This window comes from Lycium ferocissimum, chromosome 6, assembly GCF_029784015.1.
Source record: "Lycium ferocissimum isolate CSIRO_LF1 chromosome 6, AGI_CSIRO_Lferr_CH_V1, whole genome shotgun sequence".
Taxonomy (NCBI): Eukaryota; Viridiplantae; Streptophyta; class Magnoliopsida; order Solanales; family Solanaceae; genus Lycium; species Lycium ferocissimum.
This window is the reverse complement of record NC_081347.1, coordinates 21,590,545-21,659,988: the sequence shown is the minus strand read 5'-3', so window position 1 is coordinate 21,659,988 and position 69,444 is coordinate 21,590,545. Positions and strand designations below refer to the sequence as shown.

The 69,444-nt window shown below is 36.3% G+C and overlaps 3 protein-coding genes across 4 annotated transcripts; 1 reads left to right on the top strand and 2 right to left on the bottom strand.

Annotated features, from left to right (window-relative positions):
• The first annotated feature begins 17,295 nt into the window (after positions 1-17,295).
• On the top strand, positions 17,296-29,054 carry LOC132059501 (calmodulin-binding transcription activator 1-like). Of its 2 annotated transcripts, none has more exons than XM_059452123.1 (13): positions 17,296-17,559; positions 18,476-18,595; positions 20,042-20,157; positions 20,727-20,815; positions 22,564-22,606; positions 23,169-23,376; positions 23,538-23,645; positions 23,779-24,080; positions 25,311-25,877; positions 26,046-26,746; positions 27,051-27,630; positions 27,726-28,049; positions 28,765-29,054. In XM_059452123.1, exons 1-13 carry the CDS (start codon positions 17,520-17,522, stop codon positions 28,879-28,881), a joined length of 3,315 nt encoding a protein of 1,104 aa, XP_059308106.1. In that variant the 5' UTR covers positions 17,296-17,519; the 3' UTR covers positions 28,882-29,054. The 2 variants fall into 2 exon arrangements, with proteins under 2 accessions (XP_059308106.1, XP_059308105.1); XM_059452122.1 differs by having other exon boundaries at positions 23,776-24,080.
• Positions 29,055-40,956: 11,902 nt separating this feature from the next.
• Positions 40,957-49,993, bottom strand: LOC132059500 (probable mitochondrial adenine nucleotide transporter BTL3). The gene is made up of 4 exons (XM_059452121.1): positions 49,358-49,993; positions 45,002-45,305; positions 43,128-43,595; positions 40,957-41,324 (listed from the first exon to the last, which is right to left on the bottom strand). Exons 1-4 carry the CDS (start codon positions 49,723-49,725, stop codon positions 41,256-41,258), a joined length of 1,209 nt encoding a protein of 402 aa, XP_059308104.1. The 5' UTR covers positions 49,726-49,993; the 3' UTR covers positions 40,957-41,255.
• A 14,459-nt stretch (positions 49,994-64,452) lies between these two features.
• On the bottom strand, positions 64,453-67,273 carry LOC132061208 (uncharacterized). Its single transcript, XM_059454061.1, has 7 exons — positions 67,006-67,273; positions 66,308-66,448; positions 66,041-66,215; positions 65,578-65,938; positions 65,322-65,466; positions 64,883-65,131; positions 64,453-64,766 (listed from the first exon to the last, which is right to left on the bottom strand). The coding sequence occupies exons 1-7, from the start codon at positions 67,271-67,273 to the stop codon at positions 64,453-64,455; spliced, it is 1,653 nt and encodes a 550-aa protein (XP_059310044.1).
• Between the last annotated feature and the right edge of the window lie 2,171 nt (positions 67,274-69,444).

Sequence of the window (69,444 nt, the reverse complement as noted above, 5' to 3'; positions counted from 1 at the left end):
ACTTGGTTAGATTTGATTCTCTCGCCATTTCATCGTATGTTATATCGTTCATATCCTTAATTGAATTTTAGTCGCATATCTTTGGCACCGCATACAAATTTAACTCGCTTACATATTTAGGGTTAAACATATATATATATATATATATATATATATATATATATATATATATATATATATATATATATATATATATATATATATATATATCATGCATGAAGTTTTGTTGGACAGGAATAGTTTAATATAAAAATAAAATGGTATAATGAATGGTGATGATGAATATGTAGGTACTTTGCAACAGAAAGAGGAACATTTGTAGAAGGTCAAAAGCCACAAATTACAAGTTCATTTCTGGCCTCAGTTTCAATACTGTATATTCTTATTTAAATGCCCTATAAATTATTGTTGATTAGAAAGAAATTAATATGCCTTGAATTTGTATACCATGCTTGAAGTTTTACTGAAAATAAATATTTTGATATAGATGTAAATGGTATAGTGAATGGTGATGATTTTGTGCAGGTACCTTGCAACAGTTTGAGGACAAATTTGTAGAAGTTTATAAGGCATAAATTACAAGTCGAATGGATAATGAGGTTTTCAAAGAAATTTTGACAGGTTTCTAAATAGTGATCTTAGTCATTACTGATGGTAAAATTATCTTTGTTTTATTGTGTTATTTTCCTCTCTTTTTCATTTGTTAATAGTAGGTTATTGGGTTATTTGTGTATTTTAAGAGTTTGATTTTTTTTTTTTTTGTATATCAATCTATGCACAATGAGAGTGGGTCTGAGGGAACGACCACATAATTTTTTTCTTTTCACTAAATTTATCATTTTTATGTTTACTAGCATGTTAGTTTAAACTTTTGTACATTTATATATATTGTAACATTTTTCTTTCCTTGGAAGAAATAAATATTTTATACTACATGTAGATGTATTAGTGTGGACCTTTATATACACTAATTTTCTCTATATTCAATTTCCATAATTATAAGAGAATACATTCTATAACTGCGCGAAGCGCGGACATTTTCACTAGTTAATTAATAAATGTGAGAAGGAGCGATTTGCTACTTTATTATTTTAATTTTCTTTTGATTTAGTTACATATTAAGAACAGACATACTCTCACCCTTTTGAATATTTTTACACGTACATCACAATCGAATTGCATCGCTTGGAGTTCAATCACGACGAGTTAAGGAGTCAATGCGCGAAGCAGAGTTCAAATGGAGTTGTCACCCCAAGAGGGATCCCAGGTACATAGGGAAATGATGAAAAAGGCCGGCTATAACTGACTTTTTGTATAAAAAAAAAAAAACAAATGATGAAAAAGGCCGGCACATTATAGCTTTATAATTTTTTTTTATTTTTTTTTAAAAAACAACTCGTTACTCCCTCGTTTCTAATTTCATATGTCACTCTTTTAAAAGTTTCAAAAACTTGATAACTTTTACTACTATGCTAATCGTGGCATGCTTTCATACACAATCTAAACGTCAAAACATTTTTTTTTAAACTTTACACGGCTTTTTGAAATGCTTAAATATTTTACCTAGTACTATTTTAAAAGAACTATTGTCGTCTCGTTTTAAGACGCTTAAGAGAGTCGATCATGCCAAAACAGAATAGAGGGAAGTAACATCGCATTGGGCCCATTTTTAGCTTTGCCATGTATGATCCCACATTATTCTGCTACTCTTAACTTTAAATTTCTATATTGTCAATTTATTATTATTTCAGTCCTTAACATTAAAACTGCCACCAAAACTAAGGTGGTATACATTTTACTAACAATTCATTTCCTTTTGCGAGATATTATAATTCATGCGACAGACTAGAACACACTGTGTGGAATAGAGAATAATTTTATCATTAGAATTATAATTTTCTTTGTCAATTCGGCACTCCGCGAACAAGGTTAGTGTTTCCTTCTCTTGAATCTTTTCTACTTTTCTGGATGTAAATTTAGTAGTAGACTAGGTTCTATATTATAATAGCTATGTGCTTGCGCTGCTTTGGATGTGCCCAGGTCAGTCACTCATTTTTTGCTTTGTTTTTGGGATAGTGTTGTTATAGCCCGTATTTTGTACGTTTGGATATTTCAAAGTCGTTTTAAAAGTTTAAGGGCGAGACCATTTTCAAAATTAGTTTAGTACATAAGTTGGTTATGAATATTATTTATGAATATTATTGGACGGAAATATTGAGAAAGGCTAGGGGCAAGAAGAGAAATTTGCAAAATGGGCCGTGGAAATAATGCGGAAGGTCGTGGACAAAATGGTAATATTGAGAAAAGTCGAGGGGTAAAACGGGAATTTCACATGAGTTTCTTGAATGTTCTAAAAAGGTCATATTGACCATGTGAGGAAAAAATTTGGACTAAGCTTGTCTAGTAAGACAAGTTGAGAAATTTGTCCATTTAAAGAAATTTCAAGAAAAATGGAGGGAAAATTCTAGAGAGAAAAAAAGAAAAAGAAGATGACAAATAAGTCATCTTTGCCATGGAATTTCAAGAAAATTCTAGAGAAAATAAAGGAAGGGGGCTAGGTGCTAAAATTTCCTTAATTGAGGGGCTAAATAATAAATATGGAAAGTAGTGAAGACAAGTATATATATATATTTGAGTCATCTTTTGTTGAAGAAATAAGAAAGAAAAGTTGGAGAAAGAAAGAAAGGAGGGACGGCCAAAGGAGGAGAAGAGAAAAAAGAAAGAAAGAAGAAGAAGCCTTGAAGTAAGGATCAAAAATAATTTTCTTCAAGTATTTCCACTAATTTGAAGGTTCTCTACGACGTGGTACGAGCGTTGGAGCAAATAAAAACGTCCTCTTGGAAGGTTTCATAACCTTAGCCAAAGTTGGAAAATCAAGTATAAGAGGTATGCATTCAATCTCTTTTATTTGTGCTATAGATGATTCATGCATGTTGAAGTACGTAGAAATAAATGGAATTCATGAAATATGTGTTGTTGAAGTGTGGCCGAATAAGTAGGAGTTGGTGTGTGTGATGTTGTGCGCAGACAATGAATTAATTTTATGTAATATGTTGGTTGTTGTTGTAACGTATAGAAATGGATGAAAAACTCACGAAAATATAAATGTTGTTAGCATGGACGAATGGGGTATGGTTTTACAAGTTGTGGTGATTTAATTCTATTTGATATTTTAGTTGTTGTTATCATGGATTCTATGATGAAAAATGCAAGTTTGATAGTTTGGAACGAAGTTGTAATCGTTATTGGGATGATGAAGAAGTAAGGTGACATTAGCTTAAATTCTTACATTGCATGAACGATGTTGATTATGAGTGGTTGTTGATATGATTTATGAATTTAGAACAAGAAAAATGTGTGATTACATCTTTGTTGAAGATTTCGGGTACTATGGAATCATTGTGAATATTGTAAGCATTATTGGGAATAATTGTTGGCATTGCTTGTAATAATGTTGGCCGAGTTTCATTCTCGGGGTTTGTTGTTGAAATTAGCCAAGTTGAACTTTGGTATGGTGTATTTACAGTGAAGTTGCGCAAAATTTCAAAGAGTCCAAAGTGATAATTTGGAAAAAGGGACTCTTAAGCATCCATGACTAATGTTTGGTAATTGCGACCAAACGTAGATTTTGAGAGTTTGGGATTTGATCTTGGATTGGCATAAGAAGTGAAAAAGGTATAAAAGTCTTTCCCTTCCTTCTTTGGCATATCCTAGACGTAGTAGGTCCGTATATGAGCTTTGAAGATGACTTTACTCTTTGAAATCCGAGCCTAGATTTGGCCCTTATTTATTCAATAGAATTGAATTAGGTACCTTGTACTTTGCTAGGAAAATAGTTTAAACAACTATAACGTCATAAACGAAACCGGATTACCTTGAAACATTTGTAGATAATTTTAGAGTAGTTAAGGATTATGACTTCCGTACGCCACCTCGGGTTGACTCGAGATACGTACACGCTTCCCGAGGCCTCGCTCTTGCATAGTCCTATTCCGATTTGACTTCCGCCTTCGTCCTGTGTATGTTCCGTTTCAAATATTCCGTCGAGTCTAAAGTATGTTTTACATTTGCATATAGTTTCTCATTTTCTCTCGCTCGTGCATAGAGTCTATTTCCATCACCGAGTCCCGGCCGGTTGATATCGGCGCACGTTCCCGAGCTTCTCGCTGAGGGCGGCACCGTATATAAATTCCGAAGTATGATATGTTTACGAAGTATGATGTGTTTGGTTCTACGAACCACATTTGCATATATGTATATTTTGATATTACGCGACGTGTGTCGGAGACGAGGAGCAAATCTTACGAAGTATGATGTGTGTGGCGCCCGCATTCGCAGTGGCGACCATGTTCCCGGGTCCCGCAAGGGGCCGGATACCGTTCTTACGCATGTTTTTCTTGATATTCGTACATCGTGCTTATCTTCTCGTACCTCGCTCGTACTTTATTTTCTCGTTTATGATCTTATTTACGTATTCTATGCTTTACATACTCGCACATAGTTCGTATCGACCCCTCGTTCTTCGGGGGGTCACGTTACATGCCACAGTGGGCGTACGACGGTTGGTGGCGCGACGATAGGATTTCACGCCTATCGGAGGTGCTCCTTTGCCCGGAGCCATCTTTTGGAGCTTATTCTACCGTATGTATATGTTTATTTGTTCAGGGGTACGGCGGGGCCCTGTCCCGTCATATGACTCCGATGGTTCTGTTAGAGGTCTGTGGACATAAATATGGGTTGTGTCTGGGTCCCCGTTCGCTTATGTCCGTATGATATGTGTTTGCGGTCGTCCCATCCGCCACGACGCTTTGTTTCGTTTCTATCGGCCTATGATTGCGTATGACATCCGTTCTCACATCCGTACAATTTGTCCGTAAATGCGTTTTGGGTAATACGTGTGAGTATGGGTGCCCAAGTCGGGCACCAGTCGCGGTCCACGGAGTTGGGCTGTGACAAGTGTCACGACCCAAATCACAGGTCATGCGGGTACCCACACTAACCCTTCGGGTGGGCGAACTCATTCCAAAACCCAATATTCAATTTATGCAATTTTAAAGAGAAACAATAAACTAGCCATTTCAAACACAATTTTAAGAGAAAAGATCAACGAAAGAAAATACTTTTATCAATTAAACCGTTTTCCTAAAATCGGATCTAGACTCGTACAAGAGCTTCTAATACAAATAACTTGAAATAGATTACAACCACAACTGAATAGAACCTCTGTTTTGAAATGAGAAGTAAACAGAAATGCAAGAATGAACTCTGTGAGCAAGAGTAGTATCAGTACAACACACGTACTGGTAAGCATCATAAGTCGACAACGATTAGAAAAACATATATAACAAGTGGAAATTAACAGATAAGGATGATAGGAAATCAAACGTGGAGTTTAAACACATCAACACAACAGTTCACAACTCAAGGTGTAGAAAAGTCTCCCTACGCTCAGATAACAACCTAAAGTCAACTTCTAATTCTCAATGTATTCACCTCACCAAGTTAGTATCACACAACCAACACACACTTAAGTATTTCCCAACTAAAGGTGAACAAGATAAATGAAGGACCACAATAATGTGAAATACAATGCGAATGAATGGAATGCAATGCAATGGCCAATATCTCAACCTGTACACATATATTACGGACGGAAATATTGACGTCTCAATAGTCATGACCCATGGGGGAACCGCGAAGTCCATGTACCACTCGCTTCGGAATGTACCCTAGGATTACGAGTTCACATACCTTCCGCTCCGGTAACAACCTTAGATCACAGATTTCACAAAATACTTTCATCAACAGTGCCACATTTCTTTTATCATTGTTACCATAAGTCTTTCGTCATCAGTGCCAAATCACTTTCGTCATTGTTTCCATTGGAACCGCAGCAATTAACCATGTGAAAAGTGGAATTCGTTTTATCGAAGATCACAAGTCAAGGTCGTCATACCATGAAATGATATGGGATGAATTGAAGTGGCATACCATGCAGACAACACCATACCAACACGACAACATCAAGTGTGACACAAATATCTAGTCATAAGTAAATAAGGCGACAAGCCCAACATCACAAGTATGGCGATAAGCCCAACAACACAAGTATGGGGACGAGCCCAATCAACACAAAAATGGCGACAAACCCACGGATAAATGACAAGTACCAACCTAATTGGAAGTCACCCCAGCATCATGTCTAAAGACCTAAGCATGCTTTCTCCATCGACATCTACTAATTACATACTAATTCCTAATTGAAGTCTACTCAAGTAAGCCGTAACTTATCTCGAAGCCGAGCAGGTGCCACGAACATCCATCTAGAGCTTCATCTTCCTTCTTCAGAAAGCATCCGAAAACGGTAAGGTCTAACAAGGTTAGCAACTCAAATAAGTAACGCATTGAGAAAATTCAAACTATCAAGACCCTACAAGAGTTCTAAGAGACCCTGAAGAGAAAGACCCCGGGCCTACAAGGGCAAAAGGAAACTTTTCTTTAAAACTCATCTACTAGTATCCCCAACGATCAACAACCTAAAATTCATAATCATCTAACCCCAAATGAGCTTCCAATACCCCTAAGTACAAGAAATCCCCAATTTCTAAGAAAACCCTACACTTAACTCATTTGAGAAACCCAAGTTAAAATTAGAGATTGGAGTTAGAAAATAGTTTCCCCAAACTGACAATAAGATATTAATCCTCAATTCCCAAGATTTCACTTAAAAGACACCATTTACCCACGTAGGGTTTTACAAATAAAAAATTCTCCCCAAATCTTAAGAACCCTAACATGATCTTACTAATGGAATGATAATTGTTAAGGAGGAAGTAATGGGATAGGGTTTAGATCTTACCCTCTCCAAGAACTCATGAGCTCTTTGAAATCAGCTCTTGAAATGATATTGCGTGAAAATGAGGTCCAATCCTGAAATGGGGAAATAAAAGCTAGGTCTGATTCAACGATTTCCACTCACGTAAAAAATCACTCGCCTACGAGCTCATTAATTTTTCAGAAATCTTGCCTACACGAGCAAAACTTGGCCGATGCGGGCACGCTGAAGTGGCCTCGCTAAACACAGAAGCAGATAAACTATTTTCAAAAAGATCTCTAAGTTAGAGAAATTGTTCACCCTTACCCGTAAGTCCCACGTGTAATGGCTATCGGTGTGAACCCGAACAAGGGGTATTTTGAAAAAAAGTGAAGGAAAGTCCGTAACGACCAAACTGGTCATTACAGGTAGGCAAAATTATAGTATTTGTAGAATGTAGTAACTGTTTTTTTTGTAATATGTTGATGTAAATAGAGTTTGTGATCACTCATTGGATGTAACGAATTTCGTTATATAGAGAATCTTGCGTTTCCGTCATTTTATTTGCTTTCACCTTTTAAAGGCATCTAGCTTATGTTCTTGTTTTGCCCTTTCTTCATGATCACTTAAAATTAGTACAACAAATCTGGCACACTTAGTCACTTTTTTGATTTAGCCTAATCTGAACCAAAATAATTATTTTTGCATCTGGTTTTTCAATTGGTTTAATTAGTAATGATTAATTTGCATGCTGAATCATTCGGATTGTTTTAATTAGAAATAATAAATAAGTTTCGCTTGCTTAACTATTTTAGATAATAAATGAATTTCTTTGTCAATTTATTTTGTATTATTTTAATTAGTTAGTGATGATCATTTGGTTATTTTAGGCTAACATAAGCAAGACTTCATTCTTTTACCCCTTAATCCCACATAGTTTTAAATCCGGCAGGGATCCACATTTGTGGACCTCGAAAGGTGCTTAACACCTTCCTTTTTAGGTAATTTGAACCCTTACCCAATCTTTGGTTAAGCAGTCTAGTTTCAAACAGAGTTATTTGCAATTAGGAGTAGTAAATGGTGCCCTAACGCACCTTAATTCGTTAGGTGGCGACTCTTCTCTTTTAAATCCACTAAAAGAGTTGTCACAGGTCGAAACCTGTCTTTCGCGAGGAAAATGGGGCGCGACAAGTAAAAGATGAGAGTTTCACCTAATTCAACAAGTATTAATTTAAGTGAGATAAGTACATTTCAACCAATCCTTCAAGTAAGTCCAACAATAATGAATCGATGAAATGATATGATACGCAAATGCAATGCAAAGGCATTCTATCACGTTATACACACGCTCCGTAATATGGAATAGGTGCACTACAAGAAAGTATAGAAATGACAACAAAAAATTTAATATTTAGCAACAACTTAATTTTATTGTTGGCAAAAGAACTTTTTTGTTGCCAAAGAATTTAATTTTGTTGTCATAATATTGATTATTGTTGCAAAAAGTACTTTTGGCAACAACAAAAAAAGTTGTTGCTCGTTGTTGCAATAACAGCCGTTGGGAAAAGTCTATGCAACAAAAAAAAAAATTGTTGCCAAAAGTACTTTTTGCAACAATAATCAATCTATGGCAACAAAAAAAATTTTGTTGCCAAATTTTTTTTTTCTTGTAGTGGTGACCCAAGGGGGACTCGCGAGTTCCATACACCACCTGGAATCATTTACCATTGGGTTCTCAGCCATTTAGGCTCTCAATCTCAACACTTAACCAATTTGGTAATTAATATTGGTCCTTAGCCCATTCAGCTATCATCCGCATCACTTCGGAACCATTTTCCATCAGACCTCACATATGTATCCTCAATTGTAATATGCATGAGATACCATATGTGTAGCATCCCCTTTGGGAGGATACCACTTACGAAATAAAAGCTAATTTTACACTTACAACGTTTAAAAGAACTTATGCCAAAAGATATTCACAAAAATATTTAATAGCGGAAATAGGCCCTTGCGAAAACAAAGGGGTGAAAGTGCGACATTTTTCTTTTCCATTGTATCCTCTGAAAATTTCTTAGATGAAATACAATATCAGAATATCAATCTAAAATGGTAATTCCCTCCTCAAATAGTCAACACAATAAGAAACTTCGTTTTGAAATTTATATTTTCAAATCAACACTACTGCGGGTCCATAAGACACACGAAACTCAAACTTGCGATTATCGCAGAAACTAGTAGCTTCCTTTGTACATAATTACAAGGCAAAATATAAACCCGGTACATGGCATGACTTGGGTTGAAAGCACACCCTAAAAATAGCAAAACAAGTCATCAAGTTCAAGCTACAAGCATATGGTCTTGTGTCCAGCAAGCCTCCAAAATTTCATACATAAGAGCCACATATGAATCATGTACAAGTCCCCAAAATTTTACAAGACCTAGATACTTATGCAAATGTGATCTTCATTAAGGCTCCCAAAAGTCTACTCCAAATGGCCATCTTCAAGACTCTTCCCGTACATTACCTACGATAGAAAACAACTATCGCTAAGCATAAAGCTTAGTGGTGTATAAACTTTGGGCTTGGAGCCATTAGATTCTCCAATTCCCTTATCCGTCATAGTAGCTCAATAAGATAACAATAAATCAAGTAAACAAATATATTAAAGTATCAAATATCAAAACCTTGAAGAGTTTCCAAATGTCGAAATCAATATTCGAAGGTTCAAGTATCAAGAAAGCTTACAATTCAATTCAAGAGAGTTTGTCAAATAACCAATTTCGCCCGATATGTACGTCATGCCATCACACTAAGCACAATCAATAACAAGATGGACCGAAGCCCCGAATCAAGAAGGGTCGTCACCCAACAGTCAAGAGAATCAAGAGCCATGTTGAAAGTGGCTTTCCATTCGTACTCGAGAATGGACGAAAATCCATCATCAAGACGAAATGTAAATCCAAAGTCAATATGGGCAAGATCCGAATCGAGAGAAGATGCCGATATCGATGATAAAGTCACCGCAACAAGAAGGACAAAGTCCCAATAAGAATGCAAAATGATCAAGCAATTCGTACAAGCTGGCGTATTCAAATAACGTTTTGCAATACTTCGAGATAATAACCATACAATGATATAAGATGAAGAGTAAGGAAACAACCCATCAAGATACTTCAAAAATTCCAAAAAATAAAGATATTCCAAGTTCAAGTTTATACACAAACCTTGGCGTTTTACCACACAACAAGTTCTACCACAACTCGCGAAGTTTAGATCGTCTACGCCGTAGACCAACCAAAGTCCACTTCGTCACACAATTCCTCTTAGCTTGTACAAGAGCATATATACCTTAAATACACAATCAAATATCTACTTAAGTTTAATAGTTTCAGCACGTCGAAACTAAACAAGAAATCGATGAAAATCACCAAACTATCAAAAAAGAGAATTTCGGGATTTTCGTACTACTGTCTTGTACTATCGCTCAGTTTCAAAGGGGTAAACGGCAAAAATAGACTTTGTGGCCTTAATGAAAGTTGTAGATATATGTCTTAGGGTCTCAGTGGAATTCGAATCACTCCTATAGCAATTTTGTACAAAAAGATATGCTCAGAATACTAACAGCAGTACATGTAGGGTTTGCAAAACAAAATCAAGCAGCACTCGCCTTGTACTTCCTCACCCCTTTTAGAGTAAATACAAGCAAAACTGGGTTTTTAGTCCTGAACGAAAGTTGTAGGGCTATGAAATAGCTTTCTAGAACATCTTGAATCACTTAAAACGGAGCTTTATACAAGGAGTTATACTAAAAACAAGAATAAAGCAAATTGCCTAAAAAACGGTTTGCAACTTACCTTAATCGTGTGGAGTTGTTTGGGGCTCAACCAAGGCAAGTCTTGATGATTGATTTAGTGGATGAATCTTATGAGAGAAGAGAGGTTTTGGTGTCTTTCTTCCTTGTAGAAAACGAAATTGGAGGGGTGTGGTGGAGAGGATAAGAACCAAAGGCTATATATCTTACTTAGTAAGCTAAGGATGAAAAATAATAAAATAAAATAAAAAGGGCTGCCCACTTTATGAATATTTAATCCATTTAATAAATTTAATAAGATAATCATAGTAGGTGTAGTTTATATAACTACACCATAACACTTCACACAAGTTTCAAATATCGTCAAATTCTCATTCAAGAAGTGCGAAGTAAAATATACCCTTACTATCAAGATATGGTCAATAAAAAATTCAAGAGTTAGCTTAAAGAAAAAAAAAGATTTTGGGGTGTTACAATATGAATCATGAATATGACATGCACAACAATAAACAACAATGCTACGAAATAAAAGGCTCACCTTGGACGAGTATTTTGGAGTGATGAGAATGCATAGCGTACAAGTACGACAGACATATATCATAAAAGCATCAATTAGGAGGTTCATATCTCTCATCAAGATTCACATCAATCGATCTAAGCTATCAGCTAATGGCCACATGCTTTGGCATTTAAATAAAAGTAAATAGTTCAATTACTACACAACTTTTCAATACATGGCAGCGGTGCCCAATATAAGTGCTCGCTACTCACAGGTATGGGACCACTTTGTTCCGCATTACTCCCTCTTCATTAGTTAATTTAACCAACCATACGCTTTAAATAGAAACAAGGTCTCAACTTGCCTTAGATTTAAAGTCCACAAGGTCATGAACGGACTTGCCCTTCCTCAATGCCTCAAACGATCTCAATCTCGATCAGCGCGAAGATTAATTATTCAGGATGCTTAGTCGGATCGCGAAGGTCAGCTTTTTTTTTTACACCAAAAAACCAGCAACATTGATTTGAAGTAAATTCGCCATAACTCCCTCATATGACCTCGAAATTCGATGATTCTTGTTGCTATGATTCCGAAATCACGATACAAATCTAACGGTTCAATCGAACGACAATTTACAACTTGTTTGCTTTATATGGTATGGTTTATGCTCAAAACGACGCCAAAACCAAGTACAAATGCCATACAACCCAAACTCATCGAAATCTAACCAAAATTTGAGGAAAAGACTAAAATCATCATTCGAGTCTACTGGAACTTTCAAAAACTCTTGATTCGATATTGACCGTGATCAACTCAAATTCATTAACTTAACTAGTTTCTCCACCAAGAGTTCAAATCACACTCGATCCCCTCGGTATCCGAACCAACTACTCGATTAAGTCATATAAATTAATTCCGGACCTCATGGAATTAAGAAACTTCGATTCGACTTCGCTAACCTCCGATGTTGACTTTTGACAAACGTTTCCATTCCCTTTACTTAAGAGCTTCCAAATTTAGATTTTCTTCTCTGATACTCACCCGGTAGCCTAGGGAAACACACCATTCATCATTCTGAGTCAAAACGCTTAAAACTACAACAAGGGGCATTTTCAGAAAAAGAATTCAAAAGTTCAAAACGCCCGAACGGGTCGTTACAATCTACATATGAAGAGAAAGCAAACAGGTGCATGCGTAGACTTCTTTGCAATTGAAGGTCACAAACATGAAGAGGATTTGCTTGTATGAAAAATGCAACCTAAGGAAATGAAAATTTTGCTCCTAACTATTTAAGTATTGTAGATTTGTAGCTTAAGAAAGATTTTAGCACGTTTAGATTTTATTGTACCCAGAAAAACTAAGTTGAAATTCATGATTGACTTCAAGCACAACTTCAAGCACACCGCGGTAAAAATGGTCTAATAACTATATTTAATTTGCACATGAAAGATGCAAAAGAAATAAAATGAATTTTAATATTTATTTCACTACTTGACAATAAAATATCAGCTTACTATTTTTTTTGTTATATAATTGTCGGATATTTAAAGTTTAATTCTTAAGTAATCTAGTCTGATTTATCATTTAAATTATTCAAATTGGGTTGACAACACCAATTTACTTGCTTACCAGTTACCATATGATAAATGAAAATGTTAATCACTACAACAAACTAAGGTCAATTCCCATATAAATATAAACTTATTTATTTCTCAATCATATAGATGGGTCATAATTAAGTACGTTTCAAGCACATGACTTGTAAATATAATAATCACATAAAAGATATATCTCTCTTCCAGCAAAGATTTAGTAAACTAAATTTTTAATTGAAATGACGATCCTCAATTGACTATTATGTGATAATTGTATATACAACGTCCTTTAAAAGAAAAAAGAAAAAAAAGCTTATATTTTTTCTATAATAATGACCATTTTGTTTTTATTTATTATAATAACAGGAGCATAGATTGATATTGATAATGATCTATGTTCAACAAAATTGATCAACACGGATGAAATTGTTATTTTTAATTCAAGATAATGACTTTCATGATAATGACTTTCACTATCCAAAAGCGTCCCATTACATTATTTGACTTGGTCCACCTACTTCATTATAAACGTGTTATGCAATTGGTCAGTCTTATTATATTTTTTATAATTGCTTAGATTTTAGGATGCGGTTTACGTTTTTATTTATCATTCCAACTAGTTATATTTTTAAGATTACATTATGAAAGAGGCATATAGGTATGATGTGAAGTATTTTCGTATGATTTTAGGCGATGTTATAGTAGAAAAAATTACTCACTTCATTGAAAGTCCGCACCATATTAAATCTCTCATTCCTACAATAGCTGAAACATTGATACAAGAAATATAGTGTTGATCTTTTTTCCAAATACTTCCTTCCCCTGGAGAGATATTAGTTCAAGGTATTATTTAGAGTGTCTTCTCTAGCAACTGAGAGCTCATTTTGGGTTAGTTGATTGTACATAGTTGATAAATTTTAAATGTTGAAGTTGATTTTATGAATAGACAGTTATGTTTTTGGATAAAAATACTGAAACTAAAAATAAACAGTTGATGTGTTTGGTAAAAAATTGTTGATTAACTGCTCTTTTGTTAAAATGGCTAGAATAACCTTAAAAGATTTTATAAAAAAATGAATTTAAAAGTACCTTTGTAAAGAAAAGGAGGAACGATGGATACTGGAGAAGAGATCCAGGATTTTGGTCTGGAAAAAGTATTTTGAGAATTAGAAAAAATATTAAAAATAAAATAATAAAAGGCCTTTCAAACTAAAAATGTTTATAGTGAAAAGCCAAAATTGGGACAACCAATTTATGACTTTTGACTGATTTTCGCTTATAAATACTTTGATACTTACCAAACGCATAAATAAGCTAAAAAATACTTATAAGTCAGTTTGATTGACTTATAAGCTTTAGCCAAACACCCTCTGAAAATACTCTAATTTATGTTTATTTGGAAAATTCGAGAAGCTACAAATGTCACCAGTTTATTAAAAGCAAATAGGTAAAGAAAACTTCAAATTATAGTGCACTAAAGCATGACTTGAGCCTTGAGGTCAAGTCAACCACCTCTAATAAGTTTTGTACTTTTTCCATCTTCACAAACGTATGCCTTTCTATAACACGGTTTGGAATGATGAGATATAGAGGTGGACTTATTTTCTATATTTGACTTTGACTTATTTTGGAGGTTTTTGTTAGCATAAACAAAATAACATGTACAAAATATTTGTGAAGATTCAATATATTTCTAATTTCCTCGACTTTTTTTACTCAATTGGCTAACAAGCTTTACATGAAATAAAAAATCCAGTAGATAGTAGATTCAAATTAATAGATAACTGCAGATAAGTAATTAGATATTCAACATTTAGCATGAATATGAGCCGTTTCATTGTTCATCATATTTTTTTTCCACTCCTAGTTACACAATAATTATTTTTCAAATTTCAGATTTAATAATCATTACAACGAGTTTAGTATTGTAGTTCCCTCTATTTTTGGGTTAAACAGACATGATATTCCCTAAATAAACTATTTTTTTCAACTACTATTTAAATATCTTTTCATTGTTATAAATATAGAATATAACTTAAATTGATAGTTTAAATTCGTGTCCTATCAAAAATTACTATATCGTAAAGAGTACTAAGTGGAACTCCCTCCGTCTCAAAAATATTATCTTCTTTTGATTTGGCACAAAGTTTAAGATATAAAGAAAGACTTTTGAAATGTGTGGTTTAAAACAAGCCTTAGATATTTGTGTGGCTGTAAATTATCTCATAAAATTAAATTGTTTCTAAATATAGAAAGGGGATAATCTTTTTGGGACAGACTAAAAATGAGAGGAGGACAGTCTTTTTTGGGACAGAGGGAGTACTACTTTTGTAGCACAAGATACAATATCCAGCAAGTTTAGTTACACCCCCGACTAAATTCCCACAAGAAAGAATGTAGCCAATCAGAAATAGATAGAATATATACACGACTAGTAGTACTGTACTACTAATAGTGTATATTACGTTCCAAAAATCGGTGAAAAAAATAATACTTAGGTTCCAAAGATCAAGTCAAATACTGGCAAATGCCAGGATATTCCCTAATAAACTATTTTTTTCATGTTCTATGTTAATTATTTTAATATAATTATAAATTAAATTACAATTTTAATTTCACCTCCAGTCAAACACTTTCTTAAAATGACTAGAACGTAAGGTGTGTTTGGTATGGAATAACATTTTTCAAAAAATATTTTTTAATTTTTTCATATTTAGTTAATAAAAAATTTTAGAAAATGTTTTCTCAAAAAAAATAATTTCCTTAAAGATAAAGGAAATCTCCACCCTCAGTAGCCCCAATCCCCACTACACTCACACTACCTGCGCCCCCACCTCATCCCATGTAATGTTTGTCTAAATTATATGTAAATATTTTTGAGACAATATTTTTAGAGAAGAAACGTGTTTTAACCGACGACTTGTATGAAAACTGTAAGTTGTATTTATATACCCCAACCAATTATTCCACCTAAAAAAATAATATCACCTCATCCGCTCCATTCCACTCGTCGTTCTGCGTGTTGCACGATCAAAAAATACCAACACTTCATTTTTTTTTATTATTTTCTTTTCTCTTTCTTCTTCTTCACCATTTTCTCTTCCTTCTTTCTTTCTCCCCACTGCCATGTATTGGCCCAAAAGAAAATTATTTTTCTTTTATCATTTTTCTCTTTCTCTTTCTTCCACTTCTCCCTTTTCTCTTTCTTCTTCTTTTAGCCCTCTTCCCCCACCCCACTATTTCGCCTTCTTCACCCTCATCCCCGCCCCGCCCGTTGTAAACCCCGCGACCCCGCATTCCCCGTCTAAGAACTTCTTAATAATCAAAAAAATTCCCATTCCCGTACTAAATATCCACTTCCTTTTTCATGAATTCGGATGAAGATGAGTCAACAAGTAAAGAATCCATGGATTTGTTTTGGTCATTTCACGATTAGTATTTAGTATTGATCGGATATATGAACCTTTTTAAAAGAATTAGTGGGCCATTATCATGTGATCCTTAATAATCCTTATTTATGTAATTGGATATTGATAGGCCCCATTCTGATCTCACGACTTTGAATCCGGCCAAAAATGAGATGTTTCTTTGTGCCCTACGGCAGTCATCAAAGCTATCTTTGTAGGACAGGTTAGAGGAAAGATTATATTGTAAGAAGGGGATATAATGCATAAACAATGAAGAAAGTATCTTCATGGTGGTAGGTGGTGGAGGTGGTGGTGGTGGTGGTGGAGGTGTGCACACCCATTTTTATTTAATTTTATTGATTTATTATATAATAATAATATATATATATTAGTGAGTCATTTACTTACTTTTTCTTTTCTTTTTACATCAGCATTAGAGGGTTAATTGAAATGAGGTTACAAGAAGTGAGTTTCGCTTAAAACATGTATTTTTTATTTACCAGTGGTCGTTTGGTAGATAGTCAGTTATTAAAATTATAATCCCAGGGACTAATTTATCTCATCTATTGAGATTATTTTATCGCTAAAAGATGGTATAAAATAATTCAAGTGGGATAAGAAGGTATAAAATGGATATCCTAATTTACAGTTTGAAATAAATTTATACAAATTTATACCTTGTACCAAACACGATATAAAAATTAGTTTCCCACTAATTAAACACGAGAAATAAGTAACAAAATTACTTTTTTTCCAGCAAACATTTGTCTTCATACCAAACACACCCGTAAAGAGCACTACTTTTTGTAGGACAAGATGCAGTATCCAGGAAGGTTAGTTACACCTTCCCCTAAATTCCCGCAGGAAATAAAGTAGCCAATCAGAAATACATAATACACAATAACATAGTGTGGTAGTGTACTGTACTACTTTCCAAAAATCGGTGAAATAAAAATAAAATTACGTACCAAAAATCACGTCAAATATTTCCCTGTCTGAACTCAGCTACTCATATTCCATTTTGGCGGCCCCTTTTTTGCTCCAATACCCCTCAAACCCCCGTACCCTCACCCCACCCCCACTCCCTAAAAGCCCCCAAAACCACCCACCCCACCTCGCACTTGCAATAACCACCTTTCTTGGTTGCTTCCCATTTTTCCCTTTCTCACTTTATTATTACAACTCTCTCCGCAGTTACTTTCTTTTCTTGACCAAATCCAGCTCTAGTAGAATCTTTTCTTTCATTACTAATAATACACAAATTTTCAATCTTTGACCAAATCCACTTCATCAAAGTCTTTTCTTTGCTTAATTCAAGATTTTTAACTAGTGTTTAGATCGGGAGCTCTATAGTTCCTTTTTGTGTATGGTTTTGGAGCTGTGTTGTTCATGGCTGATACTAGGCGTTATGGTCTTAATGCTCAATTAGGTCTCTTACTTTTATTATTGGTATTATCTTTTTGCTGTAAATATGTTATTTGGATTTATTAGATCTTTATTGATTTTACTGGTATTCATTTCTTTGCATATCAAGTAGTTCAATTTTGATAGGGCTTTGGTTCCCTGGAATTAAAGAAGATTTTTCTTTAGGGTGATTCATTAATCTTGGAATTTTATCCCCCAAAACTACTAATTTTGTTACTCTCACAACATGCTATAACTTAAAAGAGTAAGCTCTAGGTTAAAAAGTCACTTAAGAGCAAACAATAGTAGTGAAGAGATCAAATATTACTCTAATTAGGTAAGCTCTTTTATTTTTCTTTTTATTAAATAGTTATTGATACTGGTATTCATTTCTTTGCACATGAATTCTGATAGGGCTTTGATTCACAGGAATCAAAGAAGCATACCTTTTGAAACAATTAAGTGAAAAAACTTTAGGGTGATTAATCTTTGAACTTTTATCCCTGCAAAACTACTAATTTTGTTACTCTCACACCAGGCATCGGTGGGATTTTTTTTAGGGAAAGTTACACATTTGGCCGGTCGGCCAACAATAATTACATTTGCTAGTACAAAATACACTATTATGTATCAAAAATGTGTATTATATGTATATTATGCATTAATATACAAAACAATATGCATTTGTTGGCTATTATTTTGGTGGGCTGCTATTTATGTCAATTTCTCCTTTTTAAAGAAGAGACGGAAAATGTCATGATAGTTTAACCTAGTAAGCTAAGATTAAAAAAGTCACTTCAGAGCAGTGAAGAGATCAAATATTGATTAGGAAGTTACTCTAATCAGATGCATAATGGCTTTTCTTTGAGCATGTTTACAATAATTTTCTGCGTTACTTTGTCTTGCATCTCGTTAGGATTTCAGTTTGTTGTTGCATGCAGATATTGAGCAGATACTCTTAGAAGCACAACATAGATGGCTGCGCCCTGCTGAAATTTGTGAAATTCTTAAAAATTACCAGAAGTTCCGGATTGCTCCAGAGCCTCCAAACAGGCCTCCAAGTATGATCATCTACTTGATTCTTTTTTTTCTTTGTAAAAGGTGAATGTTGTAGTTGAACAGAGTTTTTCTTGTTTCTTTCTATACGCGCTTCCTTGATGGTGAATTATGTGCAAATAGTCGTACATATGCTATTTATATCAATGTGTATGTCTGTGTCTGGAATAAATGCACTTATGTAACATATGCATGTCTGTGCGCTTGCCTGAGGTGACATGCTCGGCTTTTCTGTACTGTTACATACCCTTGTGCTCATGAAAGTGGGTCAAGTGAAATGGTAATTCTGCTAGATAAGTATTTTAAGATTCCTATTACCAGATAAGGGAGTGATAGCCTAGTGTTAAGAACCCTCCACCTCCAAACAACGTTTTGGTATTCCAGTCTACAACAAAGCAAAGTGGGAAAGGCTGCTTCTTCGGCTCCTGGGTAGGGTTTTCCGGAGGAGTGCACTATACCCTATCCCAAAAAAAGAGAGGAAGTTCTTATTGCCAGTCTTATCTTAATTTCAATTTGGTCTGATGATACTATTACTTTTGCATTTCCAATCACGCAATTCACTACCTGTTGTCGACCAGTAAAGCTCCTCTAGTTCTCTCCCCCTCCTTCGTCCTCTCAAATGGAGGCTATTTGTTAAAAGTATGTTTACAATAATTGTTGACATCTTTTTTAGCTCAATTGACTGTCTTTCAATGTATAGTCTTTGTATGTACAGAGTTTTCTCTGTAAATTGTATTTCACTTATGTGTTACCCCCTTCTTTAGTCCTCTGCTTAGATGCTTTACTGCTTCTTTTATCTAATTAATTTCTTGAGACCACCCTCGGGGAAAAAGGACATGTTCCTCTGCCATCAGGCCTAAACTCAACGCCCTTCCACCTCCATGTATAGTAACTTCTTAATACTTTTACAAATATCTTCTTACTTTAGTTTCCCAACTAATTATCTCTTTTTGATAAGGGAGACTATACTAATAATCTTTAAGCCAAGGGGCAGGCCCAAGAGTCTTCTTTCATTGTCAAAAATAACACTCGTGGGCCTGCCCCTTGGCCTAAAGATTATTAGTGTTGCCTCCCTTATCAAAAAAAGATAATTAGTTTTGTCCACAAAACACACACACCCAATTTTGGACTTCCTGAGTCTATTTAATGGATGATGGGTAACATTCGGAAACTTCTTCTAGAAGCCTGAATAATCTGTTGTGATGATCTGTAGTTATCATCAGTATTGACTTGCTCAACCACCTCCTATTAAATAAATGATGGCATGATAGTGATAACTAAGTTTAGTTTTCTTCATTGTACTTGTTTCCACAGTTTCTCTACTAGCTCGTGTATGGCCTTTATGTTTGTAGAGAGGGGAGCTTCCGAGAACATCTAGCTATTCTTGAAATTCACAGCTTTCCTTTAATTGTATTTTATTTTTCTCAAATGGGCTTGTATGGCCCTTCCAGGTGGTTCACTGTTTCTTTTTGATCGGAAGGTTTTACGGTATTTCCGCAAAGATGGCCATAGTTGGAGAAAGAAAAAAGATGGAAAGACTGTGAAGGAGGCTCACGAGAGGCTCAAGGTAAAGCTAATGGGAATCTTATGATTGTGCAGAAGCCTATTAAATTTATATATCCTTGATTCCGTAGTTTGGGATTGAGGCGTAATTGTTGTTCTCAGTTTCAATGATCCACAAGTGCGCTGTCTTCGAAAAGGCAGAATGCTGTTATAGAATCTGTTATTTTAGGAATAGAATAAGCTCTGTGTTTTAACCAGATGCTGTGGGGGTGATAAGGGCTGCTTTATCTAAACTAGGCAGGAGAACTTGGCTAACTTTCCTACTCTGATAGCATCTCTGACGGCAGGTACCCACAAGCGCTGTAATAAAGGAATATTCATGCTAGTATATGTATAAATATACTTTATTAGTGCATTCCATAATAGAGGAAATAGAAGTTAGTCAGTTACCATGGGCAGAATAGTGGTACAATACCACTTATCTGTATAAATATACTTTATTAGTGCATTCCATAATAGAGGAAATAGAAGTTAGTCAGTTACCATGGGCAGAATAGTGGTACAATACCACTTATCCTTAGGAAACTTTTTTTCTTGTGTCAGGAAGCTGATCAGAAATTAATATTCTTGCAGGCTGGAAGCATTGATGTGTTGCACTGCTACTATGCCCATGGAGAAGAGAATGAGAATTTCCAAAGACGCAGCTATTGGATGCTCGAAGAGTAAGTTAAAAGAGTATATTATTGTTACTTTACCAAAAAAAAAAAGAGTATTTTATTGGTTTAGCACTCGGATATTCTATTATAGGTGTATTGCTCCAACGTTGGAGCTAAAAGTCAACCCAGACTGTTGATATTCGTGTCTTAACAATTATGATCAACTAGACATCTTTAATTGACATTTACATGCTAATTGCTGTTAGGTTGGTTCGAATTTATCTTGTTCATCTCCACAATGATAGAATGTTATTCTGGCACTGCAAAATTATTTATTGTCATGCTTGATAAGTGTCACTTCTATGTGATATTTGGCTTACCTTTTTTGCTTTTGATATTTTGCATGATCAAGATGATTAGATGCTTTAGAATGCAGAGGGGTCATTATTCCTTTAAAAGGTTGACACAGGATCCATTAATCTATTAATCTTTGCGTCTAAGAACAAATAATCTTGTTTTTTTTTTTTTGTGTGAAATTGGTAACGACATGTATTCACAGTAAAATGCAGTTCAAGCTGAATTGTAAAAACAAATTTTGTTTACACCAAAAATAGAAGAGATTTAGACAATTCATCCTAACTTTCTGGATAGAGCTCCTAGTGTCCTAAAAAATTCTAGCATTCCTTTCCTTCCATGTTGTCCACCAAACACAAGCTATCTGCCACCAGTCTTCTTGTCCACCTCTCTTCCCTACACTCTTCCAGCATCTGAGAAGCTCCACAGTAGTATTAGGCATAGTCCAATTGATACCAAGGATACAAAAGAACATGTTCCACAGATTTGTAGTTGTCTTGCAGTGTAAGAAAAGGTGCTTATTGTTTTGCTTGCTCTAATGCCATGTTGATACCAATAATCTTGTTGTTGTTGAATAACATGTACTCCTTATCTAAAATTTTAAATCATTAGAGAGGGACAAATCTAGTTTTCTTTCTATTATAGGTGTATCTTTGTTTATTTATTTATGTTAGATCTGTCACAAGCTCCTTCATGTACAAATCTGAGTTTTACTCTTACATCAAACGCATGAAAAATATTTTTGTTAATGGGTGGTGGTGAGACTTGATCCCAGAACTTTTTTGCTTGCTCAAATGCCATGTTGAATAGTATGACTTTCCTCTTCTAAAAGCTTAAAAGGTTAGAGAGGTGACACTTCCAAATTTATTTTAAGTATTTTAAATCTTGTATATTGTCTTCAATCTTGAATAGCATGGATTAGAAAGAAAGGGGTTTTGATTCCATTCGAAATATTTAGATTTTTTTGTCAGATAAATGGCACAGTAAAACTAGATCAATTTATACAAGGATGTTTTGTGCACATTTGGCATCTTTGGATAATAATTCCCCTGTTATATATTGTTTTGAATCTTGAATAGCATGGACTAAGATAAGATTTGAATAGGTAAAGTTAAGACTGTCAAAAGAATCTGCAATTAAGTTTTACTGTTGTGCGGTAAAGGCCTGGAGACACTCTTACACACACTTTTTCTTTCTCTCTCCGTCGGTCCTTTTCTAATTGTATATTTATGTTCCTTTCCCTATGAGATGTTTTCCCCCTTTAGAATGCTTTGGAGTTCATAATACGATAGAAGTGTAAGTGTCTCACTGCTGGTTCGGTCAACCCAACATGCCTAAAAGTTTGTTTTGGTTGGGACATCACTTACTTCAATTTCTAACCATCATTACTTTCTTTAAGACCAACTTCTAACCATTGCTTAGCATGCTAATTCTGTTTACTTTTCCAAACACTTATTCAGGGAAATGTCACATATTGTTCTCGTCCACTACCGGGAAGTAAAGGTATATACTTGCCATCCTCTAATTCTCTTCCATTTTGCTTCTTTTTTCGACCTTTTTGTTTTTCCTTTAGAGTTAGTTGTAACTTTTAACAGTTAACTTACAGCTGAGAAGTGGTTATAACTTTTTTTCCCAGCTGCTCAAGGCAGCATAGTATAAAAGAAATTCACATGAGATGATTTAAGGGCACAATTTAAATTAAATAATAGGTATAAAATTGCAGACATGCATTGTAAGGAGGCCTAGTCATGTTCAGGCAATTTGTATAGTAGGTTGGAGGACAACAGGCTATAGTTTGGAACCAGCTGGTGCTTATCAATTCATGATGTTCTTAACAGGCTACTATGGTATCTTAACATGAAAGTTGTGTACTGCTTGTAATTTAAATGTGTTCAGAAGTTCCTAACCTTTATTCAAGAAAATTCATAATGACCTTGGTGCATTGCCGCGTGTCTTTGTTGGTTCAACATGTTATCTTAAGAAAGTGAAGCTGATTTCATTATTAAAATAAATTTCGTCATTTTTTGTATGTAGATTTGATTGTCATGTTGTTTTCCTTCTGTAGGGTAACAGGACAAATTTTAGCCGTATCAGAGAACCTCAACAAGTTACTCCTGGTTTCCAAGAAACTGATGAAGATGCACACAGCTCTGAGGTGGACAGTTCGGCGTCTACAAAATTTTATCCAAATGATTACCAAGTGAACTCACAAGTCACTGACACGACTAGCCTCAGTAGTGCGCAGGCCTCAGAATATGAGGATGCTGAATCAGGTATTTTTTTAATCAAACGTGTCTGCGTTGGATTTCAAAATAAATTGCTCTGGTAGATTGGAAAACATTTTAGGCTTGTAATCTAAAGTTTAGATTTCCTTTTTTTTTTTCTTTGGTAAAAATATTTTTTTAATTTTTTGTTTGGAACACAAACTCACCAGTGTACAATCAACATCCTACTTCTGGATTTCACTCATTCCTTGATGCTCAGCCAAGTATGATGCAGAAGGCTGGAGATGGACTACCTTATCATCCTATTCCCTTCTCAAGTAATTCATACTTGTCTTTGTATATTCATTTGTACTTAGCATTTTTCGCTTCTCTTAATATGCTCTCCAAGTAGTTCAGTGCTTCTATCAACATGGTGTGACACATGCGAAACCTTGTTTGTTTATTCAGCAGATGATCAAGTACAGTTTGCAGGAAGTTCTGGTATGAATTTCTCCTCGATCCCACCAGGAAATAGGAATGGAAACACAGCAAATACATATATACCTGGCGGGAACCTTGACTTCCCATCATGGGAGACCACTTCAGTTAATAATCCTGCTGCATATCAGTCTCTCGATTTTCAGCCTTCTAGCCAATCAGGCGCAAATAATTTGATGCATGAACAAGGAAACACTACAATGGGACAAGTATTCTTAAATGACTTTAAGAGACAGGAACATGAGAACAGCATTGATGGCCTGGGGAACTGGCAAGTAAGTAATACTAAAGGAGTTCATCTTGTGCATCATTATTTTGCAATGAATTTTGCCTTTCCATTACATGCACATCACAGAGTTACGTATTCGAGGGAGAGGAATATGCTCTAGTTTATTAGCCCCTGCACACGTATTCCAAAGCTTTCTGTGAAATTTTCATGTAGTCTGTCGTCCATGAATACTGAATCGATTATACCACCATTACCAGTGGAGATTCCACAAACTTTTTATTTATTTTTATCTATTTCTGTTGGGTTGCTCTTTGTGTTTTTCTAATGAATTGTTAGTGGGTTGCTATTATTTTTTCTTGGGTGTTGGTGAAAGGGAGGAAAGTCGCCATTGCCGGAAAACCTCACTGGAAACTGTCCAACTATTTCTGGTAATCATCCAACTGCCACAGACCATCTGGAAGGAGATATCATTAAAAAGATGTCAGAAGATTATCGAAATCAGTAAAATCTTAAAAGATCAAGAGAGATTTATAGTTGAAAAATACGAGAGAGAAAGCAAAGGAATAGAAAAGGGAAAGGAAAAGAATCCAAATGGGATCTTGTAGTCACAGCATAAAAGTAAAGCATCTTTGTGTTTTTTGAAGCAAGAATCGATCAACAAAGATCAAACAGTCATAGGAAAAGTTATGGTGTTTCACGTGAACAAGTTAGGATGTCAATACAGTTGTTTGGTCAGAAATGAGCAGAGGAAAAGTGCTGAAGTTGTGTTTTCCAAGTTTTTTTAATTTTTTTTATGACACGTCACACCATATGGGCATGTGTCATGCACTTGTCAGGATGAAGTGGTCTGAGGCCGCTCAAGGGGCTTTTTAGACACGGATTTCACAAATTAAAGTATGTGATAAGTTGTCCACAAAGAAAAGGAGTGTAGAAGGATTTTTTGTGCAAGTTAGAGGGGGAAAGTATGTATTAAGCTCTGCTTGTTCTTGAAAATGCTGATTTTTTCATGCAAAAGTGCAAACTAAGCACATGCTGTTGGAAAGCTTTTCTGCCACATTTTTTTTTTCTTCTGTCAAGTGCTTTGAGAATGCCTTAGTTGTTTGATGTAATTGTTTTTAGCATAAATTCATTGATATTTAACCAGCTTTACAATAAATTAGTGATGATGATATTCAAAATCAACAGGACATTAATTACCTGTTTGCATTTAAAACTTAAGTGCAATGCTGTTGGCTACATTTTCTTATTAACTGAAGTTGTCAACTTTGAGATGCAGACTTCAGAAGGTGATTCCTCATTTATATCCAAGTGGTCCATGGATCAGAAGTTGAATCCAGATTTGGCATCTGGTCATGCCATTAGGTCTAGTGGTGTATATGGTGTAGAGCTTCACAATTCGTTGGAGGCTTCTCATGTACTTCCTGCGCAGCAAGATAAACACCCAATGCAGAATGAACCTCAATCACAGCTATCAGATGCAAATGTCGGAGGCTCTCTAAATGCTGATATAGACCACAATCTAAGCATAGGGGTCAAAACCGATTATTCAGCTTTAAAACAACCTTTGTTAGACGGCGTCTTGAAAAGAGAAGGTTTGAAGAAGCTTGATAGCTTTGACCGGTGGATGAGTAAGGAACTTGAAGATGTAAGTGAGCCGCATATGCAATCCAATTCTAGTTCCTACTGGGATAATGTTGGAGATGAAGATGGAGTCGATAATTCCACAATTGCTTCCCAAGTGCAGTTAGACACCTATATGCTAAGTCCTTCACTCGCGCAGGATCAAGTCTTTAGCATTATTGATTTCTCACCAAACTGGGCATTTGCTGGGTCAGAAATTAAGGTGAACCTTTATGTCTTTCCTGGACATTCGACATTGCGAACCAGAGTTCTGATTAAGATTTTTAATGTCTCACCTGTTTTGTTATTGATGATATACCAACTTTCTCTAAAGTAATTTGAGGTCTTCCGTTGATGTACGGGTAATAACTCTTGGTTGTTTCTTTAACAGGTTCTCATCACTGGAAAGTTTTTGAAATCCCAGCAAGAAGTGGAGAACTGTAGTTGGGCATGCATGTTTGGTGAATTGGAAGTTCAAGCAGAAGTAATAGCTGATGGTGTTCTTCGCTGCCATACTCCGGTTCAAAAGGCTGGAAGAGTTCCGTTCTATATAACATGCTCCAACAGGTTGGCGTGTAGTGAGGTAAGAGAATTTGAATTTCGGGTCACTGAGGGCCAAGATGGTGATGTTCCAAATCCAAATAGCAGCAGCTCCAGTGAAAGTCTTCTTCATATGAGATTTGGAAAATTATTATCTCTGGAATCCACTGTTTCCCAAACTTCACCACCCATCAGTGAGGATGATATTTCTGATATGTCCAGTAAAATTAATTCATTGCTAAAAGAGGATGACAATGAGTGGGAGGAAATGTTGCACCTTACTTATGAGAGCAACTTTATGGCAGAGAAAGTAAAAGACCAGCTCCTACAAAAGCTTCTAAAAGAGAAGTTGCGTGTTTGGCTCCTTCAAAAGGTTGCTGAAGGTGGGAAAGGCCCTAACATACTGGATGAGGGTGGTCAAGGAGTCCTACATTTTGCAGCGGCTCTGGGTTATGACTGGGCTATACCACCTACCATAGCTGCAGGTGTAAGCGTCAATTTCCGAGATGTGAATGGATGGACTGCACTCCATTGGGCAGCATCATATGGAAGGTATTATGTCAGATTTTGTCTGTCTTTATCATGTCACTTTCTTCTGATTCATTTTCTATTTTTTCTTTTTCATGTATTTTTGTGGTGGCTTTGTCCAATTTTAATTCACACAAAACGTATTAGAAACTTGAAAGGAGTTGACCGCTGTACTCTTCAATTTTAGTGGAGTTGTGAAGTATTTTTGATAAATAGGGATGTTAATGAGATGGCTTTCATCAGCTATGACTTGTTTACCGATTAGCTCCTTTTTCTTTTTCTTTTTCTTTTTCCCCATTTGATGTATCTTGGAAATTTGCAACATCAGAGAGCGGACAGTGGGTTTCCTCATCGCCTTAGGCGCTGCTCCTGGAGCATTGACAGATCCTACTCCGAAACATACTTCAGGCAGAACACCTGCTGACCTAGCTTCCAGCAATGGACATAAAGGAATTGCTGGTTATTTAGCAGAGTCTTCCTTGAGCTCCCACCTTTCTTCTCTCGAGTTGAAGGAAAATAAGCAGGGTGAGAATGTACAAGCTTTTGGGGAAGCTGTTCAAACAGTTTCTGAGCGGACTGCTACACCGGTTTGGGATGGTGACTGGCCACATGGAGTCTCATTGAAGGATTCTCTAGCTGCCGTTCGTAATGCAACTCAAGCAGCTGCTCGTATTCATCAGGTCTTCAGGGTGCAGTCATTCCAGAGGAAGCAGGAAAAGGAATACGGTGGCAGTGAATTTGGACTATCAGATGAGCGTGCTCTCTCACTTCTTGCTATGAAGACAAATAGGGCTGGACAACATGATGAGCCAGTACAGGCTGCTGCTGTGCGTATACAAAATAAATTTCGCAGTTGGAAGGGAAGAAGAGACTTTCTTCTTATCCGCCAACGAATTATTAAAATTCAGGTATCGTACGTGCTTTTGACCTTTATACATGCATAATCCATCCTTTTGCTAAATAGTTTTCTCAACTCAACCTTGTCTTTTCCCTTTTGTAAAAGGCTCATGTAAGAGGACACCAGGTAAGGAACAAATACAAAAACATAATATGGTCTGTGGGGATCTTAGAGAAGGTAATTTTGCGATGGAGGCGGAAAGGAAGTGGATTGCGTGGGTTTAAACCAGAAGCACCTACTGAAGGAAGCAGCAGGCAAGCCCCACCGGTGCAGGAGGATGACTATGATTTCTTAAAAGAAGGCAGAAAGCAAACTGAGGAGAGATTGCACAAGGCTCTGGCAAGGGTAAAGTCGATGGTTCAATATCCTGAGGCTAGGGACCAGTATAGAAGGCTGCTGAATGTTGTGTCCGACATGCAGGAACCCAATGTAAGCATTGTTTGATATCTGATGCTACAAGAACTACATGCATTGATCCCGTAAATGCATTTTATCATTTGGTGCAATAGTTCCTTATTCCAAAAAAATAATAATATAATTTGGTGCTTTTGATAAAGAGACTAGCTATTTATGTACAATCTTTTCTTTTTCCTTAGAGCTGTCTTTTATTCTTAAAAGTTAGTTTTTAGAGTCCGTTTAAGCGCTAATGAAAATTTCCACTTTTATTCTTTTGATCCATAATGAAGAAGTGAAATGGATTTCGTTCATACCTCATTAAGAATCCAAGCATAAGCAAAACTCCTACTAACAATATTAAATCAACTAGTTCTGCTTTTCATGATCTTCCCACCTCGAATGAGAAAGAAGCTTTAAAGTTTCGCGAACTGTTACTTCTTAAAACGTTGAACATGGTCACTGCCTTGATGGGGTCAAGGTTTTATAGATGTTTCATGATTTCCCATCAACCAATTCCAATTTACACATCCAGCATTGTCAACCTTTCTTCGCATGGCTTTACCTGGTGGAATTAGCATTTCACTCGGTGAGTTTGATACTACTATTCAATATTCAAGTTTCTTTCAGTGTAGTTTTGCTATTAGTAGCTGTATCTCCGGCTTGATTTCTTGAATGTGAATGGATTTTGTAAGGAATAACATAGCAAGACGCCAAATTCACAGGGTCATCTCTCATTTTTGTGTTGCAGAGTACAAATGATGGTGCACCCAGCAGCAACTCAATGGAAGCAGCTGATTTCAATGATGATCTGATCGATCTTGATGATCTACTGAATGATGATACTTTTATGCCTACAGCATCTTGAGTTCTATGTTTATAATATACCATTTGTGGATTAGCATTTGTTATATGGGTATTAGAAGTGTATACATAGGCTGCACTAACTAGTTTGTAAATGTGAAAACCAGATCCATTGTGCAAAGTGACGAGAATTTGAGATTTAAAGGTAGTGAAGATTGCCAACTTCTCTCTAGCAAATCTGATATGTTTGATGTTTTCTTTTCCTTTAAAATTGACATTTTTATACTATTTCCGTTATTTTCTTTTGAATCTGAAATCAGGTCTTCTCTGCCGATTGACAAAGAAATTCAATGTTCAAAAGAGTTGTCAATTTTTGTGTTCCAAGTTTTCCGAAGATTATTTTGGTTAAAAAGTTCTTCAAGAGGCTCTTTTTTCTTTCTACAAGAACTTTTTGGAACGCCTGGAATTTCACAAAATGACTACGATTATTCAATCATAATTTTCTGTACAAAAGATTCTCTTCAAAATATTAACCAAATGCCAAGGTTTTAATTACATTTTTTTGCGCGGAGTGCCCTTCGTTTGGGGTGGTCTTTAAATTTTGCCCTCATATTTGAAATCTTTAAAATTTGCCCTTCGCCTAACACCCATGTGCTAAGTTCAACCCACGCGTAGTCAAAATTTTAAAAAAAAAAAAATTCGCAAGGCAAGTTTCGAAATTTCACATGCCGACCGGCAAGATACTTTTATTAAGGAATTAAAAAGTTATGCGACCCGCATACTTATGCCTTGTGGGCGATTTGGCATAAGTATGCCGGTCCGGCATAACTTCTTTTTTTTTTTTGCGCGGAGTGCCCTTCTTTTTTTCGCCGGTCTTTATATTTTGCCCTTCATTTATGCCTTCTTTAATTTTGCCCATTTCGCCGCCCGTTTAATGAATATTTTTTGACGAAATTACCCTTATCCCATTAAAAACCCTTTCTATTTCGGCAGCCGTTGCCCTTTTTTTTTTTTTCTTTCGTTCCTCATCTGTTTTGTGTCTGTGTTATCTGTTCTAAAATTTAGGTACGAATTTGGATATTTTGCTCGTTTCAATATTTATTTTTATGTTGAATTGATATCTTTGTCTTCGCCGTTTTTTATATTTAATTTATCCTTTTCGATTTAAAATTATAGTATTTTTGTTACGTTGTCTATGATTTTTTGAACTTTAGTTTCGTTCCCCATGTATATATTCGCTTTTTGAATGTCGTATTATGAATGTCGTAATATGTTTTAGTTAATTTTGATATGCGTTTTGTTTTCTTGTTGAATCTTTGAAGTTTTTGTCTCAATGAACAATTTTATGTTGTTGTTTGTTGTTTTTGTTTAATAATCTAGGTTTTGTGAAGAATGTGTTTGTCCGAGGTAAACGTATGCCGGTCCCAGCAGAGTTGTTGCTTTTTGAATCGGTTATGTTTGGGATTAGAGATAAAGTTATGCTTGTTCCTAAGATAACTTCATGAATTAAGTTAATTTATGTGTGTCTTGGTTTTTTGGTGTTGTATTGTTAATAATTTTGGTTTTTATGCAATCTTTATGTGTTTTGGTGTTGTTTTGTTAATAATGTTGGCCTTTTATGCAATCTTATGTGTTTTGGTTGTTTCTTCTATTTATGCAGTATTTGTGTACCTAGTATGATTTTTTTTATCATGGTATATGTTAATTATTTTCATTCTCATTTTTGGTTTATTCTTATGTAAACTCTGGTTTCTCAAGTTGACATTAATTTTTCTTTTATGAGGAACATCCCTTGGTTAAGTTTGAACATTGGGTCAAGGAGGATATGGGGGTGGTGATTTTCATTTTCGAGTTTGATTTTGTCCTTTTTTAGTGTCTCTCAATTGGAGTTGTTGGAAAAAGGGTGTGTTTGGACAAATATGGATTTGGTTGATGTCCGCCCGAGTGATAGTATTTTCCATTGTTGATCTTATCGCAACTTTCATCTAGTAATGATAGTGCGTTAAAGTTTAAGATTTTTGATCGCGTGTGTGTATTTGATTCCGAGTCTTTCCGTCTTATTACTGGGTTGGATTCTTGTGTTGGCGATTTTAGTGTTGTGTCTAGCAGACCAAATAGATTGTTGAGACTTTATTTTCCAAATCAGGATAGAATAAGGTTGTGTGATCTCAGGAGTTTTTTACAGATCAAGTCAAGTAATCGTACTAGTGGTTTTTGGGAAAGATCTAGTGATGCGTTAGACTTGCCGAGGTCTATATATTGGAGAGGGTTTTGTTGGGTCGTAACGAGAAAACGTGTTGTTAAAGGTCATCTAACGAAGATAATTGATGATGATGGGTCTTCGAGTGTCTTATCCTCGGGTTCCCTTAGTTTTAATTGGTTGGTACGGTCGATTCGTGGTCGTGTGAAGACTTTCAAGAGCATGCCATCTACACGTTATATGATTAGTGGTTTCCCTTACGCTTTAAATGTGTGGTCGTTTGAAGTTTTCCCTATCTTTCGAGGGTTTTCAAGTTTTCATGGTCAAGTCTCCTCGTATGTTGTCTTGGGGTCCTTCAAAGCAAGTTGATTATAAAGTTATTACCGATAATTTCTTCCATGCCGAAAAAGTATGTGTTTCCTTTTGTTGATGCTTCTTTTCTTGGTTCTTTTTCCCTCTTGTTATTTTTTGTGTTTTTGTCTAATTGATGCGTTTATATTGTGTTATAGCGATTCAAGAAATTTATCGTCCATGTTTGTTGTTGTTATTTTAACAAGAGATGCCGGATTATCCAAATTGCACTTAAATTTCCCGATGATTCAGCCCTTGTTCTTCCCGTGCGGTTTTTCCATCCGGTTACTTCTCAAATAGTTGATGTAAGTTGTACTTTGCCTTTTGTGTTTTTGGTTGTTTAACCGAATTCCGAGTTAGAGGCCTTGTGGTAGTAGTATTTTAGTAGGTGACATTTTTGTAGTCTTTTCTCGTTTTGGTTATGGAAATTAAAGTTTATGCCCTCGGGCATACTTTTTGGTTTTGCAAACGTAGAATCTGCCCTCTTCCGCATACATTTCTCCTTTCATATTTTGCTTCGCTTCTACCGCATACCGTTCTCATTTTGAGACTTATTTTACTAGGTAACACATTTTGCGCTTCTACGTTTTGGTTTTGGAAATGAAAGTTTATGCCCTTGAGGCATATTTTTTGGTTTTGCAAACTTAAAATCGCGCCTTCCGCATACATATTCAACATTTCATATTAGAGTTACTGCTCTACCGGCAACTCGTTTTCATTTTCAAGATATTAAGTTACTCCGTTATTTTTCGGTCCGCATACTTATTCAACATTAATTTAATGACATCAAAAGTAATGTGTTGTTTTATTGATCTTTATACAGGGTGTTTTGTCTAGTGTGAAGAATCAACTTGATGATGAACGATCTACAATTGTCAATCAAGTAAACGTATGGCTTTTTATTTTTTTATTTTTGAGTTTGTTAATATGATATGTATACTTTGCATGGAAACGCATTCGTTGTTTTTGTTTATTCTCATTTTCTTTTCTTCTTTGTTTAATTTTTTTTTTTTCGTTGTTTTGTAGTCTTTGATAGCCGTTTGAAGAATTGGATAAAAATTTTGTTGGTCGATTAAATAAAATGGATAGCTTAGTTCGTGTCAATACGATGAAACAAAGTCATGTGTATCATTTTGTATCCTCTTCCTGCTAAAAGAACTTGTTGGAAAGTAGACTTTCGATTTGGAAAGTAAATTTGATATTGTGATGCATTGTGTTGAAAGTTTAGTTCGATCGCATAGCGAAAACAAATCTTGTAAAGCTTGTGCATCTCGGTAAAAGACAACCGATTTGGGTTATTCGAGTGAATGACGGAAGTTCCAAGATTTGCGTGAATCTTGTAAAGCAAGGTTTACAAAAAATGAGACGTCTCCCATGCTCGATATGCTCGTGATGCGTTTCTTCATCAAGTCAACTCGTCTGATAAAACTCGACTTTTCTCAGCTTGAAAAGGAATTTCCGCAGTGAAAGAAAATGAAGACCGAGCAAAAAAGAAGCACTTAAAGAAATTGCTGCAATTAATAATGCTTTTCAATGCGGAGATTATGTGTTTTCTTCTAATGAAGCATCACAAAATGTATGTTGTGTATGCCCCGCAAATATCTGTTGAGTGAATTGTTGAAAATTTACACCATCATTGACAAGTATTAGCTTGGTTTCATGATTAACATAATTGTAGGGCGTCCCATTTGCCGTCAAGGCTACGTAGATGCATCTTGGTGTCATTTTTTTGTTAAACTTCCCGCATAAAGAGAGATTCACTTGAGAAAAAACCAAAATGAAATGTATTTAAGTTGTTAGTTTTGAAAATTTGAGTTCGCCCTTCCTGGAAGTTTTTGTATGTAATGTCATGAAGTATGCCCCGAAACGGCATACTCTACCATTTTGTAAACAAAAGTTCGCCGCTACCAAGATTCTTCAAAAACGGAATAATCGTTTCGCAACAAGCTTATTCCAATGAAATTGCAACAAATATTTTCATGAAAATGAAAACCTCCTCTGTCTTTATCCAATTTAAATCAAATCCATGCAACAGTTATTCCAATTTAAAATGGACTAATTTATACTTCTATATAAACCAACACAACTTTGAAGAGGAAAAAAAAAAAAACACTTTACTTCGAAACCGATATAATCACATACAAAATGAACCAAACCAACATATTGTACATGTTAATGGTGGCCGGGCAAGCACATGAACATGCCCATCCTCATAACCAAATCCATCCTAATATTGCAAATTTGCAAATTACTCATGAAATTGCTGATATCAAAAGAGATATAGATTTTCTGAGGGCTCTTTACGGTGCTCTAAGTAGAGAAAATGATGATCTGTGAAGAGAATTACGATTTGTAAGGCAGAGGTTATTCCAAAGACACCGGCCAAGTCGACGTGGGCAATGGGCAAATGGGTACACGTGAAATTAGAACTCGATGATGGTAGTTTGGTACTTATGAAGTTAGGATTTTATGTTGCCTTTTATGGCATACTTGTTCGAAGTTTGTTCGAACTTTGCCGAACGCATGCTCTACTACTTTGTAAATTGCACTTTTGCCGTCTCCGGCATACTTGTTATTAAGGTGGTTCAGAACAATGCCGTTAACGGCATACTCTACTCCTGTAAATTGAACTTTTGCCTCCTTCGACATAAGCACTTTTTGTTTTGCTGATGATAATGCAGTAATTGTTTTTGGTTAAAAAAAATTAAAAAAAAGAAAACCTCCTCTACCTTCATCCAAATAAAATCAAATGCCTGCAACAGTTATTCCAATTAGAGGATTGACTCAACTGGACTGATTTATACTTCTACATAAACCAGAACTTTTGCCTTCTCCGGCATACTTTTTATGAAATTGGTTCAAAACATTGCCGTTAACGGATAATCTACTCTTTTGTAAATTGAACTTTTGCCTCCTCCCATAATGAATTTTTGTTTTGCGATGATAATGCAAAGAATCGGACTAATTTATACTTCTACATAAAACTTAACTTTTGCCTTCTCCGGCATACTTGTTATGAAATTGGTTCAAAACATTGCCGTTAACGCATAATCTACTCTTTTGTAAATTGAACTTTTGCCTCCTCCGCATAATGAATTTTTGTTTTGTCTTGATGATAATGCGAATTGTTTTTGGTTAAAAAAAAATTAAAAAAATGAAAACCTCCTCTACCTTCATCCAAATAAAATCAAATGCCGCAAATGTATTCCAATTAGAGGATTGACTCAACTGGATCGATTTATACTTCTACATAAACAACTTTTGCCTTCTCCGCATACTTTTTATGAAATTGGTTCAAAACATTGCCGTTAACGGCATACTCTACTCTTTTGTAAATTGAACTTTTGCCTCCTCCGGCATAATGAATTTTTGTTTTGTCGATGATAATGCAAGAATTGTTTTTGGTTAAAAAAATTAAAAAATGAAAACCTCCTCTACCTTCATCCAAATAAAATCAAATGCCCGCAATGCTTATTCCAATTAGAGGATTGACTCAACCGATCGATTTATACTTCTACATAAACTTAACTTTTGCCTTCTCCGGCATACTTTTTATGAAATTGGTTCAAAACATTGCCGTTAACGAGCATACTCTACTCTTTTGTAAATTGAACTTTTGCTCTCCTCCGCATAATGAATTTTTGTTTTGCCGATGATAATGCAAGAATCGACTAATTTATACTTCTACATAAACTGTAACTTTTGCCTTCTCCGCATACTTGTTATGAAATTGGTTCAAAACATTGCCGTTAACGGCATAATCTACTCTTTTGTAAATTGAACTTTTGCCTCCTCCGCATACTTGTTCTAAATTTGCAATACGCTTACCTTTAATTCAAGTTTAAATCGATAAGCATTGATCGATTTAAATTGAATTTACTATAATTACAATTTCAAGTAAATAAGCATTGTATACTAATTTAATTAAGGTATAAAGTAGTTAAAATCGAACAAAGCATTAAATCCAATCGATTCTATTTTGTCAATAATTTTATAGTGCGTAATGTTCAATCCGGCCGTATGTCATCTCGTTTCTTAATAATCGTGTCGTAGAAGATGATCTTTTTCAAATATTAACCATCTAAACTCCATAAAATCGTTAAATTGAGTTGAATTAAGATTTGTACCTTTACCGATATTGTAGCAAAGAAATCAATGGAGAAATCTGCTTGAAACAACGATTTGAATAATTGAGAAATCTGGTTTGGGAACGAAGTCGGGTCAAGTTAACGATAGTAGGATTTGAGTTGTTGTGTTTTATATGTAACGGTTAGGGGTAGTAATGTCTTTTTACTATGTTAGTTTTGCTCGAAGGGCAATAATTAAAGACCACCATTTGAGGGGCAAATCTAAAGACTAAATTTCAAAAGAGGGGCATTCGCGCCAATAACTTTGATAATTCCTTCACAAAGTTATGCCGGGTCCGGCATAAAAGTTTGCCCATTAAAAGTATGCCCCCACCGGCATAACTTTGTGAAGGAATTATCAAAGTTATGCCGGACCCGGCATACTTATGCCTTATGGGCAGACTTGGCATAAGTATGCCGGGTCCGGCATAACTTTGATAATTCCTTCACAAAGTTATGCCGGGTCCGGCATAAAAGTTTGCCCATTAAAAGTATGCCCCCACCGCATAACTTTGTGAAGGAATTATCAAAGTTATGCGGACCCCGATACTTATGCCAAGTCCGCTCATAAGGTACGAGTATGTCGGTCCGCATAAAATGTGTAATTCCTTAACAAGTGTATCAGACGCTGCTATGCATAAATAAATTTAAACCGCTTTGCGATTTTTTTTTTTTTTAAAATTTTGATCGCGTGGGTTCGAACTCCGGAACCTGGGTGTTAGCCGAAGGGCAAAATTTAAACATTTCAAATATGAAGGGCAAAATTTAAAGACCACCCCAAAAGAAGGGCAATTCTGCGAATTGCCCTTTTAATTACGTACTCTATGGTCGCGAATTGCCCTTCTTTTGCGGTGGTCTTTAAATTTTGTCCCTCATATTTGAAATCTTTAAATTTTGCCCTTCGGCTAAAACCTATGGGTTCCAGGTTCAAACCTCCACACAGTCAAAATTTTAAAAAAAATTCACAAGGCAGAGTTTAAATTTCGCTATGCCTCCACCGGCATACACTTGTGAAGAAATTACCAAAGTTATACCGGATCCGGCATACTTATGCCTTATGGGCAGACTTGGCATAAGTATGCCGGGTCCGGCATAATTTTGGTAATTCCTTCACAAGTTTATGTCGGGTCCGGCATAAAGTTTGCCCATTAAAAGTTTGCGCATAAGTATGCCCCCACCGGCATAAATTTGTTAAGGAATTACCAAAGTTATGCTGGATCGGCATAATTATGCCAAGTCTGCCCATAAAGCATGAGTATGCCGGGTCCAGCATAAATTTGGTAATTCCTTAACAAGTGTATGTTGGGTCCGGCATACGCGTGACCCAAACCTTGCCTTGCAATTTTTTTTTTTTTTTAAATTTATGCTTGAGCGGGGGTTCAAACTCAGAACCTCATGATTTCTGCGTGAACGCTCAGAGTTGCAATGCGAAGGGCAAAAATTAAAGACTAGTAATGTGAGGGGCATAATTTAAAGACTACAAATATGAGGGGCAAAATTTAAAGACCAGCCCAAAAAAAGGGCAATCTGCGCAAAAAAATGGAAAGCCTTTCCCGAGTGTTCGTTTAAATGTAACTAGTTTCATGAGGCTTGTGCTAAGTTCGGGCCCAATAATATTTTAATTAAAGAAATGTAATTTATGTTGGTAATAATTAAAGGGCAATTCGCAGACCTTCTTTTCGGGTCTTTAAATTTTGCCCCTCATATTTGTAATCTTTAAATTTTGCCCTTCGGCTAAAATTCATGGGTTCCAGGTTCGAATTCCTATTCAGTCAAAAATTTAAAAAAATTCGCAAGACAGAGTTTAAATTTTGCTATGCTCTCACTGGCAGAATTTTAGTTATGTTTAATCAAAAGTATGCCGATAGGGGCAGACTTTGCCTTGAGGCATATATATATATATATATATATATTTTTTTTTTTTTTTTTTACTTTCCAAGGTAAACTTTTAGTTATGCCTTACCCCATAAGACATAACTAAAAGTATGCCCCATAGGGCGGAATTTTTCTTAAGGAACAACTAAAGTTATGCCGGACCCGGCATAACTATAAGTTCCGCCTTATAAGGCAAATTTTATGCCTTAAGGAAAAGTCTCTTTTTAGGCATACTTTTAGTTATGCCTTAACTAAAAGTTCATTCTATAAGGCATAACCAAAAGTATGCCCATAAGACGGAACTTTTCCTTAAGACATAACTAAAAGTTTGCCTTATAAGGCAAAGTCTATGTCTTAAGGAAAGTTATAGCGATGTGGCATACTTTTAGTTATGTCTTAACTAAAAGTCTGCCCCATAAGGCATAATTAGGAAAAGACTTTTAGTTAAGGCTTACCTAAAAGTCTGTCGATAAGTATGCCGGACCCGGCATACACTTGTTAAGGAATAACCAAAGTTATGTCGGACCCGGCATACTTATGCCAAGTCTGCCCATAAGGCGTGAGTATGCCGGGTCCGGCATACACGCAACCCAAATCTTGCCTTGCGATTATTTTTTAAAAAAAATTTATGCTGAGCGGGGGTTCAAACACAAAACCTCATAGTTTCTGCGCGAAGCTCAGGGTTGCAACGCGAAGGGCAAAAATTAAAGACCAACAATATGGGGGACAAAATTTAAAGACCACAAATATGAGGGGCAAAATTTAAAGACCACCCTAAAAGAAGGGCAATCCGCGCAAAAAAATGATAATTAAACTTCAAATAAGTATATTTTCAATATATAAAAGCAAAACTTTCATTCCACTCCTTTAATATCTTAACTTTCATTTTGATGAAATTATTTACTTCAAATTAAATGCGGAGCCATAATTTGAAATATATGAGTTTCGAATCCTAAATTTTTAAGTTATTTAGTTCTAAATTAATAATTTTTACATATTTAATGAACTTTTAAGACAAATACAGAATTTTGACTAAAGTGCTATCGAATCCGAGCAAATCGGTAGCTGACACTCTAATTCCGCCTTACTTCAAATTCATTTTGTGTTTAAAAGATTAATTTTAGTTAACCAAACAAGAAATTTTAAAGATAATTTGATCTTAAATGATAATATTGTCTTTATTTTAACATTATATGGCATCATTTAATAATTTTTAAAACTATCTAAAAATCATTTTTGTACTAATCTTGGTAAACACATATGAGCTCATTAACGTAAAGGAATTTTCAGAAATTCTCAAGTTTCATAATACAAATATAAAGTAAAAGAAATGCTTACATGTAAAAATATAGAATAAGCAACAAATGAAAACGAGGAAAACAAAGAGCAACAAGAAGCAAGAACATCTAGCGAAGAAATGATTATTTTGTAGGTTAATAGATAAGATCAATAGAAGAAAGCAATAGGAAAAATAAAGTGCAGTGGATAGGCTGTTTCTCTCTTAACCAGGGGTCTCGGGTTGGAGCCTGGGTATGAAAAAATTCTAGGTAGGGAGCACTTCCCCCGATTGGGTCCTATGCGACACGAATCTATATTAGGCGAGTTCCAATACGAGTACCGGATAAAAAATAGGTAAATAAGGTAGAATGTTCGACAACTTTTAAAGAGTAGACCGTAAGAACAAAAAAATAAATTTGACTTTAAAAAATACGTTTAGGACCTAAAAGTAATTAATTAAAAAGTTTGACATTTTTTGAGAAAGTTTTGTGAGGACTACAAAAGCCCTTTTGTTGTCCTTTATATATAGTAGTAATATAGCTTTAATTCTTGAGATAATTACACTCGCATCAATTGGGTACTAATGCTACCAAATTTAGCCCATATTTGAGTTTCTTGCCACAAGAACTCCATATTCCGCTTTAAACAAAAATTACTTGTCAAAAAATGACTCATCCCCTCTTCCCCCCCCCCCCCTCTCCACGGCCTCCTTCCTTTTCATTTTTTTTTTTAATTTTTTTTTTGGAGTTCGCCACCGCTTTTTTTTTTTAATTTTAATTTTAATTTTTTTATTATTATTTTTTAATTTTTTTTTAAATTTTTGTTATAATTTTTTTTTTGTTTTTTACTTTTTTTTTTTTAATTTTTTTAAATTTCCCATTTCCCTCTGTCACGCCAGATCTTTAATTTTTTTTTTTAATTTTGTTTTAATTTTTTTTATTTCCCCTCTCCCTCTGTCACGCCGGATCTTTGATGTTTGAACAGTTGGTTCTAGTGGTGGTGTTGGAGTTCGTCGGAGAAAGGAACTCCGGCGATGATTGTATATGCGTGTATATGAGTGTATAATATTGTATGTCGTTGTATATGGGAACGGAACTCCGGCTATGACTATGTATGGGTGTATATGAGTGTATATGGGTTATAATATTGTATATGGGTGTATTATATTGTATAATATTGTATATGGATGCATATGGATATATGAGTTATAATATTGTATAATATTGTATACGGGTGTATAGTATTGTATATGAATGTATATGGATGTATAATATTGCATACGGATGTATATGGATATAAGGATTATAATATTGTATATGGTGTATAATATTTGTATATAGGTGTATATAAATGTATATGGGTATATGGATTATAATTTTTGTATAATATTGTATATGAGTGCATAATATTGTATATGAGTATATGGATTATAATGTTGTATAATATTGTAGATGAGTGTATATGGGTGTATAAGAGTATATGAATTATAATACTCTATTAAAAAAATTAAAAAAAAATAATAATAACCCAAAAAAAAAAGGAGGCAGTGGCCACTACAAAAAAAAAAAAAACGAAAAAGAAGTCGTCAGTGGAGAAAGAGGGGAGTTTTGGGTTAGAGCTTTGCAATATAAGTTTTGAGCTATTTCTTTTGCAATGTAAGTGACCCAATCGTATATTTATGAAATTTCCCCTTAATTCTTTTCCACAACGTTTAGTAAGGGATTTAACCCCTCATCTCACTTGTATAACACGCATTATACAAAGTTACAAACCAAATAAAAAAAAAAAAAAGTAGAGCAAATATTATAAACACAAATGATAAAACCCAGCCTTCTGTTATTCACTGTGGTCGCTCGCTTTTTAGAAAATCCAACCTTTAACCAGAACAAAATAATTATGACTTCATTTGGCACTCATCAGTGGCAAGTAACTTGGAATGTTGCCACTTGGTACTGCACGTAGCAATTTCTTTTTGGGCTTTTTTCATTTTTGTCCGTTGGCCAAAACTAATTACGGATGCTAGCCAAAATATACACATTTCCTGGCTATTATGTTTTTGGCCGGCCTAGAAAGGTAATTGTCTGTTCCTTTTTTCCCAAGAACTCAAAAGGCATATCCATTAGTATCGTTCTTCAGTAAAACTAGTACTAATAAATTGTCACCTGGAAAAGATCGCTTTGGACCATGCACATGAAGAAGGGGGAAAGTGGTGTTTGCCACAAAAGTAAGCTACTAAATAATTAAGAGAAAAAAGAAAAGTAAACGAAGACTCTTTCCCCTATCATTTACAGGCTTCCGATACTTATAGTAACCAAGCTAATTCAAGCCAAAACGTTTCATTTTGTATCAACTTTTGCTTTGATGGAGACGCAAAACGAAAAAAGATATAGCTCCACTAATTCCCCATGAAAAGCTGACAAGGGAAAGCTCAATAACTGGGAAACGTTCTTTACAACTCTTCCTATATAACATGTATTATTACCTACCCCTGTTCAGACTATGTAAAACAAGAGCCAAAATTCGCCTTATGGTTAAATTGCATACCACTTGTTAGCGTCGACTTGTAGTTCTCACCAGGAATGGCCTTGAGGAACCCCAATCTCATATTTACTCCACTTTCAAAACTATCTTCATAAATTCGTAGACGAAGTAACTAATTGCAGCTGATGGTAAAACCTGAAGGATACAAATTTAAAGAGGACATGTCAATATAGAGTTCCATATCTTATTAGCGAGTAAAATAAACAGAACAAAGAGATTTGTGCAATAAAAATGGTAAAGAAGCCAGAGCGCGAAGTTGTATGCACAACGTTAGCAGATGTAAAGAATCAAACAGATAGTAGGTAACCTAGTTTTCTATTTTGTCCGGACTCTTCAAATATGCCGCCGGGTGCGTCTTGGGTGCATTTTTTGAGAGTCCAAGCAACATAGCTAGTACTTGATGCAAAGACAACAGAGAATGAACATTAGAATCTAAAGACAAGTTTATCAAAAAATAAGAGCATATGGTGCATGGTTCGAAACTCTGTCGATAACACCCCCACCCCAATTCTCCATTAAAATACTAGACTTTTGCCTGTGGCAGGGTTCAAACTTGTGACGTGGCCCAACTCACACATCACACGTGCTCTTACCACTAAACCAGAGCCTGGGGTCATAAAAACTCAACATTTAAAGTGATACAAGTTCCAAGTTCCAATTCTTCATACCTAACTTCCCTTCTGTAAGAGAGCCCCAACAACCTGAACAACTGGACTTACCAGAACAATGATGCTATTAGACCTTGAGGCATTGCAAGCAGACTTAGTTGTTGAAATCCCAATGAAGTGAATGTACACTGGGATGGTAGTCGCTTGACAAATTTTCGTATTTTTTTGGACAAATCTACCTACCAAGTTAACGGTACAATGAAATTGGATACATCATATCACAAGATCTGTGTATACTCACTTTCCACAAAAGAGAGAACTGGTATATTTATTAACTAATCTTCAAGGGTTGTTACAGAAAGACAGTCCTAAAAAAAAAAAATAATACAAAAAAATAAATAGTTCTCTCTTGCCTTTCATTTTCCCCCTTTGAGCCCCCACCCTCCAATCTCTCTATCTCTAATCCTCTCGATTTCTCTGATTATCTCTTTTGCTTTAAGGTATTTCATTATTATTCATTTCTTGATTTTTTCTTTTATTGGAACTTTTAATTATGAATATGTTGTTTTCTGGTCTAATTGTTATCATTTGGAAAATTGTTCGGGTTTTGTTTGGTGAAAGCTTTTGATTTGATCAACTGGTGAGAGTTTATTTACTTATTTGTATTTTTTTCCATCTCGTGTAGGGTTTTCCTTTGTATATTTTTTTTATTGATTTTATAGTTGATCTTAGTAGAAATTAAGCATGTACAGGTTGTATTGTATGTTCAACAAGTGATGTTTAGGGTAATCCGTTATATTTGAATATTTGTGGTGTTGGGTTTTCATGTTATATGGTGTGATGTTTTTAGGTAAAGAGTTTCTTTGTTTTTTGTTTAATGAAATGGAGGAGTACATTGGTTTAAAGTTTTGATTTTTCACATATCAGTATATGCAGACTCAAGTGGGATATGGCTAATTTCGTTGTTGCTAGGGGTGATTGCTGATGAATTTATTAAACAATTGAGCAGTATGGATGTTATCTGAATCATCTAAAGTACTTGTAGGCTGTATATATGGTCCCGTCTTTTGCTGAATTGTGGCATCAAACGTTATGTCTTATTTGCTATGCCTTATTTACTTCTGTAATTTCTTTCTCAAACTGCTTTGTTATGCGTTACTTGAGCCGAGGGTCTTTCAGAAACAGCCTCTCTCTATCTCCACGAGGTAGGGGTAAGGTCTGCGTACACTCACCCTCCCCAGACCCCACCTGTGTGGATACAATGGGTATATTGTTGTTATGTATAACGGAAACTACAGTCTACAGTCAAGAAAATGCTTCGTTAACTTACCTGTAATAAGCTGGGAGTCAATCCAGCATAGAGCGCAGGGATACCGCCTTGCTCAACTATCTTCAGGCTAGTAGCCAGTGTACTCATCTTAGTTGCACGGACCTGCAACTGAAGCTGTCTCCTCACAACTTCAAAAGGATATGTAGCAGCTTCTGCACAAGCACCAGCAATTGCCCCATATACCAAAGTTCTAACTGTGCCCAACTCCAGTTGATCCAGGGCATTCAACTGTTCACCTTGTTGTTTCATCTTTTCTAGTCTTTTCCTCCCTTCCGGTGAGTGCAAATAAGCTGATTTTAATATATCATAAACTCCATAGAAAACTGCACCTGAAGGTGCCATGCTTATGATCGAGGGTACTAGGCCCTTGTAAAGAGAGAAAAACCCCTCTGTCTGAATCATATGCCGCGTTGTACCAATTAAACCCCCCAAGGCTTCTCCCCCAGGTGCAACCATTACTGTCCTAATCTGAAAAATTGATATTTTCCACGATAAAAGATAAGAAACATTTTTATGATCATTAAAAAATGGTAAAACTTGAAATATTTTGTGAATGTATAAAACGGAAAAGCAGAAAACTGCACGAATCGGTAAGCAAATTAAAAACTACAGTATAGACTTGGGAAAAGAGAAAGGTAGAGGAACATTTACAGCACAATGGCACGCTTATCTATAAAGGGAAGAACAACGTTGTCTAGTAATTCAATCAATTGAATTTATATTTCTATCAAGATAAACTGAACCCTATTTTGCACTTCACAGAAAATTATCAGAAAATGATTCAGCCAATTATGCATACCATTGAAATTTGGTAGAGCTTCGAACATACATTGTCTAACTCCATTACTTACCATATCTCATCCAAATCAATGATGTATCTGAAGCTTCATTGAGCATCAAAATTATATTTCTAAGTTCAATAGTTCCTAGATGTCAACCCAAGTCAATTATGTAGAATAATATCCAGGGCTTGGAAAATACTCCCTGCGTCCCAATTTATGTGGCAGCGTTTGACTTGGCACGACTTTTCAAATTTGTAGTCTTAAACAAACTTTAAATATTTGTGTGGCTGTAGATCATTTGATTAAGGGTAAAAAGGGAATTTTAAAGTTAAGTCGTTTCTAATTATAGAAAGGTGACATTCTTTTTCGAACAAACTAAAAAGGAAAGGGCGCCACATAAATTGGGACAAAGGGAGTAGCATCTAATCTAGTTTTTTTCCCTTTAAATACCATAGACATGATATCATCTAACAAAATGAGTGCGTTAAATTGAGAATGCAGAAAAGAAGGACCGGTAGAAATTGCTGAAGACACCAAATTAAGAGCAAATTCCAAGCATTAATTGCCAACAATTTTCAACTCAAGAATAGGGTAACAATCAAAACCAATGTGTGCTCCATTTCAACACGGTCACACATATAACAAGCTATGACTATCAAACTTTTCCGGAGTTAAGATAAAAGTAGCATGATCATGAAGAGAAAGGAAGAGAGAGGACAAACTTTGCATAATATAGACAGATGGTGCCGCTTGAAGAAATTAAGTGCCAACTAAAGCATTCTGATAATGTGGTTTATCTTGAAGCACTAATGCTAAATTTAAGAGGGTTTCTACAATAAAAAAGTAGTAACAATCAACCTAAGTCTTGAATCAAAGCTATCCCAGAGCTAGTTGCACCCTTGGGACATACATATAACAGGGACAATGTTTTCTCTGTAGTACCAACTTGATAGCGTCCACTTATACCCCTCCACTTCCCTTACGAAGCATTATCATACAAAGATATGTAACCAACTTAGCCTAGAAATTGACATACTCAGTGCAAGGGATCAAGAAAACAAAACAGAAAACCATGAAGAATCTATCACTCACAGTGTCCATAGGTATGCAGAGCACAGTAGCTGTAATTCCTGCAGCTGCACCAGCAATAAACCTCTCAATATTAGTTGCCTCCCCATTACTAGTTATTTTGAGTAGATGATCCCTGTATTTTTCATAAGAGTAGAAGTTGATAGCCTTAAATGGAGCTGTTCGTAGAATATTCACAGAATTCCCCTTCCAAAATCCCTTGATCCCTTGAGTAACAGCAATTGTCTTGATGAGCTCAAAAAGATGCTTCTGCTCACCACGAACTATATATTCCAGCTTTAGTCTCTCCAGTGGAGCAACAAAAGTTCTGGAACAATATCAGTTCAGATATTAATACATAGACAAAGGTCACAAAATCAACGAAGAATAAACAAATTGCAGATTACATTTACGGTAATAGGGAACAGGTTCCATTTCAATGCTAAAAGTGTACAAAGCTCCAACATAAGTAATACTAGGGTTTGTATTGTATTAGTCAGTAGAACTATCCACAACTCACAAGTAGCATGTAAATATGTGAAAGATATTCTCATCCCAAAATGCATAAAATATGTTCTGGATCAGGCACGGACATGTAAAGATCCATTTTCAACAAAAGGGCAAAACAACCATGCCAAACTAGAATTGGAAGACACAGACCTCAGTTTCAAGCTCTATGGTTACACACTAGGTGATAATTTTTTTTCTTTTTAATAGGCTATTTTTTCTTTTTAATAGGCTAATAGCAGATGATATTTTAAATTTAAACCTTCCTATCTGGGACACTTGGTGCTCTTTAGTAAGTTAGATTTCTTACTTTCTGTATGAACCACTGACATACACAAAATGATGTCCTCAAAGGAACAAAGCAGAATTGAGAAAAGAGTCAAACTATAAGAAAGAATAGACACGGCACTGGAGAAGCCACCAATATTAACCATGGAAAAGGGTCCCACATTTTCATGTATAACGAAGGGTTAGCCAATCTTCAAAATCAGTTTTCGTTTGCCACTTCTCACGCTCCTATTGTTTACTACTCCCTCCGTTCACTTTTACTTGTCCACTTTTGACTTTGCACGCCCCTTAAGAATTAATAAATGAAGTATATATTTTACCATAATACCCATATTAATTGGTGTATAGTCTCATTGGACTTGGAGAATGACTTGGAAATGAGAAATTAATGTTAAGGGTAAAACAAGAAAAAAAAAAAAAAAGTTTGTCTTTTCTTGATATGCTAAAGTGGACAAGTAAAAATGAAAATTTTAAATTTTTAGTATAGTGGACAAGTAAAAGTGAACGGAGGGAGTACTAGTTAATGCTCCTACACCAGGTAACATCGCCTCTCATACCAAATGTATTACCCAACAAAGAAGAGATTCAACAAGTATTTTCATACCTATGCAATTAAACATTCATCAACCATGTCGAACAACTTCAAAAGTTTAGAATCTAACATCTCTACTTTTTCATCTTAAATCAAGTACCTTGATATCCCAATAATACTAAAAATATAGAGCAAACTACTGAGTGTATAATTTCACGGTATAAAGACTAGCTATTCGTCATTCCAACTCAAATAACAAAAATTGCTATCAGTAAGCCAAAGCAAGCGGAAATCTATTGGTCATAAGCAGTGTGAATATTTGAAGATACATCCTCTGTATAGAGGAGAAAGGACGTAGATGATTCAAAAAGCTGACCACCAACGAATTTGGGATTGAGGTCTAGTTGATTGATTAGTTGCTACTACTAACTTACTGAAACTGTACCTTACCACAAAAAGCCATTTAAATTTGTCTAATTGACAAACAAAACTAAACAGTTTTTTTGGGGGAAATTCACTGTTTCCAGTTTCAAAATTCAGTTCCTAAAGGGCCTGCACTGCACACAACTCTACCCTTCTGCACTTAAATACCAGACTAGGTTCACCACCCAGGAGTCTAACCCCGTGATGTGGGGATACCACACATCCCCCACTGTACTACCTTTTAAATAGCCCCAGGGGAAACAATAATACTAAGGCATCGTTTGGTAGGATGTATTAGAGAAAATAATACTGGTACTAGCTTTGATATTATTTAATTCATTGTTTGGTAGTGTTTTCAACCTGCGTATAACTTCAATACTTATTCTTATACATAGTAAATCATGTCATTAATAATGACAAAATACATCAAATGACCCCTAAACTATACCCGAAAAGTCGTATTCACACAAACTAATCAGGCGACCTATTAACCCCTGCACAATCAAAAAGTGAATTTATTTACCCCTTTAGAGCTGATAAGGCACAAAATATAAAAACAAGTTAAAAAAGAAGCGCATTTTGAGTAATTATTCATTTTTCTTTCTTTTTTTTATTGCAAGATTTAGATTTTTTTAACCCCACCCCCACTCATCCCTTTCTTCTTCATTACCCCCCCCCCCCCCAACCCCCCGAGAGCTCCGACGAGCACGACCTCCATCCCCCACCCCAGGCCTCTTCTTCTTCAAGCCCCATCTTCCATCATCTTCTACTTCATTTTTTTTTCTCATCACACTTCTCTACAACTTAATTTCGTCGTGAATCCATTTTTTCTCATCAAACCCACCATAAATTTCACCACCCCTCTAAACCCCTCACCCCTCATCGCCGATGACTCCATTGATCGACCAAATCGAAAGTGAAGTGTGGTGGGCCAAACGGAAACTTCCTGCAAACTTGTTTAGAACTGCTATATATAGTTGATTGAGTGGGAAAAAAAATAGAGGAAGAGCGAGTGGGGGAAGAGAGAGAAGATAAAAAGGGAAGAAAGGCAAGTGTGGTGAACCAGATGGAAACTGAATCTGCTGCTGCACCAAAAATCACAACACCACGTCCACCACCACCTATTTCAACACCCATCGAACACAAATATCCAGAAAAAATTATTGCAAAACCAAGAAATCGAGTTGCTATGTGATTTTCTCGTTGCAATGCAATCGGCACAGATTTTTGGGTATTTGTTGTGGTGGTTTTTGGGGAAGAAGGAGGTGGGTAATGGTGGCTTCGGTGGTGGCAGATATGGTGTTTCCGGTGGGTGGGGTTGTTTAGTGACGAAGAAGATATAATTATTGGGGGATTTTAATGGTCAATTAAGAATTAAGTAGTGTAAAATATAATTAATAAAAGAAAAATCAAAAAGGAAAATGAAAAGAATATAAAAATTAGAAAATTTCTGATGTGGCACTAACGTGGTGCCGACGTGGCGGGCAAGTGCGTAACACCTTCCCATGTGCAAGTGGTTATAGATGTATCAGGGGTAAATAAATTCACTCTTTAACTGTGTTAGGGGGTAATAGGTCGCCCGATTAGTTTGAGTGTGAACTCGACTTTTCGGGTATAGTTAAGGGGTCATTTGAGGTATTTTGCCCATTAACAATACAAGTACTATTCCTATTCTAGTACACCCTATTCATTACTCTTTATAGAAATTATGCACTGCATGTTATTTAATACGACAAACCAAACAATTGACAAAAAATAATGCCAAAGATAGCATCCAAGGGTGTGGCTTAGTGGTCAATGAAGTGGATTGAGAACCATGAGTTCTCAGATTCAAATCCTAGCAGAGACAAAAAAATACTAGGTGATTTCTTCCCATCTGTCCTAGCCTTGGTGGACAGGAGTTACCAAGTACCTATTGCCGGTGGGAGGAGCAAATATCCCGTGAAACTAGTCGTGGTGCGCGCAAGCTGGTCCGGACACCACAGTTAATAAAAAAAATGCCAGCATTACTAATACACCCTGAGGCGATTTTACATGTAAATTTCGGGGCATGTGAACCCATGGTCTCCTCGTATTTATGTGATTTTTTAGAATTTATATAATATTAACGGCTAACACCCATGCTCCAAAAAGTCTTAATGATCCACTTGTTTGAATGCTCAGTTATTTACCTAGAGGATTAGGGATCTAGGTTCATGAAAAGAATTATCTGACTCATGACTTGGAGTTGGCAGCCGTGATGTTCGCGTTCTCATCACTTTCTCACCATCATAACCAATCATGTATGTAAATGGATGGTATGTCAATGAATGAAGTCAAATTCATCATATCACAATTCAAGGAGCCAATAGTACAAACACACCTACTTGTAGGTATCATAGGCCTACAAAGATTAGCTAGCGCATATAAATAAGCAGAAATTAACCCATAGACAGTCAAGCATAGAACTAAGCACATTAACACAACAGTTCACGACTCATGGAACATAAGAGTCTCACTATTCTCAGATCATGGGCCTAGAGCGGATTCTAATTTAAGTGGTGCACCCATGTTCTAGAAATCCTAGATTGGCCTCTGCACAACCCCTAACATTTTATAGAAGGCATAAGAATGAAAAAGCTAGTGTTTACCTGGAGACCATAGCAGCAACAGCACCAGCCCAAAGATGCTTAGTAGTATTCAATGCACCTCCACCCTTCTCTACAGCTTCCTCACACACTCCAACTTCACTCTCCACCACAGCAGCTTCTCCATTCATCTCATTATTATCTGAAAGCGCAACCGACATAAACCGTCCCTTATCTCTCCTAACATTGATTCCCATCCCTCTACTCCGCCAAGAAGAAGAACTATTTTCCATAGAAATCAACGAAACTAACGATGTTGTTGTAGCCAAATCATCGAAACCAATCGAATTCATACACAAATCACTACTTTTCAAACTCAAATATCGAACCCCTTTTAATTTTGAATCCGATTGAATCTCCAAATTACCCATTTTTTTTTTTTAAAGAAAAAATCCTCAGATAAGGGAAAATAAAAGAAGTTCTTGATTAATGCTTCATATTTTAGGGGTTCTACGGAGCAATTGAACATAAAGCTTATTATTATTATGTACTAGAAGAAAAGGGGATTTGAAAATAGAATAAATACAAAGAAATGATGCTTATTCTCCTGCATTGCTTCGATCGCCCCGCGCTTTTTTGGTTCTGCGCTTTGTTTCCTTGTATAATTAATTGGTTAAAACCAGGACGAAATTTGCGAGGAATTTAGTTCAAAGGGACTTAACAAAAATGAATAAAGTTATGTGGCCCCATACGACCCTATGTATATATGGGCGATTCCGACACGACGCATAGATCAGTGGCGGATCCAGAATTTACAGGTCGTGAGTGCTTAAATAATTTTAGTATAAATTTCACAGTTATAATGGGTGCTCATGACCATTTTATAGACCTTTTAAGGATTATTCTATTCCTTAAGAATGTTGTCTAGCGATTTGGCCAAAGTCAATGGGCGCTTAGCTCCCATATCCCCAAACGTAGGTCCGCCACTGGCATAGACGATCTATTATATTTGGTTGAGGGTCATTTAATCAGGTCACCTTGCATTATGCAAACGTGTGTTGTAGTTGTTCTGACGATTTAACTGAATAAATGTACTTCTCTTAAAATTTTTTAATTAGGAAGGGTTTGACTATCTTACTCTTATTATTAATTGTGTCTTAAACTTCTAAAATAACAAATAATTTGAGGAAACTATATTTAGTAATCACGACAAATAATTTGAGACGAAGGAAGTACTATACTTGTTGTCATTACTAAAAATAGATGTGCAAAAAAAATTGTTATTTTGAAAAACCAAAATATAATTAAGTTTTCGCCTTTAGCCTTACTTAATAAATATGGAGAGATTAGTGTGGTGAAAAAGGTGAAACTTCTCAACTTGTACCACTTTTATATGATGCTCAAAGAACTTTCTGGCTTGAATTTTTATGCGTAAAAACATGATATAAACCTCACTTGGGCGGAGATCATGGTCATTTAATGGGATTGGATGATATCCCATGTATCTCAAAAATTACGTTATTGGAATTACTGCCTGCCCGACCGCCTTGATTATATATGTGGAATTCACTACGATGGAAACATCTCCGATCCCCGCCTACCCTGGCATCCGAGATTCTAATTCGATCTTCCACGTGTTGTTTCAGGCGGGTTTATGTCTTCCTGATGTTTGGAGTATTCGAACCCTTTTCCCCTAAATAAGACTTCCCATAGGTTCATTATGTGCTTCACGACTTGCGGAGATGGGAGGTAGGGTTCCTAAGGGACTTGGGCGCGTATTGGAGTAGAATAACTAAAACTAGAATTGAGAAAACTTAAGAGTTGACCAAAGTCAATCTTAAAACTTAAGAGTTGACCAAAGTCAATCTTTTGTGTTACCTTGTTCGTATGATGATTTAGATTTAGTTGGATGTTTGGTCGGGTTTCGAGGGGCTCGGGAGTGATTCAGAACACTTAAGCTAAAATTAGTAATTTTAAAGAATAAGAGCTGGCCATGATCAAATATGTGATTAGACGACCCCCGATTGAGGTAAGTTAAGACCTTGACTTCTAATGAGAGAATGCTTTTTCCAATTAAGTAACTTAGAATGGATAAAGAGTAAGGGGTACCGTATACATTGAGGTGAAGAGAACCTATGCTATGCGGATACCATATGTCATGTTGGAGTACTTAGGCTATTATGTGAAATTCTCTTTAATTAGCTGATTGTATTTATAATTATTAAGCATGCCTTGGTTGATTTCATATGATTCATACATTATTGATTTGCATGCTAGCTTAAGCATCACTCTGAATATCTCATATACTTTGTGATAATTGAGTTGCATAGATTCTTTTCTTGTGCTATGTAAATGCCTCATGTATGCATATGAAATTCATAATTATATATCACATCCATTAAATTATGTGATAGATCTATGGTTATGGCCTGATGAGATTTGATTCCAGGCGCAGTGATGGTATTATGGGTTGGCTGTCCGGTTGACATGATTGATGACGCGATGGAATCTAGTTTCGTGCTGGGCATATGAACAATGCGGTTGTCCTCTGATGGGTCACGCTCCCGAACACCCCTTTAGAGTTAGTGTGTATAATGGGTGTTTGAGGTATCAAGTTTTGATGTTGTTATGGTGAGAGCCTGCATCACGTGCATTGCATATGACTCTGGTTCATGCATATCATCTATATGTGTTGAGTTAGTGAATCTATTGTATTGTTTGATGGAAGTTGTGCATATCATCTATATTGTATAGGGATGAACGTTCGAGCCATTGGATTGAATATGAAAATTTGGGTTTTGATTTATGATTTCGGATTGAAGATATTATAATCCAAATAATGTCACGCCCCGAACCATGGCCTGGGCGTAACACAGCACTCGATGCCTTGCTGCATGTGACTGAGCGAACCACATGGCTTGCTGAATCAACATGGGGCATGAGCTAATGCGGAATATGATATAAACATGCATGGTAAGAGTAAAACATAAGATTTAATAATTATAAGTCTGAAAATATATAATAAACAATGAGCCAAGACTGGCTATACGACTCTAAACATTTGACATGGCATAAATGAACTAATCTAGTGTATGAAACCTCTGACATGAGTCTGAATACTAAACTGTTTACCGGGACAAGGCCCTAGGCATATCTTAATTACATAATTGAAATAAATATAAATAGAGATACAACGCCGAATAAGATGAAGATCTCCAATAGCTGATACATGCGAAGTCCTAACGAGTTGATCCGACGTCCTATAAATCTGCATCATGAAATATAGGCCCCCAGGCAAGTAAAAGGGGACGTCAGTACATTCAGATTGTACTAGTATGTAAAGTAACCGAATGAAATAAGCATGACATATGGAATAATAGATTGAAATCGTAAGTCGTAAGCCGAATACGAAATACGAGCATCATCTATCATGCGCGTAAAACATATATATATATATATATATATATATATATATATATATATATATATATATATATATATATATATATATATATATATATATATATATATATATATATATGTATATGTATATGTATATGTATATGTATCCGTATCTCGCGGGAGAGCCGTAGTATAACTGACAACATGGAATCACCACGTGGGTATGTGGAGTCTGGTACCTAGCCAGACCAGCAGAGCAGCCCCACACCTTGCCAGGGAATGAGACATAAGTATGACATGAAAATGGATCCAATTCAACTGTCTGAAGGTATCGTCCTAATCTAGGTGGATCGACCCTTCCTTACGTTGGTATACGTAGTTTCAGGCTATCTGAGCCTTCTCGGTAAACCTATGATGCTTCCAAAAACATGAACATGGATATAGTTTGGCATCTGGGCCAATGGTCACATGGCTTGTAAGCATGACTTGTAAACTTGATTCATAAACATGGCTTTTATATATGATTCGTGAGTATAATGTAGTATAAACATAAGTATATAGTATAACTTGCATGAAAACATGGAGAACAGGTAGAGTTTCATGAAAATAAGCATAATATTTCATATCTTGCATTTAAGAATGCATGGAATGCAAAATATGAGTTTTCATGGATTACGAACAGATTCTCAATAACCAGAATGGAATATTAAGAACGTAAATAACGAATTATTCATACAAACATGGTGTATCATGGTAAATATGCTTAGGGTTATCATGAACACATTTAGAACCCTAGTTTTCATAAACTTTCATATAATCATGGAAGTACGTGCCGTGGGGAAGAATAATGATGTTTCCACACGTAGATAGAAACCCTACATACCTTAATCGCTCCAAAACTTGTAAAAAGGTTTGAACTTGAATGATAAATACAAAAGCTTTAATCTTGAATCCTTGTGATGGTTTTCTCAAAATCCTAGGTTTAGAACAATGAATTTTTATTTAATACTCAAGAATACATGTTGGAGTTCACTTGGGATGCTTAGAGTAGACTTACATTGATGTAATAAGATGATGAGAGGAGAAGAACTTCGTTCTAGGGCTTGGAAAGAATGAAAATATGTAAAAAGAACTGAAAAATGCGTTTATATACTGTTCAGTCATCGGGCTGATTTACGGTACCTTTTAAGGTTCGTAAAACGGTTTACAATCCGTGAAAGGTGATCATAAATCAGTTACAGTGACTCGATATTCCTTCTTTTCTTTTACGGTCCAAAAGACGGATCGTAAAATATTCTGCGGTACAAAGTACGGTTCATAAAATTATACTGACTGTGAAACCCACCATAAATCAGTTACAATGAGCTGGGTCTCCTGGGGTTCATCTAAGGTCCGATTTATGGGCCGTACAACAATTTACGGTCCGTAAAACCTGACGTACAAATGTAAATTGCTAAACTGAAATGAAATTTTAATCCTAACACTCTCCGTCTGGTTTTCTAAGTCTTGAATCATGAATATGGCTTAATGTAAAGGTGCGAGGTGTTACAATATATCCCCCTTGGGATCATTCATCCTAGAATGATGGGTCGTGGTTGGGAATGCAACTGGACATGGCTTGAATATGATAACGTGAAGAAAACATGACATGGAACATGGGTACTGAACTGACATGACATGGTTTCGTTAAAACATGGATACTGGAACATGAGACATGAATCGTGAATATATGAACATGAACGTGAAACGTCCGACATGAATATATAAGGGGCATGACATGGACTCAGAAGGTACTTACCTTGAACGCTTTCTACTTGCTCTTTAAGCAAATGAGGATATCTGGATTTCATGTCTTCTTCGGCTTCCCATGTAGCCTCTTCAACTTTTTGACTCCTCTATAAAACCTTTACTGAGGCTACTTCTTTAGTTCTTAACTTGCGAACCTGATGATCTAGAATGGCCATAAGGATCTCCTCATAGGTTTGGCCATCCTTAACCATTATAGTGTCAGCAGGAACAACCAACGACGGGTCCCCCACTCATTTCCTCAACATGGATACATGGCACATTGGGTGTACAGCAGTCAATTCCTGTATCAACTCAAGCTTATAAGCTACTTGACCAACCCTTCGCAGGATGTTATAAGGTCCGACATATCTGGGACTGAGTTTCCCTTTCTTGCCAAATCTCATCACACCTTTCATAGGTGAAACCTTTAAGAACAGCTAATCATCAACTTGAAACTCTAAATTTCTATGCCGCACATCTGTATAAGACTTCTGGCCACTCTGAGCCATTCTCAAAAGCTCTTAAATCAACTTGACTTTCTCTATGGCTTGATAGACCAAATCCGGTCCCAACGACTCTGCTTCACCAACTTCAAACCAACGAATGGGCGATCTACACCTTCGCCCTTACAGAGCTTCAAACGGTGCCATCTTGATACTAGAATGGTAACTGTTATTATAAGAAAATTCAATGAGAGGCAAATGATCATCCCACATATCTTTGAAATATAGGATACATGCTATCAACATGTGCTTAAGAGTCTGAATAGTACGCTCTACCTAACCATCTGTCTGAGGGTGAAAAGCTGTGCGGAGGTTCACCTTGGTACCCAATCCCTTCTGAAAGGATTTCCAGAAGTTCGTTGTGAACTGAGCACTACGATCTGAAATAATGGACACTGGGGTCCCATGCAATCTGACAATTTCATGAATATACAACTTGGCATAGTCTTCTGCTAAATATGTGGTCTGAACTGGCACAAAGTGCGCTGACTTAGTAAGTCGGTCCACAATCACCCAAATCGAGTCATGTCTTCGCGATGAACGAGGGAGACCTGTTATAAAGTCCATGTTTATCATCTCCCATTTCCAAATAGGAATATCGATATTCTGAGCCAACCCACCGGCATCTGGTGTTCAGCTTTCACTTGCTGACAATTCAGATGCTTAGCCACAAAATCTGCTACATTCTTTTTCATATCATTCCACCAATAAATTTTCTTAAGGTCATGGTACATCTTCGTGGAACCTGGGTGGATGGAATACCTGGAATTGTGAGCTTCTGACATAATTCGCTCTCTAACCTCATCAACATCTGGAACACATAGTCTACCTTGGTACTATCATCTCCTCCTTATTCAAAAGCCATCATCTTATGCTTGTGAATCCCCTCTTTCAGCTACAGCAACTAGGGATCACTAAACTATTTCTCCTTCACTTCAACCACTAGGGAGGAATAAGCCCTGTTATGAACAACAACTCCACTATCTTCGGAGTCCAAGAGTTGAACTCCTAGGTTAGATAAGCGATGGACTTCCTTGATCATAGTTCTCTTATCTGCCTTAACGTAAAAAAAGAAAAAAGAAAAAAAAGAAGAAGCTAAACTCCCCATGGATCGCCGACTGAGAGCATCGGCTACTACATTCACTTTCCCTAGAAGATAGAGAATATCCACATCATAGACTTTAAGCAATTCGAGCCACCTCCTCTACCCGAGGTTCAACTCTCTTTGCTTGAAAATATACTGCATGCTTTTGTGATTCGTGAAAATATCAACATGCACTCTATATAAATAATGATGCCATATCTTAAGTGTAAAAACCACGGCTGCTAATTCCAAGTCATGAGTCGGATAATTCTTTTCATGAGCCTTAAGCTGTCGGGATGCATAAGCTACAACCTTACCATGCTGTATTAAGACACATTCGAGACTAATTCCCGAAGCATCATAATAAACTACAAACCCTTCGATTCCCTCTGGTAATGTCAAAACTGGAGTAGAAGTCAACCTCTTCTTCAACTCTTCAAAAATCCTCTCACATGCATCTGACCACTGAAACTTGACCTTTTTCTAAGTCAACTTAGTCAATGAAGCTGAGATAGAGGAAAATCCCTGTACAAAACGTCTGTAATAACCTGCCAGACCCAAGAAACTTCTTATATAGGAAACTGAGGTGGGTCTGGGCCAATTCTTTACGGCATCTATTTTTGAGAATCCACTTTCACACCTTCACATGAAATTACATATCCTAAAAATGCCACTGACTTAAGCCAAAATTCACAATTGAAATTTTTTGCATAAAGCTCACGATCCTGAAGTGTCTGCAACACTATTCTGAGATGTTCTGCATGTTTAGTCTCACTACCAAATACACCAAAATATCATCAATAAACATAATGACGAATAAATCAAGATAAGGCTTGAAGAATCTGTTCATAAGGTCCATGAAAGTAGCTGGTACGTTTGTCAACCCAAATGACATAACAAGAAATTCGAACTGACCATAACGAGTTCTGAAAGCGGTCTTTGGAATATCAACTTCCTTAACCTTTAACTGATGGTAACCTGATCTAAGGTCAATCTTGGAATAACACTGGGCACCCTGAAATTGGTTAAACAAGTCATCTATTCTGGGGAGAGGACATCTGTTCTTAATGGTGACTTTGTTCAACTGACGGTAGTCAATACATATGCGTAGGGATCCATCTTTCTTTCGGACAAACAAAACTGGCGCACCCCAAGGTGAGACACTTGGCCTAATAAATCCCTTGTCAAGAAGTTTTTCATCTGGGCTTTTAAATCTTTTTAACTCTACCGGAGCCATTCTATATGGTGGATTAGATATCGACTTAGTGTCGGGAAGTAAATCAATTCCAAAGTAATCAATTCCAAAGTCTATCTTCCTGTCGGGACGAACCCCGGGAAGATCTTCTGGAAAAACCTCTGGAAACTCATTAACTACTGGTACAGACTGGAGAGTTGGTGTCTCGGTATCTGTATCCCTGACTTGAACTAAGTGATAGATATATCCCTTGAAAATCATCTTTCTGGCTTTCAAATAGGAAATAAATCTACCCCTGGGTACTACTGAATTACCCTTCCATTCTATGACTGGTTCGTTAGGAAATTCAAATCTTACTATTTTGGTTCTACAACCCACTGTAGCATAACATGAAGCTAACCAATCCATACCCATGATTACATCAAAGTCTACCATCTCTAATTCTACTAAGTCGGCTATGATTCTGCGACGATAAACTAAAATTGGGAAACCCCTATAAATACGTCTAGCTATAACTGACTCTCCAACTTTAGTGGACACTTCAAAGGGTTCATGCAACTTTTCTAGTTCTATCCTAAATTTCTTAGCAATAAAGGGGGTTACATAAGATAAGGTGGATCCTGGGTCAATAAGGGCATAAACGTCGAAAGTGAAAACTGTTAATGTACTTGTGACAACATCTGCACGGGCCTCTGTATCCTGACGACCTGCTAAAGTATACAAGTGGTTTCGACCTCTACCTGTATTACCAGACTTAGCTGTACCCTGCCCTGATTGGGCTTACGAATTACGAGGAGCTGCCGAATTTATGGATTGAGCCATATTACCTCCGGTACCCTATCTCTCTGATGGAAAGTCCCTCTGAAAATGGACCCGTAGGCCACACCCATAACAAATATCTATACCTATGCGACACACCCGTGGTTGTCTCTTACCACATTTACTACAAACTGGAATGTCGTAAGTCTTCTGGCCCACACTAGCCTGAGAATAGGAGTAAGATAGCCTGAAATTCTATTTCTTCTGATCATTCCTGAACTTTGGGGCTGGGGCACTAGCTGCAGATAGAGCAGGTCCTGATGACTTGTTCTTGAAGAATTTTCTTCCTTCACCTCTCCTATGACTGAAGTTACCTGTAGACTTAGCTCTCTTATGAAGCTCTTTGTCCTTCTCTTTCTGAAGAGATTCTTCCTCTTTCATTCTGTACTCAATACCCTGAACAAAAGCAACCATCTTAGTGATAGTCATCGTCCCATTCTGAGCAGAAATATTCGTATCACCATGTTAGTCGGGTATAAGGCCCAACACAAATCGCCTAACTAAGGCCCTCATATCCGGAACCATATACTAAGCATACTTAGCCAATGAAACAAACTTGAGATAGTACTTATTCACACTCACACCATTTTGCCTGAGTCTCTCAAATTCATAGGCCTTCGCCTCTCTGACTTCTATCGGCTATAAGTGGTCAATGAAAGCATTTACAAACTCATCCCATGTTCCTGGGGATGCATCTTCCCTTTGAGACTGTTTCCACGTCTCATACCAAATACGAGCAACATCCTATAACTGATAAGCTCCCAATTCTGCTGCCTCCGTCTCAGTAGCATGCATAAGATGAAAGACTTTCTGAAGCCCATCGATGAAGTTTTGTGGACCCTCTACCTTGAGAGACCCTGTGAACACTGGAGGCTTCATATTCTGGAATTCTTTGGTCCTAGAACTATTCGGCCCTCTACTAGCACCCATGCTAGGAGTCGTTTCCTGATGTTGAGCTTGGTTAGTAACAATTTGGATAAGAAACTGGATAGCTCCCCTAACATCTATGTCAGTAGCACTGGGCTGCAGAGTAACAGTAGAACGGACCTCCACATGCCTTTCTGTAGCTAGGGTTTCAGTCGGGGGCACTGCATCCGGTGCAAGCCCCTCAGCCTCGGTTGAACTTCCTGAGTCTAAAAGTCCTCAGTAGTAGCCCTTTGGCTAGTAGTTGGTGTACTTCTATGGTACTTTCTTTTCGCAGGCATTGTCTGAAATACATAATACGCATGAGTTAGAAGGATTCCTGAAAGCATAGTTTAACTACACAATCTAGAGTATAAAAGAAGTGACACAATCCTAGATGTCTTCGTGGTCAACTGTTTATATGTCTGGGCACCACATACACATAAAAGTGACCCCATTGGACACGATTTCATAAACTCCCTAAGACACTTGCACGTAGGCTATAATACCAAGCTTTGTCACGCTCCGAACCATGGCCTGTGCGTAACACGACACTCGATGCCTTGCTGTATGTGACTGACCGAATCATATGGCTTGGCAATCAACATGGGGCATGAGCTAATGTAGAATATGATATAAACATGAATGGTGAGAGTAAAACATAAGATTTATATAATTATAAGTCTGAAAATATATAATAAATACTGAGCCAAGTCTGGCTATACGACTCTAAACATCTGACATGGCATAACTGAACTAATCTAGTCTATGAAACCTCTGACATGAGTCTGACTGCTAAACTGTTTATTGGGACAAGGCCTCCAAAGATACCTTAACTGCATAACTGAAATAAATATAAATAGAGATACAACCCCAAATGAGATGGGGCTCACTAATAGCAGATACGTGCGAAGTCCTAACGAGCTGATCCGTCGTCTTGTAAATCTGCATCGTGAAATGCATCCCCCCAGGAAAATAAAAGGGGATGTCAGTACATTTAAATTGTACTGGTGTGTAAATTAAGTGAATGACATAGCATGGCACATGAAGTAATAGAACTGAAACTGAAACTGTAAGCTGTAAGCTGAACATGAACATGAGCATCAACTGTCATGAGTAAATGTATAACATGAGTAAAACATTTTAAGTGCAATAATATATATATATATATATATATATATATATATATATATATATATATATATATATATATATATGTGGAGAGTCGTAGTATAACCAACAACATGGAATCACCACGTGGGTACGTAGAGTCTGGTACCTGTCGACCAGCCGAGCAGCCCCACACCTTGCCAAGGTATGAGACATAAGTATGACATGAAAATGGATCCAATTCAACTCTCTGAAGGTGTCGTCTTAATCTGGGCGGATCGACCCTTTCCTACGTTGGCATACGTAGTTTTAGGCTATCTGAGCCTTCTCGGTAAATCTATGCTACTCCCAAAAACATGAACATGGATATAGTATGGCATTTGGGCCAATAGTCTGTTATAACATGTCTTGTAAGCATGACTTGTAAAGTTGATTCATAAACATGGCTTGTATACATGATTCGTGAGTATAATATAGTATAAACATAAGTATATAGTATAACTTGCATGAAAACATGGAGAATAGGTAGAGTTTCATGAAAATAAGCATAATATTTCACATCTTGCATTTAAGAACCCATGGAATGCAAAGTATGGATTTTCATGGATTACGAACAAATTCTTAATGACCAGAATGGAATAACCAAAACTTCTAAAAGGTCAAACCTTGAAGGATAAATCCAAAATCTTTAATCTTGAATCCTTGTGATGGGTTTTCTTGAAAACCCTAGGTTTAGAACAATGAATTCCTATTTAATACTCAAGAATACATGTTAGACTTCACTTGGGATGCTTAGAGTAGACTTACCTTGATGTGATAGGATGAGGAGAGGAGAAGAACTTCGTTCTAGGGCTTGGAGAGAATGAAAGTATAGAAAAAGAAATGAAAAAAATGTTTATATACTGTTCAGTCGTCGGACTGATTTACGGTACCTTTTATGGTCTGTAAAACCCACCGTGAATAAGTTATAGTGTGCTGGGTCTCCTGGGGTTCTTCTACGGTCTACTTTACGTGTCGTACAACAATTTACGATCCGTAAAACCTGACGTAAAAATGTAGATCGCTAAACTGAAATGAAATTTTAATCCTAACACTCCCTGTCTGGTTTTCTAAGTCCTGAATCATGAACATAGGTTAGTGTAAAGGTGCGAGGTGTTACAAATAAGCTTTAATCAAGTTGGATTTTTTTAGTTCGGTTTTAGATTCGGTTTGGATTTTTTGAATTTTTGGTTTTTATTTTTGAGCCTTTAAGGCAGGCTTATTAGGAACAAAATTCATGCGCCCAGTTATCAAGTTACAGGTCTTAGCATAATGTGAAACCAAATATGTGGATTCAGCAAAGAGTTGTTCCCGCTAAACCAAAAGATATCAAGTCATATAGTTCAGGTCTACATGATTCTCTCTATTTCATTGGAAGCTGCCTTATTCTTAAAGTAGTGAAGTAAACTCCAGCTTTGCAAGCTATTTATATTTAATTTAGTAGAAAATTCTATATTGGACTTAATATTATAATGGGTAGGGCCGTAAGGTACTAATCTATTGGACCTTTTGACTAATTAGTACTTGGCACATATAGTATGAGAAGGGCTAAATATAAGGTATAAAAGTTTCAGATTTTTGGGTATCCGAAAATCCAAAGTATTAAATTCGATAACCAATCCAAAATTCAAAAAATTTAAATATAAAATCCGAAGTCATCCATAATCAAAAAATCCAAACCAAATATTCAAAAAATTCGGATTTCGATTTGGATATCGAGTTGGCCCAAACTATGCCCACCCTTATCTATATATGCAGAATTTGTGAATTTTATGAACCTGATTCTAAGTGTTAGATTGGATCTGTGCATAATATCTTTATATACTTATTTTTCATGCTTAGTTGTTATTTGGATAACATTATCCTGTATTATATCTTGGTCCTGTCTGTTGTCATTATTATTTATGAGTAAGGCAGGTCGATAGTAAGTTTTCTAAAGGCTCACCACTACTTTGTTAGGGTCAGTCTATGATACTTACTCAATACGCATTATTTTGTACTAATGCTATGCTTGTTCCACTCTATTAATCTTTTGGCTCAACATGAAAATCTTGAGATGAAAATACTATAATATTCATTCATCTGACTTGCTTTCTTTTTAGCTTTTGGCTCAAGTTGTGGATATGAATATGATTTCAATCTACAATTATTGTTGAAGGAGGGAAAGGAAAAATACAAAAAAAAAAAAAAAAAAAAAAAGGGAAAGGAGATATTTAATGTAATGATAATGTTCATTCACCTGACTACTTTAGTTTAGGATTTTTTCCCCGGCTAAGCACTGGGCATGAATACTGTTTCAATTTATGAGTATTTATTTTAGGGGAACCACCCAGTTCCAAAATCAGAACTTGGGTGGTATTTTAGTGATAAGAAAAAAGAAACATGAAGGGGAGGACATAAACCTTGCCCCTATGCAAAATGAAAGCTGGACCAGCCCAACTTTGATGCATGAATATACACAAACCTATCATGAGCTAATTGATGCATGTCCTATGGGATGGAAGTAATCTTCCTGAACAGAGGATGGGATACTAAAATGATGCATGATTCCTATGTACAGAAGGCACCAATCACCTATCTTTTGTTGGTGTTTGGTGCCGTCTGTTTTACACGAGACTCTAATGAAGTTAACATATTAGGAATAGGTCAAGGAGGATCAAATTGATAAAAATTATTTCTCTTAACTTTGCTACTGATGGTAGGCAGGCCCCATCTATCCATATTCAAACAACCCTTCACAGATCTGGGGAGTTCATTGAATGTATTATAAGAGACTATGTCATTATGAGAGTGGCTGAGCTGTGCCAACTTATCTGCCACCTGATTATCTTCTCTCAGGCAGTGCTTGATTTGAAATAATTTTTGACTTAGTAAGTTTTACATCCAAGTTACAATTTGAGAGATGTTCCATGGTGACTTTGTTTTGCCTTGGATAGCCTGAACTAGCAGAAATGAGTCTACTTCTATGATGAAATCTTCCATTCTCATGTTCAAACACCACTCTACACCATGTTGTAGTGCCTTTGCCTCAGCCCAGTTGCTGGTCCCTTTACCCAAGTTTATGCTGAAAGCATGAATAACCTTGGCATTATGGTTTTTGATTGCACCCCCTCCCCCACAGTCATCTCCTTTACAGTTCCCATCAGTATTGAGCTTGATGAAACCATGTGGGGGAGGATACCATTTGACAGACTTGATTGACATCTTGGAGTAGTTGTTATTCAATTTGTTGCAGAAGATATACCAGTTAGCTTCTGGTTGCAACAAGGGAAATTGCTGCTAGATGATATGGAAGATGTGTGATGATATATTTCTAAATGACATAGCACAATTAAAATTGATGAAGCTGAATCTGATATTGCATCTCACTTTCCAGATCTCCCAACATACCACCTGAGGGAGGATGCCTTTGACAAGCAATGCAACATGATTCTTGATTTTCAAACTCCAGCAGTTTACCAGGATTTTCCTAAGAGGGATGTTTAGGGCCTTGATCCCCAAAGGTTGACATATTTTGGACCAGAGATTCTTAGCCAAATCACTTTGTCCAAACAAAGCTCTCAGCCAATTTCGTGAATAGTGCAACAACAACAAATAGAAGGCCCATGAATTTTGAACCTTCCTATGCTACTGTCAGTAGATAGCTTATTTTTGATAACTCTCCATAAGTGGAAATTGATTTTCAATGAGCAGTGCTTATGCCAAATTCTTTTATCATGCTAGTCTCCATCTACTTTTTTCCTCAGTAAATTCCAGGCTGATGGAACTATAAACTTGCCTTCAGGATTCAAAGTCTAAATTGGTTTATCAGCCCTGTCTGTGGTGAATTGAATTGAAATGTGTTGCACATCGGCTCTAATAATCAGAGGCACTCTATAACCTGCTCTATCCCAATTCCACACACTATTCATGTAGACCTCATTCAGTTTACAATTGACAAGAATATAATCTTGTGGAAATTGTTTGTAAAGGGCGCCCTCACCACTCCAATTATCATACTAGAATGACAAATCACCCTGGCCTATTTGCCAAGTTATGCTATCTTCTGTGGGTTGTCTGATGTTGCATATAGCTCTCCATATATGAGATTGAGCACCAGCTATTGACCTGATAACAGGATTTGTTCTTAAACAATACTTGGCTAGAATGTGATCCTTCCAAAGTGAATTTTTTGATCTCAAGTTCCACCATTGTTTTGCTATGAAAGCATTGCTTATATCCCTTAGACATCTAAAGCCTACTCCCCTTCTTCATAAGATAAGCACATCTTTATCCATTTTCACCAGTGACACTTCCTTTGAGATTCATTTCCACTCTAAAGGAATCTAGCAATGGGACCTTCCAGTTGCTCAAATGTTCCTTTTGGAGGCTTTATTGCTGCAAGTAGGTGAACTGGCATGGCCAGTGAAATGTGTTTGATCAAGATGATCATACCACCCATGGAAAGAAACTTGGCATGCCATGAATGAATTCTTTTGGTAATTGAGTGAACCATCTCAGAAAAGTAGACTATTTTCATTCTATTAACAAACAAAGGGCAACCTAAATATTTGATTGGCCATTCCTTTCTCTGCATTCCTGTCAGGTTAGCAACTCTATATTTTAACTCAATGTTTTCTTTTGGAGAGACTGCCACACAGCTCTTATGTTTGTTGATCAGCTGACCTGAAACTTCTTCGTAAATAGTCAGCAACTTCAAGACTTAGTCAGTAACTTCAAGACTTTTCTAATATCAAAAGGTTTACCAGAGGTGAACAAAATTACATCATCAGTAAAAGCAAGGTGTGTAATATTGTTTCCCCTTAGGGGTCTGTGGTACCCATAGTAGTTAACATCATTGGCTAAGTTGTTAAGAAGCCTAGATAATAAATCAGCACAAATAATAAATAGGGCAGGGGACAAGGGGTCACCTTGTCTCAGACCCCTGCTAGATTTGAAAAAGCCATTTCTTGCCCCATTAAGAACAATAGTGTACCAAATATTCAGAAATATGCCTGAAAATAATATCAATCCAGGTTTCACTAAAACTGAACTTTCTCATAATTCTGCATAAATTGGGCCAAGACACCCTATCATATGCTTTGGTCATGTCATGTTTGAGAACCACATTATCAGGCTTGTTAGGCTTAGAAATATCCTGGAAGAGTTCTTGAGCCAAAAGAATATTATTAGTAATTGCTTTACCTTGAATGAATCCACTATGATTAGGGGAAATGATAACAGGAAGCACATTACTAATTCTATTATTAAGAATCTTAGCAATTAACCTACTAAGAATGTTACATAGGCTGATGGGCCTGATGTCAGAAAAGGATTGAGGTTGGGGGCACTTGGGGATCATAATTAGATAGGTGTGAGAAGCATACCTTGGGGAAGGAGCTCATTCAAAGAATTCTGTAATAGCTTTTTGCAAATTAGGTAGGATAATGTCTATACATACCTGGTAAAACTTTGCACCAAGTCCATCAGGACTTGGTGCACTGTCAGGGGCCCTATTCTTAACAGCATTTCTGATCTCTTGAGTGGAAGGCTTGGCAATAAGGTTAGCATTCATTTCCTTAGTAATCATGTTAGGGATATGATCCAAAATATCATAACTACCTGCACATTCCTGATACCTAAATTGCTCCTCAAAATGCTCTATAGCTGCTTCTGCAACCTGTTGATGACCTGAGAATTTATGGCCTTCTTTATCAAGTATGTTTTGAATGTTAAGCTTCCTTTTTCTATCTTTAATCACCTTTTGGAAGTATGAGGTGTTTTTATCCCCATCTTGAAGCCATTTAGCTTTGGCCCTCTGTCTGTAAATAGCCTCCCGTGTTTTCAGGAGCTAGGTGAACTCTGCTTTAGCCTTATTAAGAGCAATCCTGTTTTCTTCATTAGGATAATTTACTAACTTTTACTCTAAGGTGTTGATGTGATTTTCAGCCTCCTTAGCATCTTTGAAAATGTCACCAAAAGCTATTCTAGACCAATCACTTAATCTAGATGATAAGGTTTTCATTTTACAATGAAGTTTCCACATAGCAGTACCCTCAGTAGGCATTGACCATACGTCTTTAACAACTTTAATGAAATCTTTGTGACCGCACCAGATATTGACGAATCTAAAATACTTCTTAGTATAATTTTTTTTCCAACAGATACAAGAAGGGGAGAGTGGTCAGAACCTATTCTTGAAAGGTGAGTAACCTTTGTTTCATTGAAGCTATCCAACCAGTCTTCATTGAAGAGTATTCTATCTAGCCTTTTCCAGATTGTTTTGGGGTGACCCCAGTTATTGTACCAAGTAAATTGAGAACTAGAAAAGCCTGCAACAATTAATCCACAGTCAGTCATGCATTCAAGAAAGTCTAAACTTTTGTGAATATTGTATGGTGGACTACCATGTGTTTCTTCAAGATACGTGATTACATTAAAATCAACTATCACCCCCCATGGACCCTTTAGTTTGTCAACCAAACTTTGGAGTTCCTCCCATAGGGGTTTTCTAAGGGGGATGGTGCCCTCAGCATATACACTACTAATGTGGAAGCTAATACTACTCTGAGGACAGGAGATTTGACAAGTAATGTGTTGAAAGACATTGTCTATAATATCAACATTAATACTAGAATCCCAAAATAGCCAAATTTTGTTACTAAGGCTGTGATAGAAGTGCTGAAAACCTAGATTCATCATGTATTTAATGAGGTGTTTCTTTTTTCTTTTAGGTTCTTGAATACAAACAAACTGAAGTTGATGTTGGAGCCTAAGACTTCTGAGTCTTTCCCAAGCTCCTATAGTCTTAATGCTCCTGGCATTCCATGAAAGGAACTTAATCATTGTAGGATTTTGGTGGGGGTGATCCTGGTTCCTTTGAGAGAACCAGGCTTATCACTTTGAAGGATACTAGTCCCTCTGGGTGATAGGTTTTTGGAGTTAATAATATCAGTATCATTCACAGAATCATCATTGTCAAAAATTAATTTTCTTCTGACTTTGAGACTGCCCCTTTTGTCTGAGGCATTCTCATTGTCACTTTGTGTGGCACTATCATGCTGATCAGATTGATCCTCAATGCTATCCCCCTTGAGATCAGCAACTATTAGCTCTTTGTTGTCTGTTGAGTCATGAGGGTGGTTCTCTATTATCATCTCCTTTAGATTTGCACATGCATCCAAAGGGGAAATATTAGCTAAAACATCAAAGGAATTTGAGATTGGCAGCTGTTTTTCCTTAGCCTTTCTCCCTTTGATCCATGGTGTTTTTGGGAGGTTTCTCAGTGTTCTGCATCACCAGGATTTCCTCCTGAGTTCTATTCCAATTTTCCTGATTATTGTCAAGGTTGAATTGAACTTTTTTCTGGCTTCTCTTCTTTTTCTTGGGATACGGTGGCCTCATTCTGGTAGGGGTGGGTTGGGGATGCTTAAACAGTCTTGATTTTGTTTGCCATGATCCGATATTCCCTTTTTCCATTTCTTGGCTTTGTTTTCTGAGTTCCTTAAGATCTTCATCAGTAAATCCTACTTTTTCAGTGTTGTTATTAGTAGTCGTTTCATCTATGATCTCCATGAGCTCTTCTGGTGCTTTGTCTTTCAACTCTTTGGTGAAGTTCTCTTCTTCTTTGTCCACCATTATGTCCATTTGATTAGAATCTAGTGAACCATTTACTTTTGCTTCTTTTTAAAAAATAGCCTGGTTCTTGGGCCCATCTTGACCCTTTAAACTGTTTCCCCCTTTTTGAGTTCTTTATTTTCTTTCCTTGGCATTTTGTCGAACACTTTGTGCATTAGTTTTAGGGGCTTGTAAGGTACTTTCGTTGCCATTTTCTGACTGGCTTCTCCTGTAATTCCAATTGCCATGGCTTTGCATCATGCATTTGAAGCAATAATCAAGGACACCTTCATATTCGATTGGCTGAATAATTTCTTCAGTTTTTCCTATCGATTGATTTAAAACACTAATCTTTATCTCTGTCAATCTTGGCTTGGCTAAGTCTATCTCCACCCTTAGCTTGGCTACACTTGGTCGTGTCTTTGAATTTGCAGCTCGGTCAAGGGCGAGAGGATAATCAATTGGAGTTACTAGTCTACATATTGCTTCCCAATGGAAATAGTGCCACTTGAGACCTGGAAAAATCACCCATACCGGCGCCAAAGTTGTCTCCTCCATAGGTTTAAAATCTTTTGTCCATCGTTGTAGTCTCATAACCGCCTCCATATTGAAGGGTATGTAATGCCGGTAATACAGGGTTTTGCAATGATCTTCGTCGGTAAAATCCAAGAACACATGTCTTGAATCGAAGAGTCCAATCGTCAATTCACCTTTAAGCGGGAATCTTCTCTTGATTTCTTTTCTAATTGTGTCGATTTGAGGTTTGTTTCTTGAGAATTTACCAACTAATGTTAGACGGCAGTTATGGGCGAGAAGTGCATTTTCTTCAGTGGTGAAAGAAACCTTTGCTACTCCATTTTCAATTTCGAATGGTCTGAATGGTAATTTGATGACTTTGTGGATTTGATCTGTGGGTTTAGCTATGTTCATGGCCTGCGCATATGTTTCTTTTGGTTTAGTGTTTTCCGCTTGTTTTTGTACTAAATTGATGGTTGAATCGTTGTGGAAGGTGTTATCTATGATGATATTACTGTTATATCCCGCATTTTGTGCGTTCGGATAATTCAAGACAATTGCGGGAGGACGACAAGCAAGGCCCTATTTTTATTTTGCTAAGTATATGAATGGCTTATGAAGCATTTAGAAGCGGAATTGTTAAGAAAGGTCAAGGGCATAAGGAAATTCGCGATACGTTTCGTGGAATTATGGAGGAAGACGAAGGGTAAATTGGGAACTTGGAAAATAATTTTTCATGAGTTGCATGACAAAAAAGTGGGCTTGAGGATTGGGCCATCTTGGCCGTCCACTTCATTTCATGGGCCAAGCCCATACGAGAATTTTGGCATGAGTTAAAAGATGACTTCATGGTCATCTTATCTCATAAATTTCTAGAGAATTCAAGAGAATTAAAGAACAAGAAGAGAAGAGAGAAAGCAAAGTGGCCTTCGGCCATAGAGAAAAAGAGAGAAAAACCGAAGGAAAAAAAAAGGAAAGAGAAAGAGAGAAAGCTTCCAACTTGTTTCTCCTAGCCAAACAATTCCTTGGAGGGTCCTTAACATAGTAAAGAGTTCTTTGGAGCAAGGGAAGCACAAATCTTGATAAGGGTGCAATTGTAGCTAAGTGAAGATTCAAGGTAAAAAGGTAAGATTTGCACCTTTTCTTGTATATTATGAATGCTTAAGTGTGTTGTAGCGTACAAAAATGGATGGAA

What these genes read in the sequence shown, in the direction of transcription:
- LOC132059501 (XM_059452122.1), top strand. Translation starts at nt 17,520, where the DNA reads ATGGCTGATACTAGGCGTTATGGTCTTAATGCTCAATTAG. An exon ending in TGGTCTTAATGCTCAATTAG is followed by an intron (nt 17,560 to 18,475) that starts GTCTCTTACTTT and finishes TGTTGCATGCAG; the next exon opens with ATATTGAGCAGATACTCTTA. An exon ending in TTGCTGGGTCAGAAATTAAG is followed by an intron (nt 25,878 to 26,045) that starts GTGAACCTTTAT and finishes TTTCTTTAACAG; the next exon opens with GTTCTCATCACTGGAAAGTT.
- LOC132059500 (XM_059452121.1), bottom strand. Translation starts at nt 49,725, where the DNA reads ATGGGTAATTTGGAGATTCAATCGGATTCAAAATTAAAAGGGGTTCGA. An exon ending in GTTGCTGCTATGGTCTCCAG is followed by an intron (nt 45,306 to 49,357) that starts GTAAACACTAGC and finishes ATATTGTTCCAG; the next exon opens with AACTTTTGTTGCTCCACTGG. An exon ending in TCTGCATACCTATGGACACT is followed by an intron (nt 43,596 to 45,001) that starts GTGAGTGATAGA and finishes TCAATTTTTCAG; the next exon opens with ATTAGGACAGTAATGGTTGC.
- LOC132061208 (XM_059454061.1), bottom strand. Translation starts at nt 67,273, where the DNA reads ATGATAATAGAGAACCACCCTCATGACTCAACAGACAACAAAGAGCTA. An exon ending in AATCACATCAACACCTTAGA is followed by an intron (nt 65,939 to 66,040) that starts GTAAAAGTTAGT and finishes GGCTATTTACAG; the next exon opens with ACAGAGGGCCAAAGCTAAAT. An exon ending in TTGGTGCAAAGTTTTACCAG is followed by an intron (nt 65,467 to 65,577) that starts GTATGTATAGAC and finishes ATGATCCCCAAG; the next exon opens with TGCCCCCAACCTCAATCCTT.